At 36.9% G+C, this 72,089-nt stretch overlaps 1 protein-coding gene across 1 annotated transcript; it reads right to left on the bottom strand.

Moving 5' to 3' along the window:
* Positions 1 to 28,470: 28,470 nt before the first annotated feature.
* On the bottom strand, positions 28,471 to 70,303 carry LOC131040124 (pathogenesis-related protein PR-4-like). Its single transcript, XM_059220327.1, has 3 exons — positions 70,136 to 70,303; positions 41,321 to 41,572; positions 28,471 to 28,658 (listed from the first exon to the last, which is right to left on the bottom strand). Exons 1-3 carry the CDS (start codon positions 70,301 to 70,303, stop codon positions 28,491 to 28,493), a joined length of 588 nt encoding a protein of 195 aa, XP_059076310.1. The 3' UTR covers positions 28,471 to 28,490.
* Positions 70,304 to 72,089: the final 1,786 nt, after the last annotated feature.

The raw sequence follows: 72,089 nt of genomic DNA, 5'->3' as shown, positions 1-72,089 counted from the left end.
AATGATCCTTTACACCTTGAAGTCTTTGTTCATAACTGCAAAATCCGATGAGTCTTAATAGATGGCAGAGTAGGTCTTAATATTTGTACTTTGAGAGTGGTTATTGGCCTTGGGTATACAGAAAATGACATTGATGCTTCTAAAAGAATAGCAATCAAAGCATATGATGATGATGAGCGCCCATCCAAAGGGATAATTACATTGCCTATCAAAGTTGGTCCAGTGACAGAAAACACTTTCCTGCAAGTCCTCGACCTTGATCTCCCTTATAATATGATCCTTGGCCGTCCATGGATTCATGCAATGAAAGCAGTTCCATCCACCTATCATCAATGTTTGAAATATCCTTACAATGGAACTAAGATAACCATTCCGGGAGATCCTAATCCATTTCAATTTTGTGCTACTCTAAAGGATACCCCTCAATAGAAAGTCCCAGTCAACAGAGAGGCCAAATCACATAGCTATGTGGATCCTAATCAATTGTTAGATGTTGTCAAAGGAAAATTGAAGATACAAGACCAAGGATGTGGAGAATATTCAATGGATCAGACATTCCTCATCGGGAATTTGCCAATATCTCCAAAATCATATGGCAAACCACATTTATTGCAAAAGGAACCTAAGGTCATTATTCAATATAAGCCTCCTACTACATTTACAAGATGGGGTGAACTTGACAAAGAAACTGTAGATGATGATGTCATAGATTGGCTTTATAAAGATCCAACTGAGACCCCACCTGTCAAATTGCCGGTGGAACGATATGGCAAAGGATTTACTATGCTGCAAAAGAAAGGATATGATGGTTGCAGTGGCTTAGGCTTGAATAACAATGGAAGGCTAGAACCTGTCATACCCAAGAGGCGACCTCCAACTTTAGGGTTAGGTTTTGTACCATTGTGAATTGGATCCACATCTACCAAAGTGCCCACATGTAGAAAAGGGCGTGATTCTGACGATGAAATAACACCCGAGGATCCCCGACCCGAAACTGATTCTAATGAATGGGAGTGGAGTTCTTTTTCTTCTAGCTCCTATGCCCTCGATAATATTTTCATTGACCCTGATAATTTGCCTATGGAAGACCAACATGAAATAACTCCTCTTCCTAAAACCTATCCTCATGCTTGGATAGAGACATTTTGGGATCCAAGCTCCGAATCCGATACAAGCAGTTCGGATAGTGACACTACAGATGTTCATATCTTTACCATATCAGCCCTCTCTCTCTCCTTACAACTGATGATGACATGCCCCTCATCTATCCCCAGCTTATCCAACATGACCAACAAGAACCGCTCACATTGGACTATTTTCAAAACGACGAAGCAATTGCAGAATTCCTTGGACTACGGGAAGGCATACCACAAGGTGATCACAAGGCAGGATTTGCTATTGACCTGGATTCCATGACATATTTTGGGGAGTCAACTCCCTCTTCCAGTCATCAAAATGAAAAAAGAAAAGAAATAGTAAAAAATCAAAAGAATAGATCTTTGGGTGAAAACTGTAACGCACTCTCTGATCATAAAAAAGTCAAAATAAAAGACGTACCTGCGGGTGAAAACCTCTCTGAGGCGCCCAAAGGTGGAAGAGTGGACATACCCCTATCAAGTTAGGAAAAATCAACATTACTTGTAGAAATGATCGAGGAAATAAATTTGGGTACACCTGACAACCCTAAGGTCATTCATTTTGCTGCTTCCTTATCACAACAGGAAAAAATAGATTTTGTCAATTTCTTTCTTGAGAAGAAGATCAGCTTCGCATGGTCCTATGCAGATATGCCTGGCCTTGATCCAGAATTGGTTCTTCATCATTTACCACTAAAACCTGATGCTAAGCCTATCAAACAGAAACTTAGAAAGATGCATCCTCAAGTGGCTCTTTTGGTCAAAGTGGAACTAAAAAAATTGCTAGATGTGGGCTTCATCAGACCCATTGATTATGCAGACTGGATTTCAAATTTAGTACCAGTTAGCAAAGTAACTGGGGGCATCAGAATCTGCACAGATTTTAGGGATCTCAATAAAGCATGCCCTAAAGATGATTTTCCATTGCCAAACATAGACATCATAGTGGACATGACGGCTGGATATGAGATGCTTTCATTAATGGATGGTTTCTCCGGCTATAACCAAATTCACATTGCTCCTGAAGATCAGCATAAGACAGCATTCACCTGTGCTTGGGGTACCTACTGTTGGAATGTGATGCCCTTCGGTCTTAAAAATGCAGGCGAAACATATCAAAGAGCAATGACGACCATTTTTCATGATTTCATGCACACTTTGATGGAGGACTATGTTGATGACTTGTTATGCAAATCTGTCACCCGCGATAGTCATCTAGCCATCCTGGGCCCAATCTTTGACCGAATGGAGACCTACAAACTTAGGCTCAATCCAAAGAAGAGTGTATTTGGTGTCACAGCTAGAAAGTTACTAGGATACATTGTTTCTCACCGAGGCATTGAGGTCGACCCTGCCAAAGTCAAAGCAATAATGGATATGCCTCCACCTTCAAATCTCTGGCAATTAAGAAGTCTGCAAGGAAAGCTCCAGTCAATCCGCCACTTCATAGCTCAGTTGGCCGACAAATGTCATCCATTCCAGCATCTATTGCATAAAGGTGTCGCTTTCAAATGGACTGAGCAATGTCAATCTGCCTTTCAAGCTCTTAAAGAATATTTGCTGTCGCCACCTATTCTAATGCCTCCAATAGATGGAAAGCCATTTTTATTGTATATTTCTGCAACTGAAATGGCATTAGGAGTTCTCTTGGCCCAACAAGATGAGAACGAAAAAGAGTGAGCTATTTACTATATCAGTCAGACACTGGTAGGCTATGAGCTAAATTATTCAACTATTGAAAGGGCATGCTTAGCAGTGGTATTTGCAACACAGAAACTCCGACATTATATGCTGAGCCATCGAACATTGTTGGTTGCAAAAATTGACCCCTTAAAATATTTGCTTAGACGAGCAGCTTTGACGGGTCGCCTAGCAAAATGGGTCATGATTCTCAGTGAATTTGACATTGAGTATATGGAGCGAAAGGTGATAAAAGGACAAGTCATAGCAGATCAACTTGCAGAGGCTCCTATTTCTGATGATCATCCCATGTTGACCGATTTTCCAGATGAATCAGCCTTTGCTTTTATATCCTCTAATGAATGGAAGTTATACTTTGATGGGTCCCATACCAAGTTCGGGTCCGGAGCAGGCATCTTGTTTGTCACCCCTCAAGGTGATGCTATTCCAAAGTCCTACAGAATAACTTTCCACTGTACAAATAACATTGCAGAGTATGAAGCACTGGTTACAGGACTCTGAGTAGCAGTCCACTGGAACATCAAGCATTTGCAAGTCTATGGAGATTCTCAATTAGTCATCCGACAAGTGAATGATGACTATGAAACAAAAGATGAAAAACTTATTCCCTATAAGCATATGGTAGATTTATTCAAGACCAAGTTCATGGCTATCCATTTCAATCAAGTTCCAAGAATGCAAAATAAGTCGGCAGATGCGATGGCTACGATTGCTTCCATGTTGAATATGCCAAGCAATATGGACAAATGTGAATTTTTAGTTGAACAATTGCTGGTTCCTTCTTTTGACATTCCGACAGCGGATGTGATGTGCGTTCTTGTTGGTCCCAACTCCCCATGGTACAATGATGTCTATCAATATTTAAAATCCCAAACCTTACCACCCAACCTTTCCGCTAACCAATGCCGAGCCTTTATCCGACAGATAGCCAAATATGTCATCATCGCTGACACCCTTTACCGCCGTTCCTTTGACCATACCCTCCTCAGGCGTTTGGATTCTAACGAAGCACAAATGGCTTTACACGAGGTTCACGATGGTATATGTGGGGGCCATTTCAATGGTCTAAGCTTAGCTAAATAGTTGATTCGTGCTGGGTATTATTGGCCCACTCTGGAAAAAGATGTTCATGATTTTGCTAAGAAGTGCTACAAATGCCAGATTCATGGAAACTACATTCATGTTCCAACCCAAGAGCTTCATTCTGTCATATCTCCGTGGCCTTTTTCTCAATGGGGATTGGATCTTATTGGTAAGATTCACCCGACATCTGCAAATGGACACAAGTTCATCATTACAACCACAGAGTATTTTACAAAATGGATCGAGGCTATCCCCATGACCTATATCACGGGTGTCCAAATTTCAAAATTCTTGTTGAATTATATCATATGCTAGTATGGGGTTCCCCTTGCCATAGTCACAGATAATGGTCGTCCTTTCAAGAATAAAGATGTTAAAGAGCTTTGTGCAAAGTTTCATATCCAACACCGTTTCTCCAGTCCATATTATCCACAGGGGAATGGTCAAGCTGAAGCATCAAATAAAACCATTATCAAGATCCTGAAAAAGGTTGTCAATGATGCTGGTCGAGATTGGCATGTACAGTTGAATCCAGCACTATGGGCTTATCGCACTTCTATCCGCACACCTACTGGCACAACACCTTATTCCTTGGTGTATGGTGCGGAAGCTATTTTACCCTTGGAAGTGGAGATTCCTTCCTTGCGTGTTTCCTTGCAACATCTGATTGATGACAAGACACACAGAGTCTCTCGGTTGCATTAGCTTGAGATGTTAGATGAGAAACGTCAGACAGCTCTGACACATTTGCAAGCATATCAAAACCATCTCCGTCGCTCTTATAATAAGAAGGTCAAAGGGCGACACTTCGAAGTGGGAGACCTGGTTTTAAAGGCAAACCCTAAGAATGCACAGTCTACTGACATCATCAAAGGTAAATTTGAACCTAATTGGGTTGGTCCTTTCATAGTAACTGCAGCATATGGCTCGGGGGCATATCAGCTTGCTACCCCAGAAGGTGAACCTCTGTCCGATCCTATAAACAGCATGCATCTTCGCAAGTACTGGGCATAATTTTCTATCAGTACTTCTTCAAATATGATCCTGAAAAAATACAAAAAAAAAAAAATTGAAAAGAGAAAAAATACAAAAAAAATTGAAAAGAGAAAAAATACAAAAAAGAAATTGAAAAGAGAAAAAATACAAAAAAATTGAAAAAAGCAAAAATACAAAAAAATGAAAACAAAAAAAAAAAGCAAAAAAGTAAAGAAAAATGATTCGCCCTCTAGTGAAAACCTGGCAAACAGGCACTTGGGGCAAGTACCTTGGTGAAAACCTAGCAAACAGGCGCCATGTGTAAAATGAGATCGTTGCTCTGTCATCTATCATGACCTCTAAGATATGCTTTTTCTCGGCCGGTTTCTCATGTCTATCTTTGTCTTGACCCAATGTCCTATTCTAGGTCTGTTATTGGTCAACATTATTGTCTTACATACCCCGGTTCTTTGTCCATATGTTTTGGTCTCGGTCTATGTATGTCTTTCAGATGCACATTGGGTGTGTTCCCTTGTCATGATTGATCACTGGAACTTTTGCATTTAAAAATGTCCTGAAAAAAGATCATAAAAAACTAGAAAAATGTCCTGAAAAAAGATCATAAAAAATTGATAAATGTCCTTAAAAAAGATCATAAAAAATCGAAAAATGTCCTTAAAAAATCTCTAAAAATCAAAAAATGTCCTGAAAAAAATCTCTAAAAAAAATTGAATAAAGTCCTGAAAAAAGTATCTAAAAATTGAAAAAATGAAAATCCCTAAAAATCATAAAAAGTCCTGAAAAAAATGAGCAAAAACATTTCAAAACATTAAAATCCAAAAACACGCATTTTGCAATAAAGGATCTCCCTTTTGTGCATAAACAGATCACTGAGTATACATCCAACGACTTGCAATCAACACTGTGCTTTAATGAAATCACGCTTAAATAGATGAACTTTTCAATCAAACTAGACATTCAAACTGATCAAAATTGTCATATCAATCAACATCAAAATCATTCATCCTTGGCACACTATCATGAGTCTTATACAGGGTGTGGTATACTCGAAACCAGACTGTGTCCTGTCTTAGACGGGGTACCACTTTCCCTGAAACCAGACAGCATGATCATCCTATCCGCACTTTCAACTTTTGACAATGAAGATCAAGATATTTGTTTGATTTGTTGGAATTTGTGCATCTTATCTTTTTATTGATTTATCTTTGGCTTTGGTCATGTTCCTATGTTGCTCGATGATGTCACTGAGTGATTTAGAGTGACCGGGATGGATCATGGTCCCTTTTCTTTTTTTTGTGATTGTTGTTTGTCTGTCATGTGTCTGTCTTTTGCAAAAAGGGTTGCATTTCAGCTCTGGCCTTCAATGCCATGATGCTACGCATCCATTTTGCTACATAAAAATAAAGGTTCTCACCTACAAAGTGCATTACTGAAAGCAAGTTTTTCTTCATCTTTAACTGTCCTCCGTCTCATTTTCTTCTTACTAACATTTCTTCCATCAGTTCGGATAGTCAGTTCGGTCTAGTGCTCCGATTTCCCCAAACATACATGCTGCATCCTGCATTCATTCGTTAGTACATTTGCATTACATTAAACATCACATCACACATTTTATCCATTTCATATTATCAATGCATCAAAAATACATAAACAAAAATACATCCATACATGTTCCACAATGGTACATAAATAGTGCATAAGTCACCCATCCATGAAAAATAACAAAAGTCATAACAAGTTGCATCCCATCATATCGATGCATATCATATCATATGTCACAATAATATCGGAGTACAAAATCGGACTGTCTGTCCTGAGTATGGTCCGTAGGTTGACTGCAAAATGTCAAACTACATTATGTCTACTGTTTGTCTAAGGAGCATGTGCCTCTGTCACTGGGTGCTCCCTCTGTCCTCCTCATCCTTGCAATGTCTTGCGGATGATGTCCCTGCTGGTCCTGGCTATGGTGGTGTCATAGGTCCACTCACCCCCATGCTGCTCAATGACCTCTGAGAGTGTGCTCTGCTCTCTATCCTCGATTGTGCCCAATAAGAAGGTGCTCTCTGCTCTGGTGGAACTACACTCTCATATAGTGTCCTCTAATGGCGTATCTCCTCTCCGGTCTCTACCAGCATTTGTGCCATCTCCCGTGCACTGGCATCCCTAATCAACCCAATATACTTAGTGACTCTTTGTTCCTCTCGCTGTGCCTAAGCAATCGTTGCATCTCGAGCTGGTATGAGTCTGGCTATCTCTACTTTGAACTGATCTTGCTGTCTCTCTAAAGTCGCAATGTGATCCTGCTGACTCACTATGGTAGCCCTGCACATCTCCATCTCCTCTGTCCTAGCTATCTCCGGCTCTATGGGTATGTCCTGCAATGCCTCATGCTTGCCTGAATCTGGCTCATCCTCATCATCCCCACCATCCTCATCTTCGTCCTTGTCATCCCCATCCTCATCTCCATCCTCATCATCCTCATCATCCCCGCCCTCATCCTCCTCGTCCTCATCATCTCCCTCCTCCTCTCCTGTGAGTGGGAAGTCCTCCTGTCGCCTAGGTACTGGAATATCCGGATCTGTCAATGGCACTGGCTGTCATCATGCAAACCATCTATCATACTCATCTATCATCTCGGCGTCTACCACATCTGATCTCCAATCCCACTGTCTCTGCTGTAGCTGTGAGAAGTCCGCATATGCTGTGTGTGGCTGAATCATACTCCCCCACTGACTCGTCTCTCTGTGAGATCGGGCAAAGTGCGCAGTCCTCCTAGGTACATCCTGCCTCTCTCCAAACTATTTTCTGACTCTCTCTGGCAGGTACAACTCAATTACTCTCTGGTGATTCACTGGTCGCCCAATCAGGTACCTCTCCTATCTACAATATGGTAGCTCATCACTGTCATCTAACCATCCCAAGCAATCACGATATGGCCTCCATATGAACTCTCTCAGTCAGTCTAGCTCATGTCGCCAGTATAGTATGTATCCAAAAGGACCTTGTCTCAGTGCTCCCCCATAGCAATACACATATGGTTGGTGTGGTACTACCCATCTATCTATAATCGATCGACATATGGCTATGTGCTCAAATGCCCATACCTGTAGCAGTGTATCTCCACAACTCAAAGTCTGAACTCCCTGATATGCTATCTAATGCAGTTGAAAATAGAGCATAGCCAGTACACATGATCCCCATTCGTACACTGTCCCCTCTGTTGCCATCCACTCTAGCACTCTTCCCCATCCAATAGGGAATCTGTGTCCTCATCTGTCTCCTGCCAGTAGACATGCTATCACCACATATCATCGATCATACTCTGATGCCATAGTCTCCCAGCCAATCTCCCTCTCGACAATATCCAGATCATCTGCGTCGCACTCAAACAATCTGCACAATGTGTCTCTCCCTGTCACTGGGTCATACTCTATCATCTCTCCATGAATCAGAATGCGGAGGATACGCCATACATCCTCCAGTGTCACCGTCGCCTCTCCAGTCGCCAGATGGAATGAGGAAGTCTTCGAATGCCATTGTTCTACCAATGCGGTAAGCAGTCCTGTGTTTGCCCTAATTTCGGGCATGAATGTGACATAGTATATCCCAAGTCTTGCTAAGGTATCTCTCTCTGTGCTCCTGAGTCTATGTCGTAGCATGAAGCAATCTGGTCGGTTTTCTCGTGTGATCAACGGATACTGTCGACTCTGCATCACAATTGGGGCATATTTTTGTCAGTTTTAGGGTTTGCTCCTACAGGTTGCATTTCCTCATTTTCATGTCTAATCAGGGTGTTTTTCATCTAAATCTGACCTATCCTATCCTTGTCCCCTTTTTCCGGATCATTTGCATGTCATTTTGACCAAAATTAGGGTTTGCATTGCACAATTGCGCCTGTGTAAGGTAACCTGCGCTTGTGTCAGGTAACCTGCGCCTGTGTCTCCCTACACAAGCGCAGAAGACCCTACACAAGCACAGGAGTCCTTTTCAGCATCCCCTGTGGGCCCCGCAATGTCCCGCAAGCAATTAAAATTCATGAAATTGAAAACATGGGTATTTGAGATCCATACCGCTGCCCCCACGTCGTCCGGTCATTTGAATGTGTGTACACGTTCCCTGAGGTGATCCGCCATTGGAATGTTCGCCATCTCTCTGCAAGTGTCCTTGTCTAGAGCAACAAATCCTCCTCTTTGGCTAGTGCAAATGAGCAATTTTCCCTCTCTTGGCCTCATTTATAGATCTTTGTCAGTGCATAGATGGACGTGCACCCTCTCCATCTTATGTTGATCACGGTCTTTTGCATCTTCAATTGCTTGTCCTTCATGCATCTGATCTCCGATTGTCAGTCTGTTCGATCCTATCATTCTTATCGATCAATTGGCCTCTTTTCTAGACATTTCCAGCCAATTCCTCGAGGGGGCATGCATATGTCATTATCATTGTCTGGGGCATTTTCATTAAGTTCTTTGAAACAATGCTTAAAATCGCATTGTCTCAAAGAGGGGCAAAATGTAGACACCTAAAAATGGTCAACGCTTGCAGAGTCATACTTTAACATTTGCGCATTGCCTCATTTTAGGTTTTTGCTTCGCATTAACATTTCTCCTATGATTCGTACTTGGTTTTTATCATTTGCGAACATCGAGTCATTCTTCTACATTCTTCCTTTATCTCGCTCTCGAATTTGGTCTTGTCGACAACAATCTCCAGTCATGATTTTAATCGATCTTATCCTATCGCATCAATGTGCGTGCTCATTTGTCATCATTTTGGACATCGTCAATCCTAATTAGGGTTTTGTCCTCCGGTCAATCTTGTGATCGATTTGTCATCGATCGTTGTCCTCTTATCAATCTTGTCATCTGGCGATCGATTTATCATCAATTCTTATCATTTTCAATCTTCTCGTTTAAATGTTCGATCTTGTCATTTTGCGATCGATTTGTCATCAATCGTGGTCATTTTCAATATTGTCATTTTGCAATCTATTTTGTCATCGATTCTTGTCAATCTCTTATCAACTTGTCAATCTCGTCATTTTACGATCGATTGGTCATCGATCCTTGTCCTCTTCAATCATGTCAATTTGGATCAATTTGTCATTGTTCCTCGTCAATTGGCACATTTTCTCAATCAAATCATTTACCACATTGGTCATTTATCAATCCAAAATCAAACCATGATTGAGTCAATTATCTTTCATCAAGACCTAATTCATCTTCTAGGTTTTATGATTTAATCATTTAACCTGGTTTGTCATTTCTCCCTTTAGGATTAATAAATTATTTATTTATCCTAGGTCTTCTCATTGCAATTAAATGTTCATTTAATTGGCTAATTATTCCTCTTTGTGATTTAATTAATAAGTGACAAATTATTAATTAATTTACCTAATTTCATCAATTTCTAATTTTCCTAATTTCCTAATTCCTCATTTTCTAATTTCTTAATTTTCTAATTTCCTAATTTCAATTCTCTCCTATTTCTCTCCTAAATTCATGGAAATGACATGTCAATTTGTCATAAATTTGTCATAATTGACAATCAATCAATTTTGATATAGAAGTTGTCATAATTTGTCATAAAGTATCAATCAACAAATTTTGCATAGAAAGTGCATAATTTATCATAATTTGTCATAATTGACATAATTGATTTGCACTTTCCATTTGAATTGAATCATGCTAATCTTGTCATCTCTCTAATTCTTCTATAAATTGGATGATCTTCATCAATCAAAGCTAATTGGTAATCAGACTATCGAATTTACGCTTCTAGTACTCTTGATCAAAAATCTCGTCTACTTGCTTTCAATTGTGTGTGTGCACTTGTAGGTGAGATCCACAACCAAACCATGTGAAGAGGAAAGAAGAACAATGGAGCCACATGAAGGAGCATTCAAATCACATCTTTGGTTTGCATAATCTTTGCTTTTGAATGTTTTTATTTCATGTCTCTATTGAGTGTTGTTTAGGATAAATCATTGCAATAAATGCATTTGTGATTGAGCTATTACGTTTATCTTGTCTTGTGATGATTTCCTATTTCCTAATGTACACTTATAACTAACATTAAACGCTTCCAAATTTATGTTTCCATTCTTAAATTCCTCATTTCTTTATACAATGTATGTTCTTTCTTGTCTCAATCAGTTATATTCAGTCAAATTATTTTCTTCTATGGTATAGTTTGATCTTCATTGCTTTCTATACTCCAATGTTTGGGTTCCTTCCGTTAACTCATTTACATGCTCCTATAAGTTAATTAATAATGTTTTCATATTGCACGCACTTCAATTTTTTGCTTGCATTTATTGTTCACTCAAATTCAGTTCCTTGACAAGGCTGCTTCCCACTCACAACTTGTTATTCAGTTACATACATTCCTAAAAAAAAAATGTAAGCATCTCCATCATTTTTCTACCTTCTCTACTTTATTGCATTCTCCTAATTACATACTTATTTTTGATGCACATTTCACTTTCCCATCACCACCACTGATTACTTCTTTTTTTCCTCTCTCTAGGTTCCTGCATCTCCAACTTCACCATTTCACACAACTCAAAAATCTTATTGTTGCCGCATTGAATTGCTTGACGTCGATCCTCCATAGTAATGGCAAGAGAACGTCTCTGGCAGTTCATTCCTCTCCAGATATTTGACCACGACACCCCCAATTTCAACAAAATTTCAAGCACCTACAATGTAAGTACTTCATTCTTGAAAGAAACAAAAGACTAAAATCTAGCTTATTTTTCTTTATTTCATTCTAAACAAGCCCTAACTATGTCTATCTTTTCATTCTTAGATACCTTTACCAAGTTACCGGACAAGATTAAAAGCCACCAAAATTTCTGAATAGATCTTTGCTGCTATTTTGTTCATGGAAAAAACATCTATATTTCACTAATTTGATGGATATTTACTTCCCCTAAGCTTGGTGTTTGAAAAAACCCCGTTGCAGTCATAAAAAAATCTGTCAACAATTATACACATAGTTTACATACAAGTTGCAGAGACATGAATTTTCAAGTTAACTTTGGATTTTTAAAATTTTGTGAGATTTTTCATTCCGTTACTTCTTTGAGTTGATTATTACTAAACAAATTAAAATGTATTAATTATGTTTTCCAAATCAATCAACTCTCTGGGTAGGTGAAAAAATTTCTTTTTGCCTATCATAATGGTCCTCTGCTCTTTGCAATTCCCATTGATGCTCATCTACTCAAAACAAGTGACTGTAAGTAATCCATTACCAATAATTTTAAGTTTACTTTTCTTGTTAAATTCTTTTTATTTGTTACACTTCTGCTTATTACTTGTAATACAAATTACTAGTGTAGGGTTGTCTACATTGTGGTTGTTCCAACCTACAGATTATTCAAAACTATACATAGCATACCTTTTGGAATTTTGAATCATCTTCCTTGTTATCGTATGTTAGCACAGGTGATTAATACTCACTGTTTATTCTCATATTACTGCAGTTATTCTTAGAGTGCTTAAATTTATTTTATTTTTGATTGATGTTGTTGCGGGCCTTAATAATTTTGTCTATATTCCTTTTATAAGGATTCTCTGGAAGCTTCTTCAACTTCATTCCAAGTTAAAGTTTGTTCTTCTTGTTGTATAAATTGATGAATGCCTGCAATATCCACCCATATTTTCCTCTCCACCTTGCTTTCAAAAACCATGTGTTCCATGAATTCTCCCCATGTGGGTTTTTGATCAAAAATAAAAGTGCTGCCATTTTCTGCTACCTTGGATGCTAACTTCACTTCCCACGAATCTTTCACACGATTTTCAACTTTGGGGAGAGCGAAATTTATCTTCTCTTCATCTGAAAACTGATTGATGAAGAAATATCTTTCCAGTTTTGAAACCCAATCATCAACAACATCTGCATCGATATTTCCTTGAAATGTGGGTATATCAAAATTGACTTGCACCTTGAATGGCATATACTTTGTGAATGGTGGGTTTTCTCATGACCCACGAATTTCCAGCATTTGCTTGAACTGCTCCATCATTTCTTCACATTGCTTTGTTAGTGCATCTGCAACTAATGCTTTAATGTCATCGTCGGTCTGCAACTTAGCCATCTGTGATCGTGTGCATCTCAAAGGAAGGTAGTATGAAGGATTCCTTATTTCCAATCCTAATCTTTGATATATTGATCACGTGTGATATGACATACATGAGCGAACTTGCTCTAATACCACTGATCCAAATTATGGATTCAGATGACAACACCTAAGTGAGAACCTGTGGTATTGTAAATTCTATTTACAAGAACAAGAAAGCATAGGATTGAAGCAAGCCAAAAAATATTGTATTCAATTCAAAAATCCAATATATAGTAGTCCAAGGGATTCCAAGGGTCACCAACAACTCCTTGAGAATCAAAAAACCAATAGTCATATCATGTTTATTTACATAATAAAATCTAAAACTATGTAATTTTTTCAAAAAAATTATATAAAATTTGTCCTAAATTTAACTAGGCATAACTTTCTGCACAGGACTGAAAATTATGAGTTGTTTAACTTGTTGGAAAGGTCTCCAAGAGTTGTAGGCAAAGATTTGAAAGAGCATGCCTAGCCATGCTCTATCGCCGCTTTCAAGGGCTAAAAATTCCCTGAAGGCCTTCAAAAATGCAATTTACTAACATATAGAAAAACTAAAAAAATATGAAAATATTTTTTCAACTATTTCAAATTTTCTTCTGATCACTTGTTGAGCATTAGCCTGCAATGCCAGAAAACTCAGGCAACCAACATCACCACCAACATTACTTTATTATCCATCTTACAATACAAACTAGTTTCTTTTTCCCAGTTCCTCAAAACTGTTCTAAAGTGAATATTGATGTTTTGATTGGGGTATTCATAGATAATTTATGCAGGGAAAATGCATCGTAAATATTTTGGCCATTAAAGAGACGTGTCCAAACGAATCATGGAATCTAATTGACCCACTCAATCTATGTCTCAAGTCTCACCATATCTCTACTAGACTTGCCTTCTCATTCGCCACTTGAAATGTAAACAGTCAATATCTGATCATCATCGAGAAGCTTGCTTTATGTTGGTCTTTATTAAATATGGGAGAATCAATATTTGACAATCATCCATAGAAACTTTTTTTTGAGTCTCCTTACATTAGTCTTTACCATATGTATGCTTGACACTTTGTCATTTGTGAGGAGAGTGAGATAGTGATGATCTTTAGGATAAAGAATGTGACAAATCAAAATATGATTAAAAATGTAGGGCAATGTTTAGAGTATTATGGAAGGTCAGACTAAGCAAAATCATTTTAAAGATGGAAACAAACTAAGGGGTAATGAATAAATGTTTGTTTTTAATAACTTTCATAAGGTCAAATAGTTTATAGGATCTATGGGTAGTCAGTCAATAGAAAAGCATGCAAAGTTTAAATACTGTGTATCTTGATCTAAAAATCTGCAACTCTTATTTTTTTTCTTCTTCAAACAAATTGCTTAAGTTGTTCACTTTTAGTGTCTCAATATAATTGATCCAAATATCCTTATAAGCTGAACACTCTTATGATGTAATACCATTTTGTCTTGACCACTTCTTGAGTGTAAGGGATAAATTTGGTAGAACAAAAAGATAGATATTATCTTAGACAATAATGAGGGGTAAAAATTTATTCAAAACAGAAGGAAAAGTACATCAAAAGAATGAAAACAACACAGCCAAGAGAAGACTACAAAGACTTATTGTGATCCACTAGTTGATCCAACATGAGAGACAATGCTAGAGATAGTTGGCCCCTATCCCCAATAGACCAACCTTCCATAAAGTCAAAGGCACATTTGGCAAGACAATTAGCCACCGACCCATTTCATTCCCTGAGAATGTAAATGAAAGTGACTAACTCAAAAAAGTTACACAATGAAAGAATGCCAAACAGTAATATGAAGCTACCAACTAACACCATCAAAGTTCTGTTGATTCAACAAAGTCACCACTATTTGGGAATTAGATTCAACTACAATCCATTGCCAACAAAGAGAACAATAATGCTCCACCACAACCAAAATAGCAAGGGCCTCCATATAATTATTCATGTGAATTCCTTTATAGATAGAAAAAAGAAACTGGACTTGCCCAAAACTATCATGCTCCACACCACCAATACTAGCATGCCTTGGATTACCCCTAGAAGACCCATTAGTATTAATTTTGAAAACACCATGAGGAGGAGGGTTCCAATGACCCACTCTAGAAATTTTTCGTAAAGGATAACGACACCTATTTCTCATAACCTACCAAGGTGTTTGCATACCAAGAACAAGAGCATCCCCCTAAAGAGGGAAATTAAACCAGTCACATATAGCAATCTTCCTAGGAGCAAGGCCACTAGCAAGGTCACACTTAGCTGAAACAGTTTCCCAAAGAGAGTGCAAAATTTTCCACCACACATGATGAACAACTAACTTAGCATCTTGGAAAATTTGGTGATTCCTCTCCAACCAGATGTGCCAAATAATGAAAGAGGGTCCTAAAGACTAGGAAACATGGAGAAATGGGGTGTGAATAGGAGCTTGGCCCCATCGGTCCCAAAATTCAGCAAGGAAAGAAACATGCCAATAGGGATGGTTCCAACAATCCCACTAGGAGTGCCAAATCTTCCTAGAGAAAGAGCACTGACAGAAAAGATGGGAGACAGACTCCTCACTATTACAACAAAGAACACACATAGAAGGCCAAAAGAAACCTTTCTTACACAAATTATCCCAAGTAAGACACCAATTTTAGACCAGTAGTCACTTAAAAAAGTTACAATTGGGCCAAGAAAATCTATCCCACACATGCTTCCACCAAGACATCTTGTCACCACCATAAATTTGTAGAACAAAAAGCTAGATATTATCTTAGAAATTGTTTTACTAAAAGGTTGTTTATCTTAGAACTTCTATCTACTAAAAGGTAGAAGTAGTTTAAAACAAAGATAGAAAGAGAGATTTTTAGTTTATCTTAGAATTTCTATCTACTAAAAGGTAGAAACTTAGTTGAAAACAAAGAAAGAAAGAGATATTTTTAAATCTTAAAGTTGTTTTTTCATTCTTTAATCTTGTTGAAAGAAATAATCAATCTATTCGAGTGCGCGTTAGAGGACACATAAAATTATTGGTCATTCTTACATATAAAATTAGAGTTTTACAAGTGAATTAAAATAATCTGTAAATATAGGTGATGAAAAGTAAATAAATATAAATGTTTGGTTAAAGGCTATGCATCATGCAAGTTTAAGTGAGCTAGACATATCTAAGTGATCTTGTCATTTGAGATTTTGGTTTTCTATAGACAGATACATTATCTTTAGAAATGCCAAGGTCCACCCTAATGGCCCATCTCATTCTCAATACTGCACATGGATAAAACTACCTTATTAAATCTTACATTTTGCCCCTTTTTGAAGGACATTATATCTCAACTTGGAAAAGTTATTTGGTGCAAGCATAATTGACATAAATTTTCTAGCCTAAGGATTTATCCTAGGGTCCTTGTAGAAATTAACTTAAACAATATTTTAGTAGAAAGTATTAAATTGAGAGGATCAAGGTTTGAAGTGGAACAACCAATAGTACTGTAGACATCTAAAAATGGTCAACGCTTGCGGAGTCATACTTTAACATTCGTGCATTGCCTTATTTTAGGGTTCTTGCATTACATTAACATTTCTTCTATGTTGCATCGAGTCCTTCTTCTGCATTCCTCATTTTTCTCACTTTCGAATTAGGTCTTGTTGATAACAATCTTTAGTTATGATTTTGGTCAATCTTATCCTGTCGCATCAATGTGCATGCTCATTTATCATCATTTTGGACATCGTCAATCCTAATCGATGATGGAATTAGGGTTTTGTCCTCTTGTCAATCTTGTCACCTTGCGATCGATTCATCATCAATCCTTGTCCTTGTCAATCTTTTCATCTTGCGATCAATTTGTCATCGATCCTTGTCCTTTTCAAATCGTGTCAATTTGGATCAATTAGTCATTGTTCCTCGTCAATTGGCGCCTATCAATTTGATCTCCTTGTCAATCTTGGTCAACTTGTCATTGATTTTTGTCAATTAGTCTCAATCATTTATCAGCACTGGTCCTTTGTCAATCAAAATCTTGATCGAATCGACATTAATTTCTTGATGTCTTGATCTAATTCCTTGTCCTCTTATTTCTAGGGTTTTATGATTTGATCATTAAATCCTTTTCTTCTTCTTGGTGGGTTAAATAAATCTATTTATTTAGTCCTAGGTCTCTTTCATGAATTAATTAATGGATGAAAACCTATTAATTAATTCACCTAATTTCTATTTCATATTTTTCCTCAATTTTCCAATTTACTAATTTCTCCTAATTCCTAATTTCTATTTCTCCTATTTTCTTCAATTTTTCTAATATTTCCCCTACTTTCATGGGAATGACATTTCAATCTTGTCATAATTTGTCATAATTTGTCAATTAATCAATTTTGCATAGCAATCTTGTCAATTTGGTCATAATTTGTCAATCAATCAATTTTGCATAGCAATCTTGTCATAATTTGTCATATTTGTCATTCTTGATTTGAAATTTCCTTTCAAATCTCTTCATGCTAATCTTGTCATCTCTCCAATTTGTCTATAAATTGGATGAGTTTCTTCAATCAAAGGATCAATTAATCACATCATCGAATCTAATCGCATTTTCAGAGAAATCAATCACGCTTCTAGTATCCTTACGCTGCCATTTCATCTTAACAATCTTGCTTTCATACTATGCCTTTGCATTTGTAGGTGAGATCCAAAAACAAAGCAATTTGAAGGAGAAAGAAGGAAAATGGAGAATTATGGAGAAGATATTCACGTTTGTGATGGTTTACATTTGGTTTGATTATCTTGTCTTCATATCTCTATTGAGTGTTTTTTAGGATTTCTTATCATTGCAATCTAGTTTTTGTGATTGAGCTAGTTTAATGTTTATTGCTTTGATGAATTCCAAATTCCTATCTACATTAATTAGTGAACCCGATGTGAACTAATCCCTTAACCATGTTTCTGAGTGCTATTGAGCTGATTTGCAGGTGAAAACCCAAGAAACAGGGCAACTCAGGGCTTTTTGGACACTTCTGCGCCTATGTAGGAGGGATCTGTGCCTGTGTTAAGGAGATCTATGCCTATGTCAAAGAGATCTGTGCCTGTGTCAAGGCATTCTGTGCCTATGTCAAGGAATTCTGCACCTGTGTTGAGACATTCTACGCCTGTGTAAGGCCAGAAATAGAGGTGAAACTAGTGTTTTTTACTTGCAAATTACTTTGTTTTCATTCTGTTCTTATATTCTGCTTTTCTTTGGTACTGATTCTCTATGCAGCCCCTTGGCATTACGTGTGACGAAGACAAAAAAAAATGAAACTACTAACAAATCTTATGCAGGACACGGTCAAAAACTTTTATTAAAACATCTTGCATGTGATTATTAGAGTAGTTGCACATTTAGTTTCTTAAAGGTTAATGAACACCATGCATTCTTTGTTTGCTTTTAATCTGTTTGCATGTTTTAACCCTTAGAATTGGTCCTGCCTCCCGATTTGCCTGGCACTTCGCACAAGCATTGGTGAGAGGGAACGACCCTAAGTGGTGACGGACTGAAGCCAAGCTCTTCCGAACCACTCTAAATAACTGTGGATGCAACGAAAGTTGTAGACAACGGGTGCTGGAATGGTATTGCGATGATTTATTTGCGAGATCAATACCCACCCGAACGGATGCCTTAACTAGAACCTTTTATTTGTAGAGACCAAAAACATTCTATCTATTGGCTTAGGTGTTGTGATACGCGCATGCCGAAGACACCTCTCATGTACTCCTTAGTTAGAGATAGCAAGTTCTTGGGAAGTGATGCCCCTTGAACTCGAAGCTTGGTATGCCCGAGAAGTGAGTGCACTGTAAGGGGGAGCCAGTGCTACCAAGCGTCTAGCTATCCGACTGAGTGTTGTATTTTATGCTTAGAGGATTCAACAGATATTGTCCTTGCCAGCCATAGGATTTGTTGTGAATGTGCTTGATTGTCTTGAGTCAAAGTCCAACAAACATTTTTGTCTTCCGTGATTGTCAGAGGTTAAATCAAAAACAAACTTTCAAAAGTGCTCATAATCAACTTGGGTTTTCAAAATCAACAACCTTCAATTCAAAACAAAATCCAAACAAAAGTCCAAATTTGTCCAAGTATTCATCCAACATTTGAACATGGCTTGTCAAAACATTATATATCTTTGTTTCAAAATTCATGTCACTTTAGGCTAGGTTTTGCATAGTCCAACTTAGGTCCTAAGGCATATTGTCATCTCCCTTCATTTTAGTCCTTTTCATTGCAAGCATCCTCATTTTTCCCTTAGGTTCAAAATCATTTCCCTAAGTTTGCATTTCATTGTCATATCCAAGCTAGATTTCTATTTAGGTGACATTCCTGCATTATCCTTGTCATGCTAAAATTAGGTCTTGCCTAGGTTGCATTTTGCATATTCCAAGTCATTGGTCTTCGCATATCCTTGTCATTGTATTGTCATCTTGTCTTGGCTTCATCTTGTCATATCATATCCTTAGATCATTTTCATGTCATATCCTAAGTCATTGTCATAATCATTACCTTCTTGCATTTAGTCTCAAAAATTTGGTTTGTCAAACTTGAAAAATCAAAACTTTGGATGATACCCTAAGTTGTTGTTAAGGAGTCTTGACCTTGTCTAAAATTTGTCCTTTCATTAATATCATTTTTGTCAAACCTAGCTTAGTATCCAGGCATATAGGTGAGACATTGTCAATTTGTCCTATTGTCATTTGGTCCTTTGTCCTTTAAGGTCTTGGCTTCATTTCAAATTCCCAAGGTTGTGTCTTTAGCTTTGCATTTCAAAAGTTTGTCTCCAAAAATTCAAAAGGTACAAAAACATTAAGTTGCATTGTCATCCTTTTAGGTTGCATTTGTCAATCCCATTAGTTGCATTGCATAGTGACATGTTTGTTGAAATGAGGTCTCAACCTTCTTACGAAGCCATGTCATCACAATTGAGAAATCAATCATGTCAATCCAATCTCTACATGTCTCAGAACTTAGATCAAACTTATCATGATGATGCAAATGTCCAAATACAAAACCTAGAGGAGAAACCAGCTCAAGAAAAGGAGATTTTGGAACAAAGAGTGAAAAACATTGAGAAGAATAGATCACAAATGTCCAAAATGTTTCAAAAATTTCCAGGTCGAAATCCAAAGATTGAGCCAATTGATGTAAGATCTCTTATTGAACGATCAGACATACCAGCTCTCCTCTCACAAATAGAGATGATGAAACAATTTCAAGAAAAGAGACAACAACATTATGTGCCTCCACATCAAGAACAAGAAGGTGTTTACTATCAATCAGATTTTCAACCATCACAACCAATTGTTCAACAACTCCAACATTTCCAACAGACACAACCAATGGTCCAACATATACAACCAACACAACCAATGGTCCAATTTCAACAATATGTCCAACCAACTATACAATGTCCACAAATAGTTCAACCAATGGTGGAATATCAACAAGTTCAATCAACATATCAATGTCAACAACTACAACCAAACATTCAAGATAATACACTTATGTCTAGCAATGCCTCATCCCCCCGCAAACAAATTGACTCTCCAATGGCATCTATCCCTACACCTTTAGAAGTTTCCCAAGAACCTTCCATATTGTCCTCATCAAACAATACACCCAAGGATGAAATTATCCAAGGGCTATCCATAATTGATTGCCAAAATAATCCAATTCATGATGCACATCCTTGTCATGTTTCAGAATTACAAGACCCAATGCCACCATGCACTTTATTACCATTACCTTTTTTAGAGGACCCCATTTGAAGTCCCTCTTCCTCATGTTCAAGCATTGATTCCTTGCCAGAATCCATCACAAATGTTCAAAGTGCATTTCCTTCAGGCCAAAACATTGATCCCTTATTAGAATCCCCCATGCATATCCAAAGTCTAACCCCATGTCAAGAGGATAATTTAGAGCATGAAGAAACATGTCTTGAAATAGATGAAGATCAAGATCTTGAAACCTTATCATCCCATCCAATTGTTGACCAAGATCCCATTTCCCCAGACACTCGCAATGATTCACTTATTCCTGTCAATTCTATCCAAGAACACAATGTCCTTTTAAATCCCATTGACATTCCAGATATCCCTTCCATCCTTTCTGATGATCCCATGAAAAGTCAAGAGCAAAGCAACGTTAAAGAGGATTCCAATGATCTTCCTCCTTGTCAAGATCAAATTATTCCTTTAAATCCTCCACAATATCCTTTTGTTCCTCCATCTCCTTGTCTTAATGCTCCATATACACTCCAAAATCGTATTTCTTTTGATGATCCCATTATTTCTCCCATTCCATCTCTTGAAGAGCCCAACATTGAACCATGTCCACCACACTTAGTCCCCTCACAATCCTAGTCCCCCTCATGATCCTAATCCCCCTCATGATTCTAAGGTGTCAGTGCAAGATGTTCATGAACCATCGACATGCATATTGGGTTCTTCCACTTTGGTGAAATCCGATCCACTTCAAGATCTCATTATTTCTCTCATATCATATCCACCTCATAATGGACTCACGTCTTCTTCCCAAAGAAAAGAGTATCCTACATGTCAAAATATTCATAAAGGCAAAGGAGTAGACCTTCATGAGAAAGAACCCCTCCATATCAAAGAAGATCTTAAGGGTCATGTCTACACAACTCACTCTCAAGACGCTGGTATCCCTCCATCAAAATCAAAACATACACCTTCCCCATCATACTTTCCATCCATCTTAGGTCCTTATATTCCTTCGTCCTCCATGCAAGGTCAGAAAAGGCACAAATCCTTGAGTAAATTTCATCAATCCAAAAGAACTCCATTTCTTTCATATCCATCCATGCATTCATTTCCCCCTCCAAGTAATTTGGATGTCAAGTATAATAGTCGTAAGTCTAGAAATCCACATGTATTCAAGGATCAACATGTCCAATATAATCGAGATGTCAAAACAAAGAACAATATGATCTATAAAGAAAAAAATATATCCAAAAGGCCACAAAGGCCCACTGAGCAAAATAAAACAAAGTCAAAATATATATGGGTTCCTAAATCCCTTGTGCAAGCAATGCACTCCAAGGAACCACAAAAGCATGAAAAATCAAAAACCATGTGGATCCCTAAGCAACTCCTTGAAGCACAAAAGCCTAAAGAAACATCCAACTTGGCATCCAAAATTGCTATTCCTCCATCCAAACCTTCCAAGTCTATTCCTCCACCACCTTCTTCATCTGTTTTGGGCCCTTATGTACCAAAATCCATAGCCTTTCCTCCGTCAAAATCTCAATATCCAAAATACATTTTTCCTCCATCAGTTCGTCACCCCTCAAGGTGTGTTCCAATGTTGATCTTGCCTTCATTTCCATCCAGTAAAGCCCAATTCTTCCAATACCCTATCCATTATCCAATGCATATTTTCCATCCTTCGATCCCTTTGATCCCATCCTTTGCATAAATCCTTGCCTTAGTTTCATCTCATTTTCCATGTCCTTATCCTACCAACGTCTTTGAGCATACTTTTAAAGGTCATGGTCCATTTTTTTTTCAAGGCTACTATCCAAAAAAAACAAAGACGCTTGAGTCCTTCTTCCATCCCCTATCATGTGTCCATCTTCTATTGAAAAAGTCAAAATACAAAAAAAAAAAGAAAAAAAAAAAAAGACAAAAGAAAAAAAAGTAAAGCAAAAATAATTCGTCCACTAGTGAAAACCTGGCAAACAGGCGCCTTGGGAAAGTACCATGATGAAAACCTAGCAAACAGGTGTCATGTGTAATCTATGAACTTCTTGCACACCACACTTGGGGGCAGGTTTCCTCCTTCATATCCTATTGCCCTTCATTATCCTATCATACCATGTCATTACCCTTCATATCCTATTGTCCCTCATGTCTAGTTTCCCTTTCCACCTTTGATCTTGACAAGGTTGAGGATCGTCATGATCATCATGCATCTTGTTTGCAGCTTTCAGTCTATCATAGCTTTTGGTCTTTATCCATTTTCTTATTATAACCTTTCATCCATATTCCCTGGCTTATTGCAACTTTCTGCCACTATCCCTTAGCCTACCCCGAACTTTAGTCCATGTCCCTTATCCATTCTTGGTCTTTCTTATCCTATCCATATCTTATCACCATCCATACACTCTTTTTCATTCCTTGATCTTGATCTGACATAAGGACGCAAAATTTAAACATGGTTTCAAACACCTCTTGACATGTCCCTCATGCCATGTTCCTGCTTTACATAGTCATATCCAGTCTTTTATCCCATTGTCTCCATAATAAAAGGCCTTTGTCTTCCCTCTATCCACCATCATTTCAGAAAGCCTATTTATTCACCTATCATATTCCTTGCCTTGCTAGAAATTGGGGGCAAAATCATAAAAATTGAAAAATGTCTTGAAAAAATTCCAAAAAAAATCAAATAATGTCCTAAAATAATAAAAAAAATCATATAATGTCCTGAAAAAATCCCTAAAAATCAAATAATGTCCTGAAAAAATCCAAAAAAAATTCCTTTGGCATTTTGCATTTTGTCAATAAATGGTACCCTCTATGCATAGACAGATCACTGAGCATACATCCAACAACAATCAATCAAACATTGTGCTTTAATGAAATCACGCATTAACAGATGAACTTTTCAATCAAACCAGACATTCAAATTGATCAAAATTGTCATATCAATCAATCAACATCAATATCATTTGTCCTTGTCACTACTATCATGGGTCTTATACAGGGTGTGGTATACTCGAAACCAGACTGTGTCCTGTCTTAGACGGGGTACCACATTTCCTGGAACCTGACAGCATGATCATTCTTGTGTTCCACTTTTGACAATGACGATCAAAATGTTTGTTTGACTTGGTCGAATTTGTGAGTCTTATCTTTTTACTGATTTATCTTTGGCTTCGATCATGTTCCTATGTTGCTCGAGGATGTCACTAAGTGCTTTAGAGTGATCGGGATGGTTCATGGTCCCTTTTTCTTTTCTTTGTTGTGTTTGCTGTTTGTGGAATGTTTGTCACAAACTGAGTCAACTATATCATTGGGTGTCTATGATAAGTACATTCACTTTGTGAATGCCGCACATACCTCGACACTTGATGTATGCACCCTAGGATGCTTCACTCATTCCTTGTGTGCGATGTGTTTGTCTTTTGCAAAAAGGGTTGCATTTCAGCTCTGGCCTTCCATGCCATGATGCTCTGCATCCGCTTTGCTACATTAAATAAAGGTTCTCACCTACTTTTGTGCATTGGTGAAAGCAAGTTTTTCTTCATCTCTAACTGTCCTCTGTCTAATTTCTTCTTACTAACATTTTTTCCGTCAGTCTTGGCAGTCTGTTCGAACTTATTGTCTTCTGTCATTCTTATCGATCACTTGGCCTCTTTTCTGGATTTTTCCGGCCAATTCCTCGAGGGGGCATGCATATGTTATTGTCTCCAAGAGGGGCAAAATGTAGACATCTAAAAATGGTCACCGCTTGCGGAGTCATACTTTAACATTGGCGCATTTCCTTATTTTAAGGTTCTTGCATCACATTAAAATCTCTTCTATGTTATGCACTTCGTCTTTATCATTTGCGAGCATTGAGTCCTTCTTCTGCATTCTTCATTTTTCTCGCTTTCGAATTTGGTCTTGTCGATAACAATCTTCAGTTATGATTTTGGTCGATTTTATCCTGTCGCATCAATGTGCATGCTCATTTATCATCATTTTGGTTGATCTTAGGGTTTTTTTCCTCTTGTCAATCTTGTCACCTTGCGATCGATTCGTCATCGATCCTTGTCCTTGTCAATCTTGTCATCTTGCGATCGATTCGTCATCGATCCTTGTCTTTGTCAATCTTGTCATCTTGCGATCAATTCGTCATCGATCCTCATTCTTGTCAATCTTGTCATCTTGCGATCGATTTGTCATCGATCCTCATTCTTGTCAATCTTCTCATCTTGCGATCGATTCGTCATCGATCCTTGTCCTCTTGTCAATCTTGTCATTTTGCGATCGATTTGTCATCGATCGTTGTCCTTTTCAATTGTGTCAGTCATTGTTCCTTGTCAATTGGCGCTTGTCAAATTGATCTCTTTATCAATCTTGGTCAATTTATCAATCAAATCATTTATCAGCATTGGTCCTTTGTCAATCAAAATCATAATCAAATCGACCCTACATCAATTATCTTTTGTCAAGACCTAATTGTCGTCCTTGCATTTCTAATTCATCTTCTAGGGTTTTATGATTTATTCATTTAATCTTGTTTGTCATTTTCCCTCTGGGTTAAATAATTTATTTATTTATCCTAAGTCTTCTTGTCACAATTAAATATTAATTTAATTGGCTAATTAATTCCCCCTCTTTTTGTGAATTAATTAATGAATGAAAAATTATTAATTAATTTACCTAATTTTCTAATTTCTAATTTCCTAATTTCCAATTCATCATTTCTAACCTAATTTTTCTATTTTATCCTATTTTTCTAATATTTCCCCTAATTTCATGGGAATGACATTTCAGTCTTGTCATAATTTGTCAATCAATCAATTTTGCATAGCAATCTTGTCAATTTGGTCATAATTTGTGAATCAATCAATTTTGCATAGCAATCTTATCATAATTTGTCATATTTGTCATTCTTGATTTGAAATTTCCTTTCAAATCTCTTCATGCTAATCTTGTCATCTCTCCAATTTGTCTATAAATTGGATGAGTTTCTTCAATCAAAGGATCAATTAATCACATTATCAAATCTAATCACATTTTCAGAGAAATCAATCACGCTTCTAGTATCCTTACACTACCATTTCATCTTGTCAATCTTGCTATGCCTTTGCATTTGTAGGTGAGATCCACAAACAAAGTAATTTGAAGGAGAAAGAAGGACAATGGAGAATTATGGAGGAGACATTCGCATTTGTAATGGTTTGCAGTTGATTTGAATGTCTTGTTTTCATATCTCTATTGAATGTTTTTTTAGGATTTCTTATCATTGCAATCTAGTTTTTGTGATTGAGCTAGTCTAATTTGCTATTTGCTTTGATGAATTCCAAATTCCTAACTACAAGTACATTTAAAAAATCCAGATGCATTTTTATTCTACTAAAAGAAGGCAATCTAATTTGTGACTTGCTTATCAATAAGAACATGCCTCCTTAGCCACCCTTCAATCTAATTGCCTTCTAAACCCCGTTTCCCTCATTTGATCATGTGTCCCCTTTGACTTAACCTTGATCCATTAAATCTCCAACCACCCTTACCTCTAAAATAGTGTTAGATCTATCTCCCTTGTTAAAAATTTTCCTTATAAGGATATTATTATATTATATAATTGGAGAATAGATAGGAAAAGTAGGGAACTAATGTAGCTCGGGACTCTCCCTCTCAACCACACATGTAAATCCAAAAATGCTTAAAAATAATGTAGATTTCTACCCTATCTCAAATAAAATCAAAACAAAAAACATTTAAATAGGAAACATGCAAAACATGATTCTTTCTTTCTATTGATAATTCAAAAAGAGATAACAATGTTGTTCGGAAAATTTACAAATCTTTCAACCTTAAACCAAACATACAATAATCTCAAATCTAATTACAAATCATAAATTTGATACAAAATCAATACATATGTAAGACTGAACTACAAGGAAATCCTCAACTAACTCTAAAAATGTTTCTTCAACTATTGTGCTTCAGTCGGCCTTCTCTATCACTATTCCTCAGCTTGAAAACTAAAAAGTTGAAATCTCCAACTCAAACCCTAAATATATAGACTCATGGTGGCTAAAAATACAACCATAAAACATTACCATGGGTTAAAGAAAGACTCCAAAAAAAAAAATGGTAAAAATCCATATGGCTCGAAGTAAGTGGACAACTTCTAAACATAGTAATTTTTTTCACATGGCCACCACTTTCTTATCCAAATAGGTAGTTGTCATAAAGATGCTCTATAACTCCTCAAAACCCAAAAAAATCACTAGCTTCCAAAATTGACACCTAAGTTTAGTATTATTCCAAGATTCTCTTTCAACAACTATTGACAAGTGTTCACAAATTACTTCCACCTTCCAAATTCGGTACATTGGTCAAGGTTTCCTTCATTATCCCTTGTAACATCCATCGACATGTGTCCAAATATCCTATAAGATGCTACCTAAAGGGCTTGGCTAAATGTTTATTAAATATTTAGGCCCCAAAAACATTAAATTTATTTATCAAAACAATATTCTAGACATTGCATTAAAACTAAATAATTGTTTTTGGTTCATGTAAGATTGCTCTCACATCCCAAGATGCTCTCACATTAGACACTTGGGGTAGGAATATTTTTTTGAATATGGATTCACAAAATGGAGTTGAGTGGTAGTAACACCCTTTTAGATTACAAGCAATCCTTTGTACACTCCATCAGCAAAATTTGGCACTTCAAATCTGTTCTTCTTTCTCCTCTTCCAACACCTAGCTAGAACAAGTATCCTTCTCTAACAACTTTGATGTACACTCAACGACCTAAATGCATAATCAACTCTAGCACAATCAACCACCTCCTCCAAGTGCCACACTCTTCTCCAATCTTGTGGGATTCAACCTACCATAGTCCATCCACCTCCACTAAAGTGCTCCTACACTAAACTTTGCATGCCAATCATCACTAAAAAATTCTATCTGAATCAACTCATCCAAAATATACAAATAATCATTAATATCAAATTTAATAAAATATGAATTAATATTCTCCTTTGGTGCAGCCTCATTATCCATTTTCATAATAACACTTAGAAAAATTAAACTTTATACTAGTAACCTTCGCTACTACAACTTTGACCTTGTTTTCAACATGTTATTTTACTATTTTTATACCATTAGAAAGATATATTACTGCTGTAAATTGATCTTCCATATTCAAAACATTGTTAGAATAATAATGTTAAGATTCATCATCCACAATATCTAACAAATAATCAAACTCTCTAACCATGAAATCTTCATCTTCACTTCTTCCAAACAAAGAATCATTGAAAATCTCCTCTTTTACCTTCATATTTGGTTCCTCAATTTCAACCTCCTCTAAATGAATGTAGTAGCTAAGGAAGAAGCATAATACCTTCACCAACTTTAGGAATAACCACTAGAAAAAATACATGGATCAATTCCCTGCTTAACTATTTTAAAAGTTAAATGTGGTACATATTATAAGTATCTCATGCATATTCTCTTGATCCTTCAACAAGACTTGAAATGTACATCAAGTCTTTGGAAGGGCGCCCCTTCAAACATCAACGGAGTTTTAAACATGAATATTTAAGTGCAGAGGACTAGTCACACACATTAGCACATTGCTTCAACTGTAATAAAGCATCATATAATCTATTATTGAATTGGTTTAGCTTCCTCGATTAGTGCATTTTGAATTGGGCCCCTATTATATTGTGTCTAGCAGTTAACAAACTGATAATCCACCTGCAGATGACCAGCATTATATCCTTTGCCATTGGTGTCGATCTTGTTGAATTCATTAACGTCCAAGTCAAGCCCTCCGTTGGAACATTGATCAACTATTCTCACAGTCGTCTCTGCTTTTGTGTCTCGCGGGTTTGTCACCTGCATAGCAACACCACAAGAATACTCAATAAATTTATTAAAAATGGAGAGTATTGATCGCAGGCTTCAATACTCACCCTGCCATCAAATCCTGAAACCCTCCCTTGGGGTTCTAAAATATGACACAGATTAATGAGCAGTTCTTACTTGCCCACCCCTTATGAACACCATGCTCCACCTCTCCAATTTCCAAAACCTTTTCAGGCCAATCTTTTAATTCATTATTTCTTTAAATTTATTCTTTCCTCCTATTAACTCTACAATTTCTACAATTACTCTTGGAGTGATTTGAATTAAGGCATTTGGTTCAAACAAATGAAGAATTCTCACATACACTTGGTTGCTTTCAATTATCAAAATTTGAGGGAAAAGTGATATAAGTATTTTTTTAAAAAAATTTGATTACCACATCAAAAATTATGAATTAGTCAAAAGATTTAACCATTTCAATTATCATTTTTCTCTTCCAATATTTCATTGACAAAACTGGAAACATGAAGCAAATAAAGAGCTTATTAATGTGCTTCCTTTTATAATCAAAATCTAATTTCCATTTCCCAAAGAACAATCTTTAAATACTTAATTAACACATCAAAATTTTTGAATTAATCAAAAAATTTAGTGATTTCAGTCATCATTTTCCCCTTCCAAAACTTGAATTGCACACCAGGAAGCCTAATCCAATCAAAGCTCATTAATGTGCTTCTTTTCAGAGTGAAATTCTAATTTCCATTTCTAGAGAAGAACCTCTTAAAGAGTTGGTTACCATATCAAAAGCTATGAGTTAACTAAAAGGTTTAATGATTTCAATTATCATTTTCCCCTTCCAATTCTTCAATGGCAGATCTGAAAGCCAAACAAAGAATTTATTAATGTGTTTTTTGGTCAAAATCAAATTCTAATTTCCATTTTCTAAAGAACAATCCTACTCTATGAAAAAACCAAAGACCTACCATGAAGGTCCTAACACAATCCTGATAATTAAAAAAAGAATTTAAAAACATTTCACCAAAACATGGATCTCAAGTTAACCGACTAATTTTCATTTTCTTATTATCATTAATAATTGTAAAAATAAAAAATTGATTTCAAAGTATACAATTAAATATTTAAAATGATATTATATTATTTATAATAAATTTAAACAATTAAAGATTTCCGGTTCAAGAAGGGAGATCCTTAATTTAATAGAACGCATATTATATGTTATATGTGAATCAGCTGCTCTTTTAAATATATAGAGTGATTACTTTCACTTAAACATTTACCACCCAATATTCTCAGGATTATAATCATATGATAGGTTGAGATTTGGTAGCCCGATATTATCACTAACATTACTTTATTCTCAATGTTAGGATATATCAGCTCTTGTTTCCATATGATTCTATAAAGAACTATTTTTTTCCTGTTGTGCATGTTACTGTTTTGAGCTGAACATTGACAATTTGTGTAGGAAAAACAGGAACTTGTTCACAACCCAATCAGTTTATGCCCCAAGTCTCCTATTTTATTAGCTTTGCCTTAGAGGACCTGACTAAGGATGGCATAGACGGTGATCAAATAGGACCCATTATAAAATATTATAAAAATATTTATTTGTTATTTTATTATAAAAAGATGTGTAAAAATTATAGTTTGTGTTTAATGGATGCAATTAATATTATGATTTATAAGAATTGATATATATAATTTTTTTCCAATATTTTAAACTAACATAAATTGCATACATTTTCTTTTCATTTAGAAGATATGGGAGTTCATATTCTAGTATAAAGTCTATATAATCAATTGTTAGTCATAATAAAAGACTATACAACAATTTTTCCATAGTGTCCTTAAAGTCATGCAAATCATTCTTCAAAATTTGTTTTTGTTTTTTAATCTTTTCTTTTGCATGTGCTCAATGTGTTAAACATGGTTTTGCATTAGGAGGATGTTAGCATTTGGATATTTATATATTTTGTATATGTAAATGTGTTTCCACCATACAATTTAATTCACCATCACATCAAGTGCACAATCATTCAACACAATCATAGGTGAGTTAAAAATAACATACATAAAGTGATCTATTATAAAATAGTAATAAATTTTATAGTTAATTTGGAATTCACAATATCTTGGAGAGTGAACTATTGAAAGATGAATCAAAAGATATCAAATAACTTAGCCTATTAGTTTATATTGTTATATAAACATAAATATAGTAACTAACATTATATATATTATAGTGATGGTTCACATAAATTTTCCCTATTTTATCAGCGTAGTTTCCTCCCTAATTATTCGACGGGGGTTTGGGGGTAGCTTAAACGATTTTTATTTATATTATAAAGGCATCAGGTGTTAAGAATTATGTAGCATTTTTGGGTGAACTATGTTAAATATTGTCTCTTCGCTGTTATTATTTATATGTTTTTCATTCCTTTATTTAATATTTATTTGCATATAATTGGTATTTTCTGCATGCAATTCCTAACACAATGTGTATGTACTAGGTGAGAGCATGAAGTAGATGCCTATGTCTAGACTATGTAAATGTTTAGCTGTAGTTTAGTTGGAAAAATGAATCACATTTACCAATAATTTAGTTTACTTCATTTATACAACACAATTACCTAGGGAATATTATTTCTATCATTTAATTAATATTGGTCTTAAAGTCACTATTTCTAGTTTGATAAAATGTAAACAATGATCTAATGAGATAGTTCATGATTATCTTATTCAATGTTATCCTTGTCCATCAAAATGCACTAGATCAAATTTTAGATGATGAGTTCCAACCCTACACCACATAAAAATAAATATGACAATAATGAACATTCTAGGATAAGATAAATTGATATAATATTAGACAAAATTAGAAGATCATAATGACATAAAACATTAAAATAATTGTTATGAAAATCTCCTAGTTGCACTATAAAGTGCTTTAGCCCAAATTGATTAAATATGTGTGCTCAAATTTTAACAACATAATATTTCATTCACTTGGTTGATGGAAATGGCTAGGATTGACTTCAATTTTTTTTTTAAAAAAAGAGTTTTGGATGGAGGGTTGAGATATAATTGAAATATCAAGGTTTCATAGTGCTTGATAGCTATCAAGCATTGAGAACTTGACAAGTGGCTCAAGGAGATTAGTTGGGGATGGTGGCTCCAAGATCATAGGAGGATCAAGGGTGGAGATTTGATATGGGAAATAGTGGTTGGGTCAAATTTAGTGGGGCACTCAAAAGTACTTTAGAAGGATTTTTAAAAAGATAAGTCTTGTCTTCATCCATACCTCCAATTACATTAGGAATGTTAAATTGTCATTTATGAAAAATAGGTGGATTGTCTCATGCCTTTAGGTACTATGGTCAATTTAAAATTGAGGAACATAAGCTTTCACCATACCTTGGGGTGCTAGTTTGCAAGTACTTGGTATAACAAGTGGATCTCATGGGACTTTGGGTTGGTCACATCCAAGCTTAATGATTGATCGTCCCATGTACAAATAATTAGATGTTAATTAAGAGATAATTAAAGATTAAGAGTACTTTATGAAAAATGTATAAAATATCATTTAACTAAATATAAATTTCTATTTAATTGTTTTAGGAAAAAGGGGGATATGAATTAGGTAAATAATCATACAAAAAATATTTACCAAGGGTTAGAGGTTAGGGATAGATAAAAATATTATTTAATTAATTTAGTTAAAATTTGAGATAATTGTTTAAATACAAATGATCAATTTTAGGTGTCTATATGAATAGTTATCATCATTCATAGACTCATATACAGTTTTTAAGAAAATTTGAGTTAAAAATAACCAGAAACAAATAGACAAATAGACACATTTGTATGAATTTTCACATTTTCCATCAAATCATTCTATTCTTCTAAATTTTGACTAATAAATATGAATTTTCACATCTTCCATCATACCATTATACACTTCCATATTTTCATAAAGAGGCTGCTATTGTTTCGCACATAAATAATAGAAAGCAAAAGAGCTAAAAATAAACCTTACCAGTTTGATTAAATTGCGCAAAGAAAGAAGAAGTTCAAGTAGCTTAATATTTAACCAGTCCCGCACTCCTCTCTTCTTCCATTCACTATCTTGATCAAATGGACTTTTGAAAAACTAAACACATTTCTCAAATAATTCATTTAATACATAACATACTTTAAATTCGAACTTGAAGATAATAATCCCAACTTAATTAAAATTACCCATAAAAAGGTAAAATCACCCATGCTTGTGTATAACGCCTTTGAAGAGATTATCATTTCAAACAATCTGGTTGATGTAAAGAATTAAGGAATGAAAACAATATGCAGATCCAAATACGGTGTCAACATTATATTACTTTTTACGAAACGATGTTTCTTTGCAGGAAATACTTACTAGGGAGAAAGCTAATTAAATTATTACTTTTATCTTTTAATGTATTAAAATGTTTATGCAGACCTTAAAGTTTAATCAATAATGTAATATTTACCAATTACTTGTTATTTTCGGTGTATAAATATCGAGTTAAAACCACAATCTAATACTAAGACTGATAAAACCACAACTCATAAAATAAACCTATAGTATCTAGCAGATCAGTTTATACACCCCGTGCAAAACCACATACAAAATGCGGTCACAACACATATAATATCAGTTTTACATAGAGCCCATATAATTTTCAAATGTAGACTCCACAGTTTCTTTCAATGGAAGAGGACAGAATTTTCCAAAGCCCTGTGCCAAATCCCATGAGCCAAAAACCTTCCTGCCAAAAAAGAAAGTATCAAAAACCCTTTGGGAAAACACTATTGTATCAAATACCATGAGCTCGAACACTCCTCCAGACAACGAACATGAATACTTGAAATGAAAGGGGAGAGCAAGAATAATTATCATCATAAAATTTTACATCAACATTACTCAAGAAAATCACATAACTATTACTACAAACCTTCCCATACCCTAGAAGGAATTTCCTCAAAACCCACCTCTCGCTTATTAGCATTGCTATCAATGGCTAAATTTGCCAAATAATCTGCAATCTTATTAACTTCTCTGTAACAATGGGATAACAAAAAAGATTCAAACAATTCTAATGTTTGTAAAATTAGATCAAGTATATACCGCAAATTCCAACAATTTGATTTCTTTTTCATAACACATTGAATAATCACCATAGAATCACCTTCAATTATTAAGTCCTTAATTCCCAAAGAGATTGCCATATCCAATCCAAAAGACAAAGCATGAAATTCCGCATAATTGTTAGTTTTAAAACCAATAGCATGACACTTAGCTCGAATAAAATTTGCATTGTGATCATAAATTACCATGCCTACCCCGGCTGGCCTAGGGTTACCACGAGTGGCCCCATCAAAATTCAGTTTAAAATGCCCCTTCGGAGGAGGTTTCCATCTAGCAGAGCATCTCTTACCTATTGCATCATTCTTTTTCAAAATTGAACCATGAGAGGGTAAAACTGACAACATCTTCCAAGCTCTAGTAACTCTACTATCCCAGTGCGAAAAACAAGTAAGATTGTCCAAATTCTTATAAATAAACAACAAAGCAACCTCAGAGATTGAAGACTCAATTTTTAATAGAACCTCAGACACAGGTGAACTTGTTTTTTTAAATATCTTATTGTTTCGCTCTAGCCAAATATTCTAAATCACGATAGATGGAGATATGATCCAAAGGCATGCATAAAAAGATGAGGCAAACATAAAGGGCCAAGATCTAAAATGGGAAATGAGATCCTTACCAATAACAAAGGATATATTTAACTTCTCAAACAACCACTGCCAACATTCATAAGCATAATCACAATGTAGGAACAAGTGTGAAGAAGATTCCAAATTTTTGTTACAAAGGACACAAGGGAAAACAACAGTAATACCAAGCCTATCAAGTCGCATACTTGTAAGGACTCTATCCTGAACTGCCAACCAAGCAAAGGCTCCAACTTTAGGAAGACAAGCAGAATGCCAAAACAACTTCTAAGGCCAGGATGACAAATCTTTAGCAACCATAAGAGAGTTGTAACCATCTTTAATAGTGTACTTACCATAAATATTCTTTGTCCAAATAAGTTCATCCTCAAAATCAGAAAGAAATACAATTCTATCCCCCAAAATCTTCTCAAAATCTAATTTCATACTTTGATCAACATCTAAGAAATCAATCGACTTCCATCTAGCTAGCTTAAGGGGTCCACTAGTCACAATTTCAAAATAATCTGCTACAAAAATACCCCAAAGGGAGGAAAGAATAGTGATTAGAGGAGACCAATCCCTAATATTCACCAAAGGTGTGTATCCATTCCATACTTCATCCCAAAATCTGACCTTTCTACCATTGTGAATAATCCATGAGAGATGAGGCAAAATAACTGATCTACATTTACAAAGGAAATTCCAAATGGCAGAACCTGAAGGCAAATTTGAGACTTTAAAAATGTACTCTCTCAGTCCATTATTTAAATATTTGGCAAACATAATCTGTGCCCATAAGGAGCTAGGCTTGTCATATAAATTCCAAACCAACTTAGCACCTAAGGCTAAATTCTGATTCTCTAGACTCTGAATTCCTGTTCCCCCAAGTTCCTTAGGCAAACATACCTTATCCCACGCAACTAAAGGGAATTTTTTCTTGCCATCTTTATTATTGTTCCAAAGAAAATCTCTAAGGGTATCCTGTAAACTAACAATAACTGCTTTTGGAGACTTCAAAATAGACATGAGATATATGGGAACAACATTCAAAACAGACTTGATGAGAACAATTTTACCCACCAAAGTTAACCATCTATTGTTCCATGAGAGAATTCTTTTAGAAATGACCGAAATAATCTTATTCCAAAAACCAATCTTATCCTATTTAACAAAGAAAGGAATCCCAAGGTAAGTACATGGAAGATTTCCAGTCCCAAATCCCCAAAAGGATTGCAACCTATGCTGAACCAGTTGTGATGTATTAAGGAAGAAAATCTTTGATTTATCGCCATTCACTTTCTGACCAGAAAACGATGCATAATTTTGTATTATTCCTTTAATCACTTTTGCCTCAACTAACGAAGTATGTCCAAATAATAGAGTATCATCTGCAAAGAGACATTGAGAAATACTTTGGTGAATATTATGAATCCTTATACCTTTCCAAAGCCCCTCCACTTTAGCAGCCCCAATAGCCCAACTAAAGGTTTCAGCTAGGAGAATAAACAAAAAGGGAGAAAGGGGATCTCCCTGTCTCAAACCCCTGGTGGAAGAGAAAAAACCACAAGGAGAACCATTAATTAAAACAGATAATCTTGCAAAAGAAATACATGCACGAATCCATTTGACCCAGGCTTTGGAAAAACCTAACTTCTCAAGAACAACACATAAAGCCCCCCACTCTACTCTATCATAAGCCTTCATCATGTCTAGTTTAAGTATCATGGCTGGTGTTCTTTGGGTGGAAATAGAATGAAGCACCTCATGTGCTACAATTGCACCCTCTGTCGTCTCCCTTCCAGGAACAAAACCACCTTGCTCCAATGAAATGATCCTAGGTAGAATTTTTGCCAACCTAAGGGAAATTGCCTTCGTAAATATCTTGTACAAAGTGTTACATAAAGCAATGGGGTGGAAGTTAGCAAAAGTCTTAGTATCATCTTTTTTAGGAATAATTGCAATCATTGTAGTATTAAGTTCTTTTAAAATAGACCTATTTCTCCTAGCTTCCTCGAGAGCCAATAAAACATCATTTCCCACAAAATCCCAACATTTCTAAAAAAATAAAGGAGTAAAACCATCTGGTCCCGGAGCTTTATTCGAATTCATGGAAAAAACAACACTCTTAACTTCTTCTAAGGAAAAGGGAGACATCAACATCTTATTGTCTTCCAAAGATACTAAAGGAGGAATATTAGATATAATATCATTGCTGAGATTTCTATTTTCCGAAGATAATAATGACTTAAAAAACCTAACTGCCTCTGAAGCAATATCCTCTGGCTCTGTCAATAAATTCCCATTCTGACACTGAATACAAGACATCCTATGCTTACATCTTTTAATCTTAGTTGAAGAATGAAATTTTTTTGTGTTTTTATCACCATCTGAAAGCCATATCTCTCTAGATTTCTGCCTCTAATAGATTTCCTCTCTAGCTAACACCTCCTCAAGCTGTAAGTTTAGTGATTTCAATTCATCAAAAACTTGTGGCACCATACCATGTTGAAGCACATGAGTATTAAGACACTCAATCATATCTTGAATCCTTTGTTTCTCCTGAAAAATGTTCTTAAAATGCGAGATATTCCATTCCCTAATATTCAATTTCAAATAACTTAACTTCTTAGAAATCTGAAACATACAGGACCCAAAACAAAAAGGATTAGAATTCTACCATTTCATAAGTAGAGGCAAAAAGGAAGAATCCCTAAACCACATGGGCTCAAATTTAAATGAAGACTTAAAAGAAGCCCTATCCTCAATAACTGATAGGGAAATTGGAAAGTGATCAGAACCCGAGACCAGTAGAATAGAGGAAAAGAATTGAAAATCTGAATCAATCCAATTCTCAGATAAGAAAAACCGATCTAATCTCTCAGCAATTTGAGAAAAATCCCTTCTCATGTTTGTCCATGTGAAAACCCCATTTTGAGACTTATAATAAAAAAGGCTCATATCAGAAATGAAATCCCCAATGTCATCCATAATCTTTTTATTAGAGAAAACACCTCCTCTTTTCTCATCTAAATCAGTGATAGCATTAAAATCACCCTCAAAGATAATAAAGGAACCATGTCTTAAGGGAGAAGAAATCCTCTTTAATTCACCCCATAACTTACTTTTCCCTTGAATTCTTGACGGAGCATAACTATTAAAAAGCCAAAATTTAACCTTCGAAATCTTGCTTATAACTAAAGTCAACATCCACTTTGTAGTAGATGCCACTAATTGTACCTCAATATAATAATTATTCGAAAGTAGTGCCAAACCTCCTGAAGCACCACAAGAAGGAGAAGAAAGAAAATTCCACCTTCTCCAAGATGAAAAAACCTAATCAGCAGACTCCTTTGACAGCTTTGTTTCTTGCAACATAAAAATATCACACTTAAATAAGTCCATCTGGGACTTAATTAAGCATCTCTTGTTAGGGGCATTTAAGCCCCTAACATTCCAAGAAATAATTCTCATTGTCCTCGAGGGGAGGCTGCAGCTCCCCTCTTCCCATTAGTCAGAGAACTTTTTCTTTCCCCAAAGCAACCTTGCAAATTACGTTTCACACCCCCTGACCTTGTCACATGAGGACTAGTCATAGATCTTTTATTCCTCTTTATTTTTACACTTACATGAGTTAGGCATGTTTTCTTAGGCCTACCAAGAGAGATCGAATGCCTCCCTTGCCCACTAGTAGGAGAAAGGGACAAAGTCTTTTGAATTCCAACATCAATTTCCATTTGAGTCTTAAGATTATTTGGAGGCCTACCTCTCCCAGGAGAAACCACTGATGATGAAAAAACTAGAGTTATTTGGACAATTGGTAAACTCTTGCATGACTTTGGAGAAGCCAAGATAATTGGATTATCTTCAAAACCCAATTCTGTTGCAGCCAAAACCGCAAAAGGATTAGTAGATACCAAAATTGGCAGGTCGAGTTTATACCCCCCAAATCATTCTCAATTGAACAAATAACTCTATTAGTAATACCCTCATCCATCTGATGTGCATGATTGTTAAAAATATCATTTACTTGCTGAACTAGATTCTCATCTGGCATAATAACTGGGACAACCTCTGACGGATTACTATTCCCTAAGGAAGATTCATTAGCCATATTAATTTCAACATTCAGAGGGGAATTATTAGACACCAAATTCTTAATTTCTTGAACTAAAGAAGCATCATTAGGAAGACCTATGCCATGTACCTGTTTAATAGTTTCCATATCAATCACTACATTTTTATCTAAATTCACATTCTTTGAAGAATCAAAAACCTCTTTATGAGTCCATGAAGGCAAATTGTCATTCTTACCTTTTATGTGATTATTTGGCATCTTAGGGCAATCTATTGTCAAGGAATGATCTACTTCATCTATCAGGGGATTGCCATCCATCGCTATACCCCCGTTATTAGAAAACGTCTTCAGAAAAGACAAAAGTGAGACCGAACCCGAAGTGTGATCATTTGGTTTCCCAGAACTATGACACAATGGATTATTTTCAAGATTAATGTGACCCATTTCTACCAATTTATGCAAAGAGACATTTCTACATCCTTCAATCGAAGGTCCCGCCGATAAACTATCTTTATTAAGGGATTTAGGGACAGAGCCAACAACCTACATTGGTTTTTCTTAAAATCCATAAGAAACGGAGCATCCAAAAGTAAAGGAGACTTAAGAAGCTCTGTATCTAATTTCTTAATTGACTGGCACCAAATACCATCACGAGACTTGATATTACAAGTATAGGGGCAAACATTGTTAGGGTTAATAAGAACACAAATTTTTACTAGAACCTCTCCCTCCACAAAGTCCATTTTAGATGTTAAAAAAGTTCCAATAGTATTTCCAATTTGCTCAAGAACATCTGGATCCATAAATTCAAAAGGAATTTTTGGTAAACCAAACCAGAAAGGAATAAGTTTCGAACTAGACCAAGCAGGAACAAAAAAAGGTTTCCAAGCCGCAACTGAAATTAAATGTTTTCCAAACCAATGATGCAAAGTTCTTAATACCTCATCTCTGAAAGAAGGAGAATCAAAGACAATAATAAAAGCATTCAAAGACAATAACTGAAAATAATGCATATCCCCCCGTCTTTTCTACAACTTATGATAAAGCTTTAACAAACTAATTTGATCACCCCAAATTTCCCTAGAAATAGCATTCAAATGCAGGCAATTCGCTTTCTGATCAACATAGGAACCCAGAATATCAATACAAGGGATAGGAGCCCAAACTTGTGATGAAGAAACCCCCAACATAATAGGATCAGTAGGTATCTTACTTACCTTTTCCGGACTAGCTTCCTTGAGGTTCACATTTACCTTATTTCCCACCTGCGCTGAAGAAATAGAAACCCTAGCCACAATCTCCTTATTTGCCAAGCCAACAACCCTAGCAACCGTTTGCTGAATTCCAAGATCCAAAGACCATTTCCCCAAAAAAACCCTTCAATTACTTCTCAGAATTCCCTTGATTCTCACCATTATTAAAATGCCCTCGAGTGAATCTCCTTCCATTTTTATTCTACCTCCATGCCACACTGCGTCTATTCCAAAAGAAGCCTTGAAAGTATTTTGAAACTGGCCGAAAAACCTTGTTATTTCCGCTCCAGTTTACCTGTATCGCCATGTCCTTCCATCTGCCATTCGTGTAGACCCACTGCAGAACATGAGGTGGGTCTTCCCAACCCACATTCGCCCATGAACCCAAATGCCTTCTATCAGCCATGACTGTATTCATTTACTGAAATTTGTAACCCTAAAAATCTATTATTGTTGCAGCAAACCCTAACTGTCAAATATTCACTCTGTTGAACTCCTTGGAATAGCCTGGAGTATATTATTATTGACGTCTATATTGTTATTATTCTAAAATTTAACTTCATACAGTATCTTTTATATCTGAAAACCTCCTTTTGTTTTTATAATTCCAGATTTTGACTAATTTTACTCGCCTTGAGTTTGGAATTTTGCTTCTAGGCCTGATTTATCTCCTCCAAGGCCTGATTAATTCATTCTCTTTGCTTGGGTATGCTGGTCTACTCCTATGTTCTGTAAGCTTGTTCCAGATTCACTGTGAATGGCTTGATGATTGAGACAAATAGTTCACTCCTCTCTGATCCTTAATCTGATCCGCAAGTCTACCCTTCAAATTTGCCCAGATCTGATAGTGAAAACCTTAGGTCTGCTCCTTTATCCTGCTCCCTGAATTCACTTAGGTCTGATTCTTATCGGATAATTATTCTTCCATACCCCCATCCAAACAACATTGCTCATCCCACTCTCTTGGCCAAGGATGATTACTCTTTGTTTAATATCATGTGCAAGACTCTTTAGGAACCAAAACCATTTTTTTTAATCTTTAATACATCATGATTTGCACTGATATCTACCTTGTTAGACTGGTTTACTGTAAATGAATTTGCTCAGTTTGATTACCTTAATTTAAGAAGATAAATTGGCTTCTCAGGCCACCGCTAATTCAATATATCCAACGAAGCTCAATGATAGGTTTAGTGGTGCCACAACAAAATGTTCCCCCGAACTCATTATTCATTATTCTCCTCTCAGTCATTTTATTCTATAATCTATATTAAGTTGACTGAATTGGGCCACCATTATATTGTGATTAGCAGCTAACAAATTCATAATCCACCTGCAGATGACCGACATTATTTTCGTTACCATTGGTGTCAATCTTTGTTGAATTCATTAACATCCAAGTCAAGGCTTGTGTTGGCATTGGAACATTGATCAACTATTCTCACTATTGTTTGTTCTTTTGTGTCTCGGTTTGTCACTTGCAATTTAACACCACAAGAATACTCAATAAATTTATATAAGATATAGATTTAGATCCTATAAATATATATGTTGTTGAATCTGAAAAACTAAACTACAAGGAGCATGTGAAGCAAGGGAACAATTACATTTAAACATTTGCCACAAGAAGCTTGTTCGGTTGGGCCAACAGGTCCACAGAAGGCAGTCCAACCATATTTCATGCACCAATCAAGGGGCTTATCTACATCCCAAGTGGTGCAGTAAATGGATGCAGTGTTCAAATCCCACCCAATATTCTGAGGATTATAAAGATTATATGTTGCCCTCACATCGGTGGCTTGTTGGGCATTAGCCTGCAATGCAAGCAAACTTAACCCAATATCATCACAAACATCACTCTATTCTCCATCTTACAATACCAAATACATTTTTTAACCCAATTCCTCAAAACTGTTCTAAATTGAATTTTGATGTTTCGATAGGAGTTGATGCTCTGCAAAATGAACAATGTTAGACTAAAACCTGTGGTCGTATAATATACAAAAACACAAGAAACAACGACAAATGTTAGTGTTAATCAACCAAAAACAAGTCTAAGCAGGCATACCAAAAGAGACACTAAAAACATGATGAAATATTTAACTATGGAAGCAAATACAACAAGGCATCTCCAAATGCCTTCTACCATGCTCTTAGCTCCTTCTCCCTTGTTCTTCTCTTCTCCAAGTTCCATTTTAGTGTAGCTCTCAGTAGCTTTTTGCACTATGGATGCCTTATGAAGATTCAAGATTGAAATGATGATTAATCTAAAATGTTATGCAAATGTGAACAAGAGCTAAAATGAGAGATTTATCTAATTAGCTAGTGTTGATTTCAAACCAAAAGAGTGAATATGATTGATTATCTAATGCTCTCTAAAACTGGCTATAATGTAAATGCATACAAGTTTTCAAGATCTGGATTATGAGGAAATGAGCTCTATTTATAGGAAAAATGGAGCAATGGATGGTTGAGATTGAGTAATCTCAACAAGGGTCAGGATTGAATGGTATTCAATCCATGTAAGGACTTTCAACCCAATCCCAGAATGACAAGTGTCAACATGAGAGGGGTTGAGAGGAGAGGGAAGAAGCATTAAATGTTTGACATGACCTGAGAGTTACCTTGGGAGTTAAGATTAAGGTTGGATTGAGTGAATAAATTAATTATCCAAAGAATAATGCTTTTATCCAATAGATAAACTCTTGTGCAAAGGTTAAAGGGAAAACAATGGTCAAAGCAATAAATGCTTGAGGAGACACATGGGTCACATGAGGGTTGAGTTTAGGGGTGAAAGTCCCTAACCATGGGTGCAAGTGGATTTAACCATTAATGGTCATGTAAGAGCCATAAGTGGTTTGGAAGACTTTAGAGTTTAAATTGTTGAACACACAAAGCATTTAATGCTTTACAAAGACTTTGAAGTCTTTGAGAAGTGACTCCAAGTTGCTTAGGAATGTGACAATAATTAGGGGATGGATTAGGCTAATTAGAAAGAGGTTAGAAGAATCTAGAAGGGGGTTAGGATTGCAAGTGGGTTTGGTGGGTGAGAGAAAATAGGATTTTTATTAAAATAAAATTCATTTATTTCAACAAATAGGTGCAAGTTGCATTTTTAAGAGAATGCAAGTGGGGGGGATTTAATGATTTAAATAAATGTTTTATTTAATTTATTTAAAAGAAGAAATGGGGTTAAATTGAATAAATAAGATTTATTCATTTAATTGATTGTGATTTTGGTTTAATGAATTAATTAAAATAAATTGAATAATTTATTTAATTAATAGGAGAATGTTTGGAGATGAATTAATTAAATGTTAATTTAATTAACTGATGGCTAGTGGGTTTTTAATCAAATAAATAACAAATATTCATTTAATTAAAATGGACAGATTTATGTGACTACATTTGCCCTTCTTTGAGATAGTGTGGTTTATCATGTCGTTTGAAAGAAAGAAAAATAGGTGTGAAGAAATATGCCCCATAAAATGTTAATTTAATGAGTGGTATGCCTCGTCGAGAGATGGACCAATTTTTTTTGAAAAATCGGGCGATCTCTCTAAAAAGAATGAATATTGGCGGGGTGGTAGAAGGGAAAAATTTAGCAATACTAGTGAAAAATAGAAGAAATCGGAGATAAAATGAAGAAATAGGAGACTCAGGAAGTTCACGGGGACCACGACGGTGAGTGGGGGAAAATTAGGGTTACGAGGAAGGGTATATATTGAGGGAAATGGGTGAAGACAGGCTCATTTGCATTCGCGTCCATAGTGAAATTGGAGCTCTGATAGTGACCTTTTGGAAGAACAAGCAAGAGTCAGGATGCTGGTGCCTATAGCAAATCATCATCTGGAGCGAATCTGTCGATTCCAGCGGCCAGACAACTATGGACCAGCAGTATGTGAATTTGAATTTTTGAATTTTATGCATTTTTGGTATGCTTTTTGCTTAGTCCAAGTTGAGTCAACACAATAGCACTAAAACAATAGCGCTATTGCATAGTGGTTTTAGTGTTGTTGTCAAAAGTAGTGCTTTTGTTTGTTTAGCGCTATTGAGTAGTTGATTGAGCATTGTTGTTGTGAGGTGGCGCTATTGTATAGTCAATGTAGCGCTATTGCATAGTTGAGTTAGCACTTTTGTAAGCATATTAGTGCTGTCGTGTTCAAAATAGCACTTTTGTTTAGGAAAATAGATGCCCTAGTGTGTTTGAACAAGAATATCCTAATGCCAATGATGGATGGATGGAGATGTGAGGTGAGAGTTGTTTTGAACCATAGCAGCCCTTATGAGACTTAGGTCATTTAAGATAAATGTCTATTGTAGTCTAGGTGTGCCATGATTGCTTACCTATTGAGACCCGAAGACACTTGATCAAAGTATATGTTGATAGCTTAGGTTTAAACTTAAGAAAGTTTGAAAAAAAACAACTGATGATGATGGTCGATGCACGTGTGTAAGAAGATCTTCACATCTTACAGATGCACGAGAGGCATCCCGCCACACAGGTACTACGCGATCGATTGATAGAGGCCGAGGTGGATTGCATTGCAGTGATAGACCTGTATGATGTTATGTATATGCCCATGATTTGAACGAATCCTGGGCTAATCATAGCATTGGTAGAGCGATGGCATCGTGAGACATGCACGTTTCACTTGGCGCAGGGGGAGATGACAGTTACACTGGAGGATGTATAGCGCGTCCTGCACATTTCTATTTGAGGGAGTTGGTGATGTATGACTGAGCTTGAGAGACAACAACAGTGCTGATATTTTTTGATGAGGATGTTTTCATTAATGATGGGTCGATAGCCAAGGAGGATATAGAGGCCTTGTATGAGCCATTACCATCAGTGCTATCAGGGATTTTTGGGGGACTGCTATGTCCAGATTGACGATCGCATGGACTTGCCGTTGGTTGGGGTCAGGTGATCGAGAAGATGATGATAGAGAGGACCTAATTTGCATGGGGACTGTGCATTCTATCGCACTTATATCGGGATCTACATGAGGTAGCATACCGAGGGGTGGGCTCATTGGGAGTGGGGATCACTCAGCTGCATATTTGGGCGTGGGAGCACTTACCTATTACCTGACCAGTTAGTCTAAGATTCTGAGCAGTGGACCAGCCATATGTATACATGTATGGAGGTATGATGAGTCAGCCCCACCTGAAGAAGTTAGAGTGATGGCGGCGGGCACTGGATGATTTGGATACAGTGATTTGGAGACCGTATATTGAGTGTGAGCCCTGGGAGGATGATGCAGAGGCGTTGCCGTATGTGTTTATGACACGATACCCCATCGGTAGGACAACCTACCATGTGGAGAGATAGCTTCCTGACAGATTTTTGAGACAGTTTGGGCGAAGGAAGGGATTGCCTAGTGGATCGGGAGAGTATGCATGGGTGGTATGAGAGAGGTACTTATGGGGGCTAGTGTTACCTTATGATAAGGCATTGGCAGAGTTCCGCACATTATAGGTGAGACATGGCATATGAGGTCGGGGGTGGTAGATGTAGGGGTGTTAGAGGAGTACACTCAGTATATTGCGACACATCCAATTCCTTGGATATCAGATCCAACAAAGCCAATTCTAGATTTTGAGGAGGAGAGGAGGTCACAGAGTAGTAGGTGGACGAGGGAGAGGGAATGGTGGTGGTGGGGATGGAGGAGGAGGAGGAGGGGCTGGGGGTTTTGGAGGAGGTGGTGAATTCAGAGGTGGAGGTGGGGCTGGTGGATGATTATAGCGAAGAGGGAGAGGTGGGTAGCCATTGCGGCTATCTCAGGGAACTTTGATGCAGGGAGGCATGACACTAGGTGGCAGGGATGTAGGTGAGGGATAGGCACCTATGGATACAGGGGAGGGAGCTACTGGAGAGGGAGCCACTAGAGAGGCACCTATGGATATGGGGGAGGGAGCTACAGGTGGAGATCTGTGGGACCATATGATACTATTTTTGTAGACTCGACTAGAGGATATGGAGGCAGAGGTGGCTACTAGAGATGAGCAGTTGTTTGCACGAGAGTCAGAGTTGACTATAGTGTTGCGGGAGAGAGATCAGGTCGTGGATAGGGTGATCCAGTTACAAGAGAGAGTGTGGGCCTTGGAGGGAGTACAGGTACAAGGGCCTTTTGTGGATGCATTGGTGAGGGAGGTATGGAGAGCAGGCGCAGAGGTTGATTACTAGTGTGGCTTGTATGAGTAGGAGGTGCCATCTAGTCGACGGGTATTGAGTTATTCACAAATGCGTCGGGAGAGATTAGAGTGGTCTCAGAGGATGCAGAGCAATGGGGGTGTGATGGGTCCTTCATGGCGAGATAGATCAGGTGGTGATGGTGGTGCAACATCTGGTCAGAGTGGCATCTGAGAGGGAATTCTTTGTATGCTTTTACATTGTCATTTTGGACTGTGTCTTGGATGGCTCTTGGTAGCCGATATTTTGGACTTCATTGTACTCTGATACATGTATGTTTTTGGTGATATGATATGATATATGAGGAGATCCCATATTTTTGTGTTGATATGCATTTTGATGATATGTATAGATGTTATGTAGGATGATGATCTTATGATTTATGCTTAGATGGATAGTTGTTTTTGTTTTATGTATGAGTTGATGAGATGATTCTTATATGCATGTTTCATGATGATTTATTCCTACATGATGTCTATATGTATGTTGTATGAATGGGATGCTAACATATGGATGTAGGTTGATGTGCATGATTTTCTGATGTCATGTCTTATGTGTGTAATGCCATGATGATGATGTCTGCATAGTTAAATGATTCTAATGATGGTATAGATAGGATCTTGTGCTTCATGTCGATACAATGATGAAATAATGATATGCAATGATGTTAATGTAATGTGTTGAATGAATGATTTATTTATGTAAATGCATCTAGATGGTTTCTAGAGGAATGCAATATGGATAAACAAATGTAAAGTACAAATGTTTATGTGATGATTTCTAAATGAATGAATATGTTTAATGTATAAACTAATGTTGAGACAAATGGTTTTGTTTATGATTTGATAAAATATGACTAAGCGAAATGATAATGTTATGATAATGCAACTTTATGAGAAATGAATAACTACACCGTAATGCAATTAAAAGGAGAATGAATGCATTGTAATGAATCCTAAATGAAATGAAATGAATGAGTATAAGAATATACTAAATGGATAAATGAATGCACTTAACTAATGGATAGATAAATAAATGTATGCAACTATGGAAATCTAAATAAATGTATGGTACACAAGTGTTTAAATGATGATCGGTAACTAACACTAAATGAATGCATAGTAGTGGTTAATAATAATAGTAAATGCAAATAAGGACAATTTTATCATATAAATGAATCTAAAGATCATGATTATGCAATGATGAAATGATATAATGAGACTAATGCAAGTAAAAGAGAATGAACTATATGTAAAAAATGTAACTAAATGATATTAAATGCACGCTAATGAGGATTTTAAGATTTTAATAAACCTATATGCAAGTACATGATAATGAACTAGGTTTTATGCATATGTAACTAAACGTAATGATGATTATGAGTTATGATAATGAGTGCAAGGTTTGTTTTAACTTTTGCATGATGCCTTGATGATGTATCAAAGTACTCTGTCATGATTGTATCCAAGACCAACTCATTTTCCCATAACTTCTCACATTAATCTTGTTCACACTTGCAAACAAAACCATGCATATGAATAATAAATGATTAAATGGATGGGCGACATGCAATGGAATGCAATATAAATAGATGAGATGGAATGATGATCTATAGTGCTTTTATTTTCATCATTGAGAATGATAATATCGAACTTGGATGAGGCAGTAGGAACCAAGGATCAAGCATGGTACCTGCAAACAGACAACATAAATAAACAAAGAATATGGACCCTCGATAATGGTTCATGCTCATATGGTCGAGGTATACACTGTAGTCAGCAAGCCATAGTGATCCATGACTGTATTTTGCATATGATCACGTAGCTTAGTGAACTTCCCACATAGACACCATTAGGACATGCCCCAGGATTTCATCAGAATAATTCGCAGAAGACATACAAACAATGATTAGGAACCATCTCGGCCACTCTAATCACTTGTGGATATCTCAGAGTAGCATAGGAACCTGATAGAAATGAACTAACAAACCAACCAAGTACTTGATAGCTTAAACATAATTTTCTTGTCAAAGAAAATGTCATCTTGTCTTTGTTTTGGTAAGGAAGAATGCATCCTTGTGAAGACAGTTTGTGTGCGGTTGTTGATTGTTTGGTTGGAATGATAAGTGATAATCGTTTGATTATTTCACACTATTTTTTTGGTATCTACTTGGGTTTGTATGTACAAGGTGTTGCCATGTTTTTGTTTGTTTGATGTTTTTTGATGTTTTGTGGATTTTATGAGATAGTTTTCCAATGTTTTTGGTATTTTGATGATTGTTTTGAATGTTTTTGGAGTTTTATGAGAAAGTTTTGAATGAAGAACTCAATGAATCACAAGTAATGCAAAATCTATTTCCATCAATAGGTCAAGGGTATTGCCCCCAATTTTAGATATGACTATGGAAAAGAGGGATGCAAAACGCATGAAATACTATCCGTGATTGCAGATCAATAAAAAGCCATGGTTTGGATGGATGGATGTGTGGATGCAATGAATGTAATTGCAACAAGCTTGAAAGACAAGGGAGCCATAGCCTTTATGAGTGGTGCCTGTTTGCCAGGTTTTCACCATCGCACTTACCCAAGGTGGCACCAGAGTGGTTGTTCACTGTTTGGATGCATGATTTTTCTTTACTATTTTGATGTTTTTGTATTTTCTTCAAGATATTTATCTGAATGTTTTTGGTGTTTTTTTGGTATGTAAGGGAGCCTGATGCTCTATGCAGCTTATGTATAAAACCATTTGAGGTGCATGCTATTGATCAAATCTACTAGTGGTTCTCCTTTTGAAGTAGCCAATTGATATGCCCTGGACCCAAATACAGTAGTGATAACATATGGACCCAACCAATTTGATTCAAACTTTCCCTAATGTTCTCTGTTTGTTTGGTTATGAGGATTCTCCTGAGAACAAGATCACCTACCTCAAACATACAAAGTCTAACTCGATGATTATAGCTTCTGCTCATGCACTGCTGATAGGATTTGAGGTGGTTATATGCAGCTTGTTGTTTCTCATCAAGTAGCTCTAAATCTTGGAGACATGAGACTCTGTATGCTTCATCATCTATGAGATTATGCAAGGAAACCTGTAGAGATGGTATCTCAACCTTAATAGGAAGGATGGCTTCTGCTCCATAGACTAGTGAGTAGGGAGTTGCGCCTGTAGGGGTTCAAATGCTAGTTTGATATGCCCATAGTGTTGGATTCAATTGAAAATGCCAATCATGGTTGGAATCATTCACTATTTTCTTGAGGATTCTTAATATGTTTTTGTTTGATGCTTCAACCTGACCATTTCCTTGTGGGTAATAGGGAGTGGAAAAGAAGTGTTAGAAATGAAACTTCTCACAGAGCTCACAAACATCATGATTTTTGAATGGAAGCCCGTTATATGTGATGATGGACCTAGGTACACCATACCAAAAAATGATGTAATTAAGGATGAATGAGGTGATCTTCTTGCCGGTGACTTGGGTAAGTGGAACAACTTCAATCCACTTTGTGAAGTATTCGGTGGCGGTAATGATGAATTTGTGGCTATTGGATGAAGATGGATGGATTTTACCTATAAGGTCAAGGCCCCATTGATAAAAAGGCCATGGTGCTATGATGGGTTGCAATTTCTATGCTAGTGCATGTATCAGGTCTCCATGAACTTGGCATTTCTTTCCCTTGCTGACAAAGTAGTAGGAGTCTTTTTCCATGGATGGCCAATAGTATCCAATGCACATGAGTTTCTTGGCTAGGGATAGACCACTTGCATGAGTTCCAAAAATTATTTCATGTACCTCTTCCAAGGCCTTTGTTATCTCATCCTATTGTAGACATCGAAGGAGAGTACCATCAAGACTGCATCGGTATAGGGTTTCAGCAATAATGATATATCGAGCGGTTTGGCGAATGAAGGTTTTACATTGGTTATTCGATTGGTTAGGAGGAAGTGTGTGATCATGGAGATAGGTGTAGTACTCATCATACCATGGGGATTCAGAACCGACCAGGTGACATATCATCTCAGATTCGAGGATATCATAAGCGGGAATCCAAAGGTGTTCTACCAAGAACTCGTAGCGTGTTGAATTCTGTGGGAGATCTAGGAGAGATGCAATGGTAGCCATAGCATTAGCAGCTTGATTCTGATCTCTGGGTATCTGCTCAAAGGTGATAGTAGTGAATGATGCCTTTAATTTGTCCATCATTTGTTTGTATGGCATGAGTTTGTCATCCTTGGTCTGATATTCATCTATTGCTTGTCAAATGACCAGTTGGGAGTCGCCATATATCTACAGCTCTTTCAATTTCCATTGTATGGCTAGTCTGAGTCCTATAATCAAGGCTACATACTCAGCTATGTTGTTTGTGCATGGAAATGTGAGCCTGTAAGACTTCGGGATGCCTAGTGTATGAACCATCAAAGTATAGGGTTGTGCTGCTGTGATCATGAATATCTCTTTGTCTGAAAAATTGGAAATGAGAGGATGATCGCCTATGAGGGGAGCATCAACCAACTAATCTGTAATAACTTGACCCTTGATAGCCTTACTGTCCACATACTCGATGCTAAATTCACTTAGAATCATCACCCATTTGGCCAAGCGGCCTGTCAATGCTGCTTTGTTGAGTAAGTACTTTAGTGGATCGATCTTGGCAATGAGTTGTACTTTGTGTGTTAATAGATAGTGCCTCAGTTTAGTAGCTGCCAAGATTATTGCTAAGCAATCTCTCTCAATAGGTGTGTAATTGAGTTCATAGCCAACCAATGTGCGAGAGATGTAGTAAACAACACACTATTTTCCTTCTATATTGTGTTCAGCCAGTAGCACTCCCAATGTTATATTAGTTGCTGAAATATAGAGTAATAGAGGCTTACTCGAATCTGGTGGGATCAACAATGGTGTATTCATGAGATAGTATTTAAGCATTTGGAATGCTTGCTAACATCTAGCATCCCATTGAAAGTGGATGTTCTTGTGTAATAAGTGTGTAAATGGGTGGCACTTATCTGCCAGTTGTGCAATGAATCTTTGGATGGATTGTAGGTGCCCTTGTAATGTCCTTAGCAGACTGTTGTTCTTTGGAGGTGGCATGTCCATGATTGCTTTGACCTTGGCAAGGTCGACCTCAATACCTTTTCTTGAGACAATATATCCTAGAAGCTTCCTGGAGGTTACTCCAAAGACACATTTCTTTGGGTTGAGTCGAACATGATATTGTTCCAGTCTGTTAAAGATTTTCTCTAATATTTCCAGATGACCTTCTTTTGTTAGTGATTTTTCCAGTAAGTCATCAACATAATCTTCCATTATAGTATGCATCATGTCATGAAAGATGGTGGTCATTTCTCTTTCATAGGTCACTCCTGCATTCTTTAGACCAAAAGGCATTACATTCCAACAATATGTTCCCCATGGACATGTGAAGGCAGTCTTATGTTGATTCTCTGGTGCGATCTTTATCTTGTTGTACCCTGAAAATCCATCCATGAGTGAAACCATGGCATGTCCTACTGTTAGGTCCACTATTATGTTGATGTTTGGTAGGGGGAAGTCATCTTTAGGAAATGCTTTATTCAGACCTTTGAAGTTAGTATAGATACGGATGCCCCCATTGGGTTTTCCAACAGGTACAATATTGGATATCCAATCTACATAATCAATTGGTCTAATAAAACCAACATCTAGGAGTTTCTTAAGTTCTGCTTTGACTAGCACCGCAATCTGGGGATGCATCTTGCGAAGTTTCTACTCGACAGGTTTGGCTCCTTTTGCGATGGTGAGGTGATGCATGACTAAATCAGAATCAAGCCTAGGTATGTTTGCATATGACCATGCAAAGTTAATTTGGCACTTCTGGAAGAATTCTACAAACTTAGGTTGTTCCTTTGGAGTTAAAAGAGATGCCAGATGTATGTGGTGAGGAGTTCCAGGAGTCCCCACATTGTATTCTTTTGTCTCTTCAATAAGGATTGTTGATCATTCCTTCTATGTACTAGAAGGGAGAATGTCAAAACTTTCATCCTCCAGCGCCTCAAAGAGGTTTTCACCATTGGATACGCTCTTTCTTTTTACTTTTGTGGGATCAAACAGTGCCACAGTGTGGTTTTCACTAGAAGATCCATGTTTTATTGTTATATTTTGGTAGCTGAAAGGTTTGGCATCTAGCCCAGAGTATGTTGCACTATTAAGTTCAATGGCGAAATTAGCTTTGTGATCCCCACTTGGTATGTTATCCCATAGTTCCAAAAAGTTAATGATCGCCTCATCATTTTGGAAATGGTCAAGACATGGGGGATTAGGTTGGTTCCATTCGATGAGTTCAGGATGGATAATGGGCATTACCTCATCGATTAAGTTAAGTTCGTTAGAGATGTCAGTGAGGGTTAAGATGTTGTGGGGAAGTTCATTGATGGTACTCTCCCTATCAGAAGCAGGCGTTGGATGTGATGTAGGGTCTATGGAAGAAGTTTCTAGTTGAGGAATCCAAGAGGTCTTTATCTATTCTTCTCCATAAACAAGGATGTCTTTGCGAGGTGGAGGTAGTGATGTGTCTTCCTCATCTAAAGTATTAAGCAAGACGGAATCAAATTCCCACTCGTGTGAGTCAGTCTCTGAGTCACTTTCTAGCATCCGATTACTATACCATACTGGGATATCCTTTGAGTTAAACATTGTAGGTGTGATCAGTTGATGTACCATTGTAGATGAAATGATCAGCGCTACAGGAAGAATTATAGGGATCAATGAATCCGATATAGGGAGTATTGGTAGTGTTAAATCTGTTGTTTTTATTGGAATTCACAATGTTGTTGATACTACTGGGAATTATGATATAGTTGGTGCTGCTAAGGGTGTTATGGATGTTATTGCTGCTATTGATGGGGTTGCTAGTTTGATTGGTGGGATGATTGGTGCTGTAGATGATATTGCTAGGATGTTTAGCCTCAGTGGGGCAGTTATTGTGGTGCATGGTGCTGCTGATATAACCAAAGGTGACCTCCTTGTAATAGGCTGATATAGTGGTTTGTTGGGTTTCCCTTTGAATATGAGTTTAGGAAGGATCTCCTTTTGAAATCCTAGTCCTGTGTTATCTTTGGGCTTTAATTCTAGTTACAGCGGTTCATGTTGTCCTTGCTTGCAAGGTCCCAAAGCACTCTGACCATCATAACCCATTCTTTTCATAATGAGAAGGCCTTTTCCATACTGATCTATGGGAAGCTTAGCTTGTGGGATTTCCATGGTGATTGGGTCTTTATAGATCCATTCTACTAAGTCCTCATCTTTGGTTTCTTCTTCTTGACTCTTTCCAAGGATGAACAGTGTCAAAGTACATGCTAGCTTGATCAGTGATGTTTGAAGTAGCTATTGAGGTTTACCATGAGTTCTAGGAGAAGTAGGCATTTGCCCAACACAAAAGAGTTGGCTCAAATTGTACTCCCCAAGACCTTCCTCTGCTATTTTCATCTTGAGCTTCTCTTGCTTGGGTATAGTGGTGTTTGAACTGGAAAGAGAGGTTGGACTTACATATGAGGTGGATGAGATTGCTTCTCTATTGTTGGGAATAGTAATCTCTGGCTTATGACTAATATTGTGACAATATGCAAAGGGGTTTGCATCGCCCAGGATTGTGATTTCTACACCATTATGTGAGAACTTGATACATTGATGGTAGGTGGATGGAACAACTTGTATGGCATGTATCCAAGGTCTTCCTAAAAATAAATTATATGGCAGAGGAAGGTCTAGAAATGGATAGATGATGTGTTTCACCACTAGACCTACTCGGATCGGTAGCACAACAACTACTTTGGATGAACACTCTCCATCATCATAGGCTTTGATTTATTATCTTCTTGTGAGGATCCACTGATTCAATTGCATATCCCAATACTGTGACCAATTGTAGTGTACAGATATTTAGGCCTGCTCCATTGTCGATCAAGACTCACTTGATCCTACGTTGGTTGATAAACCCTTCAATATGGAGTGAGGCGTTATGAGGTTGCTGGAAGGATGTGTTGTCACTTTCAGAGAAAGTGAGACAAAGTGATGACCTGAGATTTCCAACCATGGCTTGGAACTGGTCTATATTTAGGTTTGTAGGGATTAATGCCTCTTGGAGAGCTTGATCCAAGATTGTTTTATGAGATGGAGATAGGGGCAATAGTTCTAAGATAGATATCAGTGCGAGCATTTTATCTAATTGGTCCACAAGGTTATACTACTTTGAGATAGATGTGGTGCCTTGTGGAGCTAATTTTATGGTAAGCTCGCCACGACGTGTAACAACATTGTAGTTGGAACTGGGATGTTTGATGGTAATAGTTGCAATTTGTTCACTGGCATCATACAGGTAATTCACAGTGTCATTATACGTGGCTTGCGTATAATCAGTGGTGTTTGTGTTTCTCTTTGAAGTGGAAGGACCCCTTTGATCTTGTGATGGAAGTGGATTTTTAAATATGAGATGATCATTGTTTGTTTTCTTTGGGTCATGTCCTTTGATTTTGATTTCACCTCTGTCAATAAGATCTTGAATAAGATCTTTCAATCTGTGACAATTTCTTGTCTTATGCCCTTTTCCTTGATGGAAATCACAATGTTCAGTATCCCTCCACCATGAAGGTTTTACCTGGGGTTCGTAATTTGATGTTTTGGGTAAGGTGACCAGATTTTGAGAAACCAACTAGTGCAACACTATTTCAATGAGTTCCCCTAAGGGAGTGTATGTTCATTTTGGTTTAAAATATTGTTGACGATGTTTGGGTTCTTCTTGAGGTACATTGCATCCTTGATTTGGAGGAGCAACTGTGTTATTCTTGGGTGTGGGGTTCTGTCCTACAAATCAGACCATAGGTTGTGCACTTTTGATAGTTCTTGCATCCACAACCCCATCATTGGCAACATTTTTGTTTTTGTTCCAAAAGTTAGGCTTGTCACTATTGAAGCATGGGCGAGGGCCATCCTTTGGTTCATTATATATCTTGATAAGCCATTTTTTGATGAGATCCCATTCACATTTTAAACCTTTTGTGATCATGTCATTGAAAGAGTCTGTGTCTTTTACGTCTAGGTGAAATTCCATTTCATCATTTAAGTTGGAAATAAATATTTCCACTAGTTCTTGTTCAGGTAACTAAAGAGAACGTCTGCTAGACATTTGATGCCATCGTTGTAGAAAAACTGAAAATAGCTCACCTGGTTTTTGTTTAGTGTTACATAGATCAGCCATTGTGATATCACGTTCAATGTTGTGTGACTAGTGTGCCAGGAACTTCTGTATGAGCTCTTCAAATGTCCTAATGCCACCTCGTAATCAAGAAAACATGATGTGGTTGTTCCTCCCAAGCTTTGGGGGAAAAGTCACATTAGGTATGTGTCCTTGTATGCCACTTCGAGGCAAGCTGAATGGAATTCTCTAACATGATCACGAGGATCTCCTTTTCCTCTATACTTTTCAAACTTGGGAGTTTCAAACCCTCGTGAAAAAGGTGGCATATGAAGATTCCTATCAAAGGGATAGGGACAAATGTCCTTGAGTGAAAATTGATTAGTTTTTACACAACTATGAAGTTGTTGGGTGAGATTTTTGACTTGTTGCCACAACATGTCTATTTCATTTGGAGGAGGAGGTGGTGGGGAATTACCTTGATGAAGGTTATATCTGATGTGATTTCAACCTCTTTCATCCTGATTATGACTTCGGCATTCTGATGCTTGTCTTAGTTGTACAACATCAAAGTCAGAGGGTAGTTTAGCCCCCATCTTGAGCAAGTCTTAAAAAGTGAGCATCAACATTGCTCCTGAGTATTTCATCAAAAAGTATATTAAAGAGAGGGTTCTCCTATTCCCTTTCTATTGCTGTAGGAGTAGGAGTACTTGGATTTTCATCATTCGCGTTTCCTCACAGAGCTTCTTGGAATTCATTGATATTTTCCTCCTCTTCCTCTTCAATTTCTTGTTGTCTAGACCTTGATCTGGTATGAGTCATTTTGTTTATAAGTTTTTGTTGAAGTTTAATGAAAATGATGATGAGTTGGTGATGAAATGAAAGATTAATGTTTGGTGAAGTGTTTTGCATACAGATCTCTAGAACTAAAGGTAGATGCTACCAAAGTTCTTCCTTGAAATTGCTTGTTGTTGTAGACGTATAAAAATGACCATATTCCTAAATGAATATTTTATTTTCATTCCTCTATTTTAGTTAAATCTAATTTAACTAAATCACCTACATTCCTCTATTTAATTAAGTAAATTATTCAATTTATTTAGTTAAATTCACTTAATCCCTTTATGTCATTTAATTGAATAAATCATTTTATTTAATTAAAACCCTTCTTCTTACCTTTTAATTAAATTTACATTTAATTAATAGTTTACCCCAAATTTAATAAATCTAATTTATTCAACTTCCCAAATTTCAACCAAATTGAAATAAAGTAATTTATTTTAATTAATTCTATTTTCCCTTACCCACTTGCATTTTCCTACATCTCCCACTTGCATCCTAAACCCTATTCCTAATTTCTTCTAGAATCCATCTAATCCTAATCAATTAACCCCAAACCCATCCATTATCCCCTTTTTTCTAAATTTGAGGAGGTCACTTCTCAAATTTGGAGTAAAGTCTTCAAAAGGCATTAAAGCCTTTATCCATTCAACAAGCTAACTTGTTGAATACCCTCAAATTTGGAAGGACTCTTACAAATTTGTCCTCAAAGTCTTCAAACCATTAATGGTTAACTAACCCTTAGTGGCATGGTTAGAGACTATTTGACTAACTTAACCTCCATCTAACCCAAGGGTCTCATCAAGCATTTATTGCTTTGACCATGGTTATTCCTTTAACCTTTGCACAAGAGTTTACCCCTTGGGTAAAAGCTTTATCCAATGGATAACCCTAACCTAACCTTAACTATTACCTCCTAGGGTAACCATGAGGTCTTATGAAGCATTTAATGCTTCTTATCTCTCCTCTCAACCAGCCTTATGTTGACAATTGTCACCATTTCATTGGTGAAAATTGAAAACATGGATTGACAAATTTCAAACTTGACCCTTGATTAACTCTTTCAATCTTGACCATCCATTGCTCTATTTTCACTATAAATAGAGATCTCATTCCTCCATTTTAAGGATCCATGCAAGCTTATAGTATCTCATTTATGCTCAATTTTATCAACACATCTAGCTTCTCTTTGTAATAGGAATTAATCTAATAAGCATTTTAGATTATTTCCTTTATCATTAGCCTAACTCATAAACTAGTATATCATGTTAGGATAGTATTGCTACTAATCTTGTCATCTTATAATCTAGTTTATTACATTTGTAGAATCATGCATAGATAGGATGCATTTTCATAACTAAATCAATCATAAGCATCCCTCGTTCTTGTATTTGTCATCCCTAAGCCACTTTTCTTAGTGATCTGAGAGCAAAGGCATTGGCTTGAGGGACTTTGTGAGATAGAGAACCATGGAACCAACCTTGGGAAGTTGAGTCATTCTTCGTGACTCCATAACTTGCACCAAGAAGTCCTGTGAGTGTGTGGACAAGCCTCTTTGAACTTCATTTATTTTATATTTTAAGTTTCATCGCCCACCATGGGGCTCTACCCCATTAATCAAATTGGTTTTTAAAAATAAACACTTCTACAAGTATGCGAGAAACAGGAATTAGTGCGTAGGGAACATCCCATAGCGCATCTGGTGTATCATTTAGCGCATACAGACTACTGTTTGGCACGTGGGACTCATTTCGCAACATGTGAAGATCATATTTTAGTGCATCATCCTCACTAACCTTTTCCTATAGGTCTCGGTGCAGAAGAATAATAGCTTAGCGCATTTGGAAAATAGCTTAGTGCATCGGGTCTTTCCGATAGCGCATCCTGGCTATACAATAGCATGTATAGTTTTTTTTGTAGTGCATCACAGATAGAGGAAAAATCAAAAACTGTAACCGAATGTAAAAATTAGACTTGTTGAAGTTCACAAAAACCCACAGATTTTCTAACAATTTTACTTGTATTTTGTAGGGTTTTAGCAAATTTCTTGCAGATAGGAGCTTGATTTTAAGATCATTAAATAGTTTAAGTTCTTACCAACTTAGTTAAGTTAGTTGAGATATAAACTTCTTTTGATTATTGTTAAAATTGAACTCACTTTTGTTTGGGCTTTAAAAAAGAACCACAAAACAAATTTTTTTCTTACTTTTATAGGAAGAGAAAATTTTTAAATTGGGTTTTAGAAAAAAGAGAAACAAATTAAATTTTTTCAAGTTTTGCAAACAAATGGATTAAAAATAACTTCACCATCCTTTGGTGTATAAAAGGATCCATTTTAGGTTTTAACAAAGTAAAGAACCACACAAAATCCCAAAAGTCTTTTTGCAACTAAAGAGGGAAGATATTCCCCTTTCGATCGATTTCTTTTGTAGACGAAAATAGTGTTCATTTTGTTGACTAGGTTATTTTTAGATCATAAAATCATTGCCTTGAAAATTTAAAAATAACACCATGTTTTTGTGGAGCAACATCTCCATGTAGGATTAACAAATCATTGCTTTGAAGGGCTAAAAAGAACTTGTGTGCTTCATCTCAAAAGTGGAAGGTATATGCTCTCCCCTTAATTGGGTGATCAAAAAGCCAAACCACTCTTAAAGCTTTCTTTAATTCAAGCAATAAATCCTTTAGCAGGCCTACCTTCTCAAGGGGTTGAAAAACTCTTAAAGCCATTTTTGGCTGGTGTGAAGGGAACGACCTAAGTGGGAAACAAATTTGAAGCCAAGTGTTCCAACCCACTATAATAAAAAGTGGAAAGTGACGAAAGTCCTTTTCAATAGTTGCACATAGTGATTAGCCTTCCCCCAACATCTTTACTATACATAAAGTCTTTGTTCTAAAGGTTGGGAAGCCTCCTGAGGGAGCTTATCACTGACAGTCGAACAAGAAGCTTGATTACAAACCATAGCATAGAAACTTTGAGCTGAGTCAATAACCAGACATTTGCAATATCATAGTGCAAGGGTGGGGAAGAATCCACCCCCAAGATCACTCACCATATATCTCCCAAGATAACTACTCAATTGTGAAGCAATTCACTTTGGGTTAATTTTTGGCAAAAGGCAAAAAACAGGCACCCCCTAGGGGGTGACATGGCTGTTTAAGCTAATGGAGTATTGAGACTAGTGGGCTATCATATTGCTTATGACCCTTGAATAAAGAGTTTGATTGAAATGCATTTTGTATCTAAACTTGTTGATTTGAACACATCCTCGCAGAACATACACTTATTGTTTAGATTAAGCAAAATGGTTGTCTCTTTGGTGCCATGCTTTCATTTGTTATTTCGGAAAATCATCTATCAAAACTAAAAACTCAAGGAAAAATTCCAAAATTACAGAAAACACCTAAGTCAATATATTTTAGGGCAGTTTAGCACATAAGAGCAACCTCTTAGCGCATAGGAACCATCTTTTTGTGCATTGAATTTTCTCTTTAGCATGTCGAGTCTTATCAGTAGCGCTTCACCAGAATCTAAAAGCAAGCAGTGGCAGTTAACGCGTTTTGAAAACAGTTTAGCGCTTTGAAGCATCAGCTTAGTACGTAGAGGTCAAGCTTTAGCACGTAGGGTTTAACTGTTAGCGCATAACCTTTTGAACCAAAGCTGAAGCAATATTAAATAGTATTAACCAGTTAGCATGTATCAAGGGGGAGCGTAGCGCATGGAGTCTTTTCGCTAGTGCATAGAGAAGTTTTTATAGCGTATTGCGACTCTATTCTAGCACATAGTCAAAACCAGAAAAACAGGGGGCAAAACAAAGGTCAATTTTGAAAATTTTGAAAACAATTTTGAAAGCTTTCCTTCATCAGCCTAAACTTCGTCAATTAGAAAACAAAAAACAGAGTATCAAAAGCTATTTCTACAAGCAAATTTCCATCAAGCAAAGTTGTCCGAAAATCTCAAACTAGTCACAAGATAAACATATCTCTCCTATCAAAATCAAGAAACATCATCACAAATATCAAACAGGTCCTTCCATCAAACAATTTTTTTTCCAAAAACACACTTGTTTAAAACTCTAAGTTGTCGAATCGAGTTTCCATATCGGGAAAGCTTGTATTCCATATCATTTGATGCACTTTGTCATGAGGGGGCATCTAAACCTTCTTTTTGATAAAGTAAGACTTCAATTTCCAAAACAAGCTAAACTAAATCCAAAACAAATAAAAGGACACCATTGATTGCTTGTGCATGACTAATCCTCATATTCTGAGAAGAAAGAATATTTATCATAACACTAAGTTGAAGAAACAACAACCAAGTTCTTCAAAACTTGCCAAAAGAAATAGATTTTTATACATCAATTGCCAACTCTTCAAATCTCATCGCACATTTCTTCGTCATATATGCTTGTATCTTCAAAACAAAACAAATGAATTTGACAAGGAACCCTTGAGGAGTAGGGCATTCTATCAAAAATCAGCATTCAATCAATGCATAAAACAAGGAGGGAAGATCAATCCAACCTTCTTTCTCGAAGAGTGCATCACTTATAACATACCCCGATTAGAACCACCAACCCCTGAGCAAAACATTGAAGAAGAGTTCATTCCTTTTGTCATAGATAGCTTCTACTAGATGCTCATTGTTACTCGCTCTCAACGAAACAAACAAAGTGAAATGGAACCGGAATCCAGCATGAATCAAAGATTATCAAATCCTTTCAAGCATCCAAATCTAGAGGACATCGAAATTTCTGAAGAACTTCTTTAAGAATGTCAAGAGAGTGCTTCATTTCAAAAACTTGTGGAAAGACTCATGGAAAATGACAAGAAAAAATACCTACTCATGCTAACAAGCAAAGGAGTTCAAATTTCTAAAGACTTTGACATGGACATTTTTAAAACTAGATCTCAACATTATGAATATCAAGAACAAAAAGAGAGGAAGAAACACGTGACCCTGAGCAAGATACCCCTAAGCAAAATATCCCTAAGCAAAATATACCTAAGCAAAACATCCCTGAGCAAAACATACCGTTCCATACACCATTTCAGCCTAGAATTAATGAAAGGGAAGAATTCTTCCCTCAGGAAAATAATACACCTTTGATTGCTCTTACTCAACAAATGCAAATGTTACAAAGACAAATACAAGACATGCAACAAGGGACGACAGTATGATATTCATTAACTGAAATTTGTCCTTATCCATTTGACAAAAGATTGAACATGGTACCTTTTCCTCCAAACTCAGACATTCCCAAATTTGGCAAATATCATGGGAAAAGTGATCCTCATGATCATGTTCAAGAATTTTGCACAATGAGTCTTGAATTCACCCATAATGACACTTATTTGATGAGGTTATTCCCAATAAGCTTGGGCAGACAAACAATGGAATGGTTATCCAGAATCACACCTCCTGTCAGATCATTTGATGAACTAGTCAACAAATTCATAACTCAATATTCCTATAACATTCAACATGCCATCACCATGTTAGACATCTGTAACACCAAACAGAAAAACAATGAAACACTCATGGTATTCCTTCAACGTTGGCAGCATATGGTTTCAAGATATCCTCGTGATGTACCCGAAAAGGAAAAGACGGAAATTTTCATTGACATCTTGAATAGTGAGATGAGTTACAGACTCAAACTCCAATGCATACCATCTTTTGCTAAATTGAATGAGAATGGCATCTAAGTAGAAGAAGCACGTGTCAAAAAGGGAATGTTGAAATTTTTCAAAGAAGGAACAAGTTCATCCAATAACAACAACCAAAACAACAACAACTTGGACAAATCCAGATTCTAGATCAGAAACAAAAATAATGGAAATGAAGGAGGAAATGAATCAAATGATTCAAAATCAAAGCAGCCCATGCTCGCATTATCAGGTAATCCTCAAGCTACAAAGAATCCCAAAGGTGCTAACCCAGGAACTAACACTTATGCACCGAATACCAATCAAAATCAACTCAACACAAACAACACCAACAATACCCAAAACAATAACACCAATAGGCATCCTGATCCAAACTCACGGGGTAATGTAAACAACTTTCTGAAATGCATTTACACCACTAGGGTAATCACTGGAGTTAGCATTCAGAGAACTCCTGGCAAACAAAACTTATCTCTTTACTAGCAATCAACAACTTTGAACCACAAATCAAACCACCCTGGTGGAATGACTCACACTTTTGTGATTTTCATCGCAACAAAGGTCATCAAACAAATGATTGCATGAGGCTAAAGAACATTGTTCAGGACATGATTGATAGAGGTAATTTAATGGTCGATGGCCTCAAGACAAATGGTGACCACAGAGCTTTCAAGAATCCTCTTCCAAACTACAACAAGGATGGAGCTTCAACCTCAAACGATACACATGGAGCTCATATCAATCACATATACAATAACACCATTAATCACATATCAGCTGAGGACAATCAGGTCAATGTTATCACAATCAAAGATAGGCATGAACATGAATCCGTCAACATAACAACTAGAGCTCAAAAATATGTCTTGAAGGGACATATGTCAACAACAAACACCGTACCCAAAATTCAATATGATCTAGTCAGTCAATTGTGCAAAACTCTTGCTCAAATATCTATACTGGAATTGTTAAAACTTTCGCCAAAACAGAAAGACGTGTTGGAAAAAGCATCATTAGCAACAAATGTACCTCAAGATCTGGATGCTGACAAATTCCAAGCCATGCTGGCTCATATGACAGGGCCTCATAACCTCACTTTTTCTAAGCATGATAATATCTCATTGAGCTATCCACACAATACTCCACTCCATATTGAAGTCATGGTCTATAAACACCGAGTTAAACGAGTATTAATAGATGGAGGAGTTGGACTTAATATTTGTACCTTAAAACTTATTCATGCATTAGGCTTCTCTGAGGAGTCTATTGATCCATGCAAAAAGATCACTATAAAGGCATATGATAATGAAGAAAGATCATCCAAAGGAATAGTGGTGTTTCCAATTCAAGTAGGACCAATACGAAAGGATACTATGTGCTAGGTCTTAGACATATACCTCACATACAATATCTTATTAGGTCAACCTTGGATACATGAAATGCAAGCGGTACCCTCCACTTATCACCAGTGTGTTAAATTCCCCTACAATGGGTAGGAGCTTTCTATATCAGTTGATCATAATCCATTTCAGCATTGTAATGCTATGGGGGCATCCCAAGACAGCTTGGTTCCACATAATAGAGAGAAACAAAATTCCTCAGCACTAGATCTTCAACAAGAAAAGTCTAAATCATTATCTATGGATTTCAAGCAGAAAATGAAAATCAAAGAACAAAGAATGGGAGAATACTCTTTGGAACCCATATGTTTGGCCAACTTACCAACATCACCTAGATCTCATGGATTACCTACAACATCAACACATCAAGCAACTCAACCCATCACCAAGTTTGATGGCACATTCATCCAACTCAACACTCTAGCACATGAATCTGAGGAAAAGGACATCCTTAGTTAGCTATACAAAGATGAGGAAGAAGATAGAGAAACTACTATGGAAGTAGCTATGCCAACACAATTGTATAGAAAAGGCTACTTAATCATGCAACAAATGGGATACAATGGCAAAGGACCTATTGGTAAGTGGAAGGAAGGCATCACAGAACCATTAGATCCTCCTTCACAATTCAGTAAAGACAAAAAAGGATTGGGCTTTGAACTCACTCTACTACCAAAGAGGGCACCACACAAATATCAAAAACCTTAGTGGAAAGCAAAGAATAAATACAAAGAAGACTCCTGGTAGGAGGCACTATTTGAGTCAGCTGAGACAATATGCAAAGAACGTGAGCATCAAGAACAAAAGCAATGCCAAAGGCAACCTATCAATCAAAAGAAGGAAGCATCTATTGCAGAAGCACATCATATTCAAGAACCAATATCCAACAAAGAAGAATCACCTCCTGATTACATCATTCCTCCCCGAGGAGAGATAGTATATGAACAAATGCAAAGAGTGGAAGTAGGATCTGACACAAAATCAGAGAAAACTATCAAACTTGTCTCAATTATCAAAGACTTGTTCTCACCCTACAACATACTAGTTTACAACACTGCTAGAATCTGGGATAATACCTTTGAGATTGATTCCAATGAATTTGAATGGGGCAGCTATTCTAATGTTACTGAAGATATTTGTGCAAATGACAGTAATACACCCATCTCTCAAGAAGAATGCAACATAGAATCTAGACCACTTGAATTTGGTCCACAAAATATCTATGACACCAAGGAGAAAGAGTAGCAATATTATGTGCAAGTCTATATGAAAGATGATACCATCGAAGACCTTGATGAAATCCTTAACTTCTTTAACACCCTAGCCAATCATGATGATACCTCCATCCTGACACTTATAGCTGCAAAACTTGATCCACTAAATGACTCCTTACCACTTGTCTTTCCTGACCTCATAGATTGGGACGAGCTTGAAACTCATGATATACCAATTTTCCCAAATGATGAATCCATTATCCATTACTTATGTACCATTACCCCGGAGACAGACTCTACCAGTAAACAAAGTAATGACATCTACAATCAGGGGAGTGCCAAGTCTTTCCATTGCAAAAATAAGCAAACTAAAAGATCTACTCTTGAAAATTAGTTAATGGCAGCAATAGATCACACAAAAGTAAAAATAAAGGATGCATCTAAGGGTGAAAACCTTTTTAAGGAACCTAAGGATGGGAGACTTGACACTCTTCCTAAGCATTATCATGAGAAATCACCCATATTGATTGAGCCCACTCAATCAATCAACATTGGTACTACATAAGCAACCAAAACTATAAACCTTGCAGAATCTCTGATAGAGGAAGAAAGATCAGAATTTATTATATTTTTTAAAGAAAAGCAAATCAAATTTGCTTGGTCATATGCAGATATGCCTGGGATTGATCCATAATTAATCATGCATCACTTTTCCATTGCTCCAGGAGCTAAGCCAGTCAAGCAAAAACTAATAAAGATGAATCCACATGTAGCACTCATGGTTAAAGTTGAGTTGAAGAAACTATTAGACGTCGGATTTATTCAACCTATCGACTATGCTGAATGGATTTCCAACATTGTACCCATATCAAAACTAGATGGCAGTATTAGAATCTGTACTAATTTTAGAGATGTCAACAAAGCTTGTCCAAAGGATGGCTTTCCTTTGCCCAATATCGACATAATTGTAGACCTCACATCAGGCTATGCAATGCTATCACTAATGGATGGTTTTTCAGGCTATAATCAAATAAAGATAGCCCCAGAGGATCAAGATAGAACAATGTTTACCTATCCATGGGAAAATTACTATTGGAATGTCATGCCTTTTGGCTTAAAGAATGTAGGAGCAACTTATCAATGAACAATGACAACAATCTTTCATGACATGATGCATACCTTCATGGAAGACCATGTAGATGATTTACTAGCTAAATCCTTCACCAGAGCAGAACATCTAAACATCTTAGAAAAGGTTTTTGATAGATTGGAAAAATTCCAAGTTAGGCTCAACCCTAAGAAGTGTGTCTTCGGGGTTACATCGGGCAAATTACTAGGCTACATAGTTTCAGCTAAAGGTATTGAAGTGGATCCAGCAAAGGTACAAGCCATTATGGAGATGCCACCACCAAAGAACATCAGCCAGCTTAGATCTCTACAAGGATGACTCCAATCAATCAGGCGATTCATCGCTCAACTAGCAGATAAAAGTCTCCCATTCAATCATTTTCTATGAAAAAATGTACCATTCAGATGGGAAGCCAAATGTGTCAAATCCTTTTATCAAATCAAGCAGTATCTAATGCACCCACCAATTCTAGTACCACCAATAGAAGGGAAACCACTCATCCTCTACATTTCAACAACAAACATATCATTGTGGGCATTGTTAGCACAAGAAGATCAACAGGGCAAAGAGCGAGCTATCTATTATATCAGTAGGACATTGAACGGATATGAACTCAACTATACATTCATTGAGAAATCTTGTCTAACAGTGGTTTTTGCCTCTCAAAAATTCTAACACTACATGCTAGCTCACATAATTAAGCTGGTTGCAAAAATTGATCCTCTCAAATATTTAGTCAGTAAAGCAGCTCTTATAGGCAGATTGGCTAAGTGGGTCATGATCCTTAGTGAATTTGATATCCACTACACAAAGCGAAGAGCTATCAAGGACAAGCAATTGTAGATCAACTGGCAGAAGAACCACTACAGGGAAAGCAAACTATGTAGACCAAATTTCCAAACCGAGATGTTCTTGCTATCTCCACCAAACAATGGACCTTATATTTTGATGGATCCTACATGCAACATGGCTCAGGTGCTGACATTCTGTTCATCACTCCTGAAGGACACATTATACCAAGATCATATAGGCTTATGTTTCCATGCCCAAATAACATTGCTGAATATGAGGCATTGGTTATAGGCATCAAAATGGTCGTAGAATGGAGGATCACATAATTAAAAGTCTACGGAGATTCACAACTAGTCATCAATCAAATCAACAATGACTATTAGACAAAGGATGACGAGCTGCTACCCTACAAGCGAATGGTGGATGATTTCAAACAATATTTTGTACATTTCACCTTTGAGCAAATACCAAGGTTGGACAATAGAGCAACCGATGCCATGACTACTATCACTTTACTACTGCAAATTCCAAAGCAACAATGTCGTTACGAGTTTTTGGTAGAGAAACTGTTCTCCCCAGCCTATGACCATTCAGAATCCCATGTTATCTATACCTTGACCAGTTCCGACTCTCCGTTATATAGACCAATCTATGACTATCTTAAGAAATATATCCTACCCATTGACCTATCTCGAAACCAAAAATGTAACTTTATTTGACAAGCCGCCTGTTATACTCTTACTACTGATACTTTGTACCGTCAAGGTCTAGATGGTACTCTTCTTTGTTGTCTTGATCGTAATGAATCTGACTCCGCTTTACATGAGCTTCATGAAGGTATCTATGGCACACATTCAAGTGGTACTACTCTTGCTAAAAAGCTTCTAAGAATGGGATATTACTGGCCAACAATGGAAAAAGACTTATTATTTTGTGAAGAAGTGTCCTAAATGTCAAATCCATGGCAATCTTATACATGCACCAGCATAGGAACTACAGCCATTCACAACATCTTGGCCCTTTTGCCAGTGGGGACTGGACTTGGTTGGCAAAATTCATCCTTCATCTTCAAATGGACACAAGTTCATTATAACTGCAATGAAATACTTTACCAAATGGATTGAAGGAGTCCCAATGACCATAATGACTGGGAAACAAATTGCCTCTTTTATCCTTAATTATCTGATCCGTAGATATGGCATTACAAGTTCCATCATCACAAATAATGGACGACCTTTCAAAAACCAAGATGTGCGAGAACTATGTGAAAAATTCAAAATCCAACACCATTTTTCTACACCTTACTACCCGCAGGGAAATGGTCAAGTAGAAGCATCCAACAAGATAATATTAAAAATCCTAAAGAAAACAGTCAATGATGTAGGAAAATATTGGCATGTACAACTCAATCTAGCACTTTGGGCATACAGAACTAGCATCCACACACCAACAAGAGCTACACCATATTCATTGGTATATGGATTTGAAGAAATTTTACCCTTAGAGGTAGAAATTTCATCTCTTAGAGTCTCTCTAAAAGGCCTAACTCCAGATGAAGAGTATTGAGTTAACCAACTGCAAGAGCTCGAGCTTCTAGATGAAAGACGTCAATGTGCCTACACTCCTCTCAAAGCATATCAGCAACATATGTGCAGGAGCTACAACCACAAGGTCATTCCTAGAATTTTTAAAATTGGTGACCTAGTACTCAAGGAAAATCCCAGGAATCAGTAGGATCGAGAAAAGAAAGGGAAATTTGAACCTAATTGGTTAGGTCCCTATGTCATTATATTAGCTAAGCTGATCAAGTGCCTATCAGCTAACAACTTTAGAAGGAGATGTGCTCGATGAACCAACTAACAACATCCATATGAAGAAATACTACACTTGAGTAATCTAATGCACGGAAAAGTCAAAAAATAAAAAAAATAAAAAAATCAAGAAAAAGGTACAATAAAAGCAACTGGTGAAAACCTGGCAACAAGCGCTATTGTGAGAGGATAGCTCCTCTATCTAGATCCATACCATTATATCCACAGTAAAGCACCATCGGCCATCGCCCGACATTTTTACCACAATATTCATCCAGGACATACTTAGCGTAGTCACTATCCTGGTTTCTCCACATATCCTTTCACCGCATCTCACCATGGCTTGGTAATCACTGTAGAATCCACATTTAGAAGCACACTTGACTAGGGGTAGTATAAACTTGCAACACATTCAAGCCATCAAAACTTGTTGCAAACTTAAAACATCATATCCAACAAACAACACTTGCACAATCGCAAAAGCAAAACATTGATCACTTAACAGGATTCACAAAATATGATGGATGATTTTCTGAAGTATCAAATGTTGTATCTTGCATAAAGTTTTTACTATTTTTGCACTTGAACTTTTTGAATTGTTGGATCCTCTAAATTTTGTCAACAATGCTTCAAAGCTAGAGAATGTCATGGGGACTCCAATATTTTCTTAGATTTCTATTTATGAGGCGATCATCTATACTATGTAAATACTTGTCTCAAGACATGATTCACAACATATCACTGAAGACATGATTCCACTTTATGCATACAAATGATTTAATCTTGTTTGTTTCTACACAATCCGCACTCAAGTCGTCCTGGTTCAATTATACCTTGACGCTTGTGCTATCTTGCAAAATCAAAAATCATGAAAATTTTTCTCAAGTCATTATGGTTCAACTATACCATTATGCTTGTATAAATTTTCAACATATCCTAAAATTAATCAATGCTCAATGATGATACATACAAATAAAGCAAACAACATGTGGCTATATAGGGATGACAAGTACAGAATGAGGATGCTCAAAATCAATTAGTTGCATATCATTTTAAAACTGGCATAAGTCTCACAGCATATCATTATCATACATCTCATTTTTAAGATACATCTCATAACATATCATTATCATACATCTCATTTTCAAGATACATCTCACAAAATCATGCATTATAACATCATATTCATCACATATCACATCACATGAAAGCATTGCACCATCATAGCATAAACAACAACATGTAGAAAACATAATCCATAACACATCACATGAGGATCAAAGAAAATGGTGTTGTATATATATCTCAAAAAATGATTAATGTACAAAATATGTCATGTTTGTGCCAATACAACAAAATGATTAAAATACAATACAGACAACATCTCTCAGTTATGAATATCTTTTGAAGGAGATGATCTCGCTGCAAATGTCCCAGGACCTGGATCTCTAGGTGGATCCAGTCTAGGAGGCCCTGTCATGCCTCTGCTCTCTGTCCTCGACCCAGTATCTCGAGATTGACTCAATCTCAATGCTGTAAAACTCTATACTCGATGCTCCCTGGGCACCACATCCTCATAATGATACCGATAATACTCTACCTCCTTGGCTCTCAAAGCCATTCCTCTCAAGGTGTCTCTCATTGGACCACCTGCTGCAGCTCTCTGCAAACTTGCTACGAGCTCCTCTGCTCGACCCTGATGCTCTATCTCAGTATCACACTCTGTGGTCAGCTAAGTAATCTGACGTTGATGCACTAGAAACTATGTTTGCAACTACTGCACTGACAACTGCAAAAATCTAATCTGTGCCTCCTCTAGATGCATCAAAATCCACATCTGCAGGGGTACCTATGAAGGGGTACCCCCTGTCCCTCTACCTGTCCTTGGTGCTGGTGGAGGTAGCACATCTGACCTCCTCCTCTAGGCCAATCGTCTGACATCATCATACCCTCCCACTGCCACTATCACCTCCCCAACCCTCCCCTCACCCCCATCTCTGATAGCCAAACCTCCTCTCCCTCTATCCATCATAGCCCACCGCACAGCTCTCTCCGCCCGTATCCCCCTATCACCACCATCTCCACCCCTATCTCCTCTCCTCCCTCGATCCAATTTCCCTCTATCTCCTCCCCGACCTTGTCCACCTCCTCCACCATCTCCGCCATCACCTCCTCCTCCATCACCACCTCCCTCATCTACCTCTACATCGTCATCAAAAGCCAGAATCATCTTAGCTGGATCCGATATCCTGTCCACTGCACACACTGTGAACAGTCCTGCGAACTCGTTAGTCATCCCTACATCCACTATCTCAGGGGCATAGTCCCAAATCTGGCCAACTAAATGAAAGAACTCCTCCATGGCCATTGCGCTATCAATCGTAGGTCCCCAATCTGGAATGTCCTATCTCCGTCGAGCATATAGGCATGCTCCCATGGAATCCCCTGCTATTGACCATACTGCCGCAGCACCCAACTATGCAGAAACCTCTCAATAACAAAGGGCATCCGCCCTATCAGATATTTTGTCATATAAACATAAGGAATCTCCATCCCATCCTCGGCCCATTCCTCGTAACCTATATATGGTTGCCAGATGATCGTATCAATATCATCTAACACTCTCCTCCACTGCTCTAGTTTGCCCAGCTTACGATGGACAACTATCCCTTTGTATCCATATGCATACGCACACCCAATAGGCCTATCTTTGTCCGCCAGTGGCCTAGGTATGTGAATATGCTCCCACACCCATACCTATAGCAGTGCCACTCCAGCTAATAAACTTTAGTAACCTAGGTATACCACCTGATGTAAATCCTTGTATAAGTGGGCTAGCATAGTCGACCCCCATGCAAATTGGTGACCCTGCATCACCATATCCTTCAGAACCAATCCCCACCTCATTGCTAGTCCCTTCAACCTATGGTCGGGACATAAGAAACCACCTATGAAACCTGCTAGCACTGATGGTAGAGGAGTGTAATCCAAATCCAAGAACTTCTGCGAGGGGATCTCATACCTGCAAACAGTATCATCCTGCAAGATCCAATGAAGTGCCTTAGTCCCACCCTCCTTAGTCTGCTCATAGGGTAGCAATGCACCTACCACAGGAATTTGTAGAATCCAGTAACAATCCTTAGGCATCACTGTAATCTTGCCTATCGCCAAATGGAAGGTGTTCATATCACTGTGCCACCTCTCTGCTAATGCTATCAATAAACCCCAGTTCACGATAAACTGAGGCATATCTAACAATGAGGTCAGGCCACATCTCTCAATAATGTCTCTATTTGCATGTGTCAATCATGGTATCAATGACCACGGTCTTGAAAATCGCTCATGTGACTGAACCACTCCAAGCCGCTCCTGTCAAAAAGTGAAACAAGTCCAATATCAGTTTCCTCATCACAACATAGATACATTGAATTCATTTCAAAACTTGAAAATTTGACAATCTAAATCAAGTTCCACATCATATCAATCATATCAACTTGTAACACAACTCAAGTTTCACATCCATATCAACTTGTAAAACAACTCAAGTTCCACAATCAATACAACTTGTAAAACAACTCAAGCTCCACAATTCATATAAAAAACCACAACATATTAAATCCACATCAAATCTATATCAATTTGAAAAATTGCAAATCAAATCAAGTTATATCAGAACTCATATTGGACAACTCATATGCATACCGACAATTTGCACCTATCCTGATAGAGCTGGCATCAACCTACCAATTTTTCTTCATTCACAAATCACACTATACCAAAAATTTTTCCCTATGTGCTAACCAATCTTGTCTACGTGCTAAACTGATTATCATGCACTACCTTGTCCTCGCTAAGTACTACTAAATCTACCCTATGCGCAAGCCACAACCTATGCACTATCCTTTTCTTCTAAAGTGCCACCTAACCTAACTCTAAGCGCTAAACTACCCTATGCACTATTCTATTTTTCTCTTGCGCTACGTATCTATCCCTATGCGCTAGGTCATACCTACGTGCTATCTAGCCCTACCCATGTGACCTCCTAGAAACCCTATGCACTACCCATTTTACCCTTTGCGCTACCCTATGATCCTGGTGTGCTAATCTAACCCTAAGTGCTACCCTAACCTGTTGATGCACTACACTACACTTTT

Source organism: Cryptomeria japonica, chromosome 5 (assembly GCF_030272615.1).
Source record: "Cryptomeria japonica chromosome 5, Sugi_1.0, whole genome shotgun sequence".
NCBI lineage: Eukaryota > Viridiplantae > Streptophyta > Pinopsida > Cupressales > Cupressaceae > Cryptomeria > Cryptomeria japonica.
This window is presented reverse-complemented; position numbering and strand designations above follow the sequence as displayed.

Bases quoted from the DNA above. Each gene is read 5' to 3' on its own strand.
- LOC131040124 (XM_059220327.1), bottom strand. From the start codon at position 70,303: ATGGCCATGGAGGAGTTCTTTCATTTAGTTGGCCAGATTTGGGACTAT. The intron at 41,573-70,135 runs GTAGATGAGGGA...GATGGAGAATAG, and splicing joins CTTTTGATGACGATGTAGAG to AGTGATGTTTGTGATGATAT. The intron at 28,659-41,320 runs GTAATTGTTCCC...GTTGCTATGCAG, and splicing joins CTTGTGGCAAATGTTTAAAT to GTGACAAACCCGCGAGACAC.